This window comes from Phlebotomus papatasi, chromosome 2 (assembly GCF_024763615.1).
Source record: "Phlebotomus papatasi isolate M1 chromosome 2, Ppap_2.1, whole genome shotgun sequence".
NCBI lineage: Eukaryota > Metazoa > Arthropoda > Insecta > Diptera > Psychodidae > Phlebotomus > Phlebotomus papatasi.
Genome location: NC_077223.1, coordinates 65,711,303 through 65,783,391, shown reverse-complemented (window position 1 = coordinate 65,783,391; position 72,089 = coordinate 65,711,303). Strand labels below are relative to the sequence as shown.

Genomic DNA, 72,089 nt, shown 5'->3' with positions numbered 1-72,089 from the left:
CCAAACTCTTTATCTGTGTCCACTCATATAGAGTGACAACTCTGTGTATGATGTATATTTCTATTTCGCAAAATCGGGAAAATTTTTGCGGGATAGCAACGTGACGGCATCAGAATTGCATCACTACATCACTAGCCTATGAATCTGAGACCGATTGAAGACCGTCGACCAAATTGCTGATTGTAATAGGTGTAATTATGTAAGAATCATACCTAATGTTACTGATCTCTCTTTGTGTTCTTTCGAGCTATAATATTTGGTGTCTCTTGGAAATGAGTCGAGGACTAAAAAATAGCACATTTTCATTAAATTGTTTTTTAATATCAATAATATCTCAGTAAAATTATCGGTCCTTGGGTAGATTTATGTATGGGGGGTTTCTCTAAGGTTCCAATTCTATCTCTAACCATTTGGTCGATTTGGCAACTAGAGTTGAGCCGGAAGAACAGATGGACAAATGGACAAACCGACTTCAATAGAGAACAGTCCTGTTTAGACTTATGGCCTCTACACATTGGGAGCAATTTTTGTCAAAAATTGCTTTTTGAAGGAAATTCCCTGCAGCGTTGTAGGGGGAAACGTCAAATTTCTGTCAAAAACGCAATTTTTGACGAAAATTGCTCCCAATGTGTAGACACCTTTATCAGAAACTCCAAGACCTTTCCAACGAGCACAAATATGATAACATTCGATTGAGAAATGCGCTATCTACAGCATTTTGACCTTTGACCTTGAAAAATCTTTATTAGGAATGATTCAATGGTATTTTCGTATATGAATAAAATGTCCGTCTAGGTAACCTCTAAAACAGATCCAAAAATAAAAAAAAAAACTCATGACGCTTTTAGAGCAATCCCAAAATTCATGGTTTTGGAGGGAAAGAGGAGCGTTATGCGCCAAAAATCTGACTGAGTGTAAAGTCGCGAATCATGCTTTTCAATTACATATTAGTTTCAGCTGTTGGACCAAAGAGATATTTTTTGTGTTTTATAAAATTAATAATTTTACATTCTGAGGCAAATAAATATTTCACTTTAATAAGGGGCACGGAATTCTTATATTGTGAAATGATCTTGAATGAGGATTCAGATTAAATTTATTGAAATATTTCTTTCTTTCGAAATATGTATATATTTTACTGAAATATGAAATAGAAATCGAAATAAAATGTATAATACATTTTCATTGACTTTTCAAGACAAATATTTAGTTTTTGTGATTTTTGCCGAGATTCATAAATTTTGCTTCAGAAATGTGCAATTTCTCTCTTCACAAAACCATAAAACGGCCACTCTTGTAAACTTATCTGAAATTGTTTCCTCTTGAAAATCCAACCAAAGTCAACAAAATATATTTTATGGCTATATACTTTTCCCATATAAAATAATTTAATCGCGTGAGAACTTAAAACACCCATTAAAACACTCAATAAAACATTATAATGTCCAGCAATTTGTGATTAATGGAAATTTAATTCAATTGTCTTTGCGGTAAAAATACTCAGGAATCAGGAAGTTATTGAACTCATCTCGTCGGCTGTGCGTGATCTGGCCGAATCGGAGTTTATTGGTGAGAGGGATCAGCAGAATAAGCCATTGCCGTCGAAGCCGAAGGAGCTGCGCAGCAGCACTGGAGATGCCACGGATGACTTCAATTTCAGCGATGTGGCTATTCCACTGCAGACGGATGAGGCTATTGGAGATCCGGAGCGTGAGTGGGTGGTCAGGCATATTCTGAGTGCTGGGAGTCTCCTGGGTAAGAGTTGCCAGGGTGCACTGAAGCTCGCCGGTCAGCCGGAAGGGCTCCAGCATCAAGGCTATCTCTTCGGGAAGCATCTGGCACTCGCCTGGCAAGCCTGCCTTGATCTCGAACCTTTTCAAACCTCGACTTTGCCTCTAGGTAAGTGATTTCTTTCCTTTAAAATTTATTTATTTGACAAGGAATTTACTGGACAAATAGTTGAAAATATCCGTTTGATCGGCGCGATTCTTTACTTCCAAAAATCAAATTACAGTCGAATTTGCACGCATTCCGGGTTGGACTTATCACTAAAAAAAAGTATAAATCCGTGAAAAGTAAATCATTTATGGGTACTATACCGACTTGGAGTCGAATGAGTCGGATTGGAAATTTCAAGATCTTTCAAAAAAATCCAAATTTAATCAAATCGGTTGAAAAATAGGCCTTCCAAAGTGGTTAAACTTTGATCTTCGAAAATTCGATATCGAAATGGGTGTCGATCATAGGTGTTCAAGAACGAAATATTCACCTTGACTACGTCTAAAACATATTCGAAAATGAAAGAAATCATAGGAGCCGTTTTCTAAATAAACCAAAAAACATAGTTTTGTGGGAAGGAGGGGGCGGGGGCAAAGAAGGAAAGACTGTCCGTGATAATGTTGACTTATGCGGAGTTCCTCGAAGACCGGAAGTCGATAACTCTTACCGTTTGGCCTCCAGGCGTTTCACAAGTTGAAAAAAGGTGAATTATATAACTGCTCTTTCTTTTCGAGCAGTAAAAAGACATTTTTACATGAAATAAAACATGATAAAAGTTCACTTCCTCTGCCAACACCAGCTCGTTGTAAAGATTACATTGTAATACAAAGGTCTCGATACGATTAATAATAATAATAGTAGCACATATTGCTACAATAACATGATTACTTTGTAACAAATATCCCGATACGATTAACCCATTCCTTACCATGGTATTATACATCAAACACAAATTGAGTGATATTAGATGATTTATTCTTGGGCAATTTTTATCCGAATTGCTGTCGGGAATAGATTTTTAGTAACTTTAGTTATTCAATTACTTGGGAAAAATAGTCCGACAAAGATGAAAATACATTTTGTTATTGTTTTCTTGATTCGCGGAAGGTCTCTCTCTCTCTGCTATTTTTTTAAATATAATAATATATAATATTTATATATAATATTCTTAAATATAAATATAATAATTTTTATTATAATAAAAATAACTTAGAATATTGCAGATATGAAATGTGTTGACTCTATTGGAGTCGTACTGTATTTTTTTTCTCAAAAAGTAAAGTTATCAAAGTCTAAAACATTTTTAAAAATAGCGTATATGTACTAAAAATGTGAAAAACTTTTGTTTTTAACCAAAAAATTTTTTTGAACTGTTTTTTTTTAAATACCAAATCCAAATGTTTCGATATTTTTCCTTTTGGTAAATACTATTGTGGTGCTATACTCCCTGAAAAGAAGTCTTTCCATTTTTGAGTTTAACTACTCAATTTTTTTTTTGGGAAATTACAAAAAAAATATATTTAAGTAGTTCAACAAAAAAGTGGACGCTCTTTCTTTGAGGGAATGTAGTATTTAATGTTACTAATATACTTTTTACTTTAAAAAAAATCAAAAGTATGTCGTTTTATGGTGTCTATACACTAGAATCAATTTTCATAAACAAATTCCTTTTTTTTATTTTGACGTTGCTGCCTACAATGATAGGGGAAAGTTTATAGTCGCCTTTAAAGAGAATAAAATTACATTTCAGATTTAAAAAAAAAAATAGAAAAAAAATATCTTAGCCTCTTCCCGAAATAGAGCACTTTAAAATTTTTGTCAAGAATCACAAGTGAGATATAAAGCGCGTCACGCCATCTTTGACTGTGTTATCACACTTGCACATTAAAATTTTAATATGATTCACATTAATTGTCACTGGTGAGAGTCCAAATGTGTAATTTGTGTGTTTGAATCATTTTATATTCAAAATTTGATCTATTTGTTGATAAAAAGGTAGATTTGGCCCGCAAAATTTGATATAAATTGATTTATAGCATTAATGCGGAAAATTAATGCGATTTTCTCTTTAATTTTTTAATGTGAAAAATATTTATGCTTTAGGTAAATTTAAACTTATTTTTGCAGGCCAAGTCCACTTCTTTATCAATAAATAGAAAAACCCCAAATATTAAGTGACTCAAAGACACAAATAACATATTTGGACGCTCACAAGCGACAATTAATGTGAATCACATTAATTGTTAAAATTGGTAAAATTTTAATGTGCAAGTGTAATAACACCGTGAGACTGTGTATCTCGGGCTAAGAAATTTTCCGATGCAAAAGAAAAAATACGTATATATTTATTAAACTTATGCAATTTAAGAAAAAGTATGAAAATACCCTGGATTACCTAAACTTGAAAAGAAAAGTCAAAATGTGTGAAATAATGAGGGTTTTCTCTAGTTGGCTGGGTGCTCGTTTTTCGTTTGAACCTCAATTTCGAGGATAAAAAATAATCTGAGCAAAAAGTTGTATATGAACAAAAATATAGCTAATAAAATTCTCTATCAAACCTATTAAACAGATTGTTAAGGACAGTTTTAGTTTTCGAGATATTCTTGATTAAAGTTGCAAAAAATTTCGATTTTTCCGTGTTTTCTGACATTTATGAGACTACAGCGCCTCTGGTGTCAGTTGAACGAACTTCATCTGTTCAGAGGATTTATCGGGCATGTAAAGGAGAACAAATTATTCCTTAGTGAGAAATAAATCAGTTTAGCAGAATCGGAGATATAGGCACACAAGTATCAAAAAACGGAAAAAACGATTTTTCCTAAATACCAGACGCAAAATGCAAATGAAATCAAAATGATAAGTATTTTCGTAAATCATTTGACCCTAGCAATAGAAAAAATAGCATGAGAACCCAGGGACAAAATCATCGTTGCACAGTGTAATAATATCCAGCTGCTCCGGCTTATTTATTTGAAATTCGTTTCATTGTCATTCGCTGGCATATCAGTTGCTCTCATGAATTTTATCCTTAAATTGAAATGTCTTATTTTGACCCCTTTCCTTTAGAATTTTCGTTAGGGAATATCGTGTGTCATCTTTACGGATGTCCTTATGACCTTTAAAGGTTAAATATCAAACATTATCTTCATGGAATATTCGTTAATCGATTTGCTTAAGATTTTAAGTTGGAATTGGCGAGAATTGGCTTATTTTTTCGGTTTTGAGATAATTTTTTAAACTGATTTAAAAAGGATTAAATTTAATTTTTGCTTAAAAAATCCCAGGTGATTGTTTTTCTGGTTTTTTCTTAAAACTTTCTAAACCTTCAAAATCCAAATTACTCGATTCCTTATTTTGTTTTTAAACCTTTTTCGTAGAAACAACATTCAGCTTGGTATCAGCACCTGTTCTCTTCCATTTGGACTATGATCCAAGTTTGTATGAAGAGATCCTCAAGGGGCGAGAAAATGTTGAGGTCATTGACTATGCCAAAGTCCATGCAGCAGTCATCAAGGGTCCTGGATTGGACAAAACGCGAGATCTGCAACGGAAGCACAGTTTAGCTGCTCTCAAGGTTCTCGATGAGTTGCCCTCGTCGGATGCCCGGACAGCTCTGCAGAACATTATTTTGGCGATGCAGGACTTGTAGCATTGGGTGATGCTTCCCTGGAGTCACTTTCCGTCCAGATTGTGAGAGAACTTTAAGTTCTTTCCAATTTTCTAACTAGTTAATTCAACGGTGAATGGTGCTCTTTTCCTCTTTACTGTTTTTTTTTTTGTAGAATAAATTTTTAGTAGCTGTTTTTTTTTGTAATTGTTTATCTCAGTTAATTTATAAAGATAGAATCAAGAGCCAGTTAAAGGAATAATCGAAAAAAAAAGAATAAAAACGCCTTTGTATAGAAATTGTTAAGTAATAACTTGTTTCCTGGTTACAAATTTTTAGGAAGTCTTTTTTATTAAAGGTTTTATATACAAAAAAGATTGTTTTGATGATTTTTTTATCCATTGGTGAGGTCTTCACTGCTCGAGGAACTGCTAATTGTGGTTGAAAGGGGGATTGTCTGAGTCTCAGAACAGTGCCTGGATTGAATATGTCGCTGAAGATCTCGTCTCCGGACTAGAACTTTATCACAGATATGGCATTTGTACACTGAATTTGCCTGAGAATGGAGTCTCACGTGCTTATTGAGATTGCTGGGATCTCCAAAGGGTCTCAGGCAGAATTTGCATTTGAGTGGCTTGAAGCCCGTGTGTGTCCGGATGTGGATTTTGAGGCCGTATTTCCGGGAATAGAGTTTGCCGCAGTAGACACAAACATGTCCAGCTTTTGAGGAGCCCATATTGCTGACAATTGTCTCAAGATGGGCAGCTGCAGCAGCCGCTGAAGGTGGCGGAGAGGATGACTCGAGACGTGGGGACGATGTCACTGGTCGGAAGGCTGAAAATCTGCCTCCGGAGGGGTCAGAAGGCGCGGCTAGAGGTGTTTTGGGTGGCGGAGAAGGTGGAGATGGTCGAAAACTCGACGAGAGGATGAAGTTCAGACGATTCCAGAGGACATCCACAGGGTGTTTCTCACAGAAAGTGGCCAGGTGAATCTTCAGCGGATTAGGATCCTCAAAGACACGCTCGCAAATGTGGCAGGTGTAGCGATTCTGGCCTGATTGCAGGAACATTTCAAGATCAGTCCCAAAAATATTTGCAATTTCTTACCCTAATTCCCTTACCTTGAATGTTCCCTGGTGACAAGAAAGGGATCTGCATGAATGCCAGAATTTCTTCTGAAAACCACAGTTGAAGATCCTCTCCTTCACTGATATTCCTGGTGCAGCGGATATTCACAGAACTTCCCCCATTCGTCAGCTCCAAACATACATTTCCACTGTGAACATCCCTTGATAGCTGCAGCAGCCGAATCCATCCTCCCGTGCTTCCCAGAGACTTCTCCGTCGGCTGAAGGTGCCCTTTCATGGTGATAACTTCAAAACCACAACTCCTGCCATCCACTGGTGCCTGGATGATACTGTAGGGCTTCGACTGTGTATTCCTAGGCAGAAAATTTCCAGCTGATGGTCTAACCCGGGCAGCGAAGGTGGATATCCTGAAACACTTGTCCTCACAGGGATTCACAGTCTTAACAATGTGATGAGGAATAATTGGGAACATTTTGGTCAGACTATCAAATCACTTCTGAACTCCTTGCAGGACCACTCCACGCATTTTATATCAAACATCATCCCCGCTCCTGTTAGCCCTGATTTTTTTCATCCCTCCGGGAGATCGGAACAAGTGTTGAAAATCTCACGGAATTCCCCGTGAATGCAGCAAGTGGTTTTTACGGTGACCCGCAAATGGAAACAGCATCCCTCTCGGATTTTTTCTCTCTCTCCTGGCTTTCATAATAGTCATTTAATTGCGAAACCACACAGACAAGCCCTCCGCGAAGGGTAAGTCGATCCCGGAGATCAGACTCGAAAGTGCACTCTCTTTCAGTTCATGAGGACACTGCGTCATGTGCAGAGGATCTCACGATTCGTGCACCAGAGAGGGTTGCTTGTCCGAGAAGTTGATGCTCGTGGCGGATTCACCGGCTGTAACCATCGCCAAAGAGGGTGACGCAGTTAGTCGAGGTAAGTGAAGAAATCAGAGGGGCTGATTAGTAATTTATTTACTGAGTTAGAGGGCAATACAATCTCTTGATTTTCAGATAACAGATATAAGGGCACTCCCTATCAGTAGGGCATCTAGTTTTAGCTTAATGTTTGCAGCAAAATTAACTCTGTTGCTCGAAATTAATAAGTAGGCAGTAATAACCCTCATTCGAGACTACATCTACTTCTACTTTTTTTTTAGCATGAAAAAAAACAGCATTTCAAAGCTTGTCCTCCCAAATTAAACTTGTGCCTAGAGTTAGGGTAGGGGGAGGTGGGGCTACTTTGAGCTGTGGGGCTAGATTGTTATACAATTTTTTCGCATACTTCTAATGGAAACTGGGTTTTAACATGATGTAATTTAGATAGACAAAATAATTGTGGATCTAAATAAAATAATTGTAAAGACCAGCTTCATTTGGAAATAAACGAAAAAGTCGTATAACAATCTAGCCCCACAGCTCAAAGTAGCCCCACCTCCCCCTAAGGGCCTTGCCAGACATGAGGATTAACCGAGAGACGGCTTAGCGTTATTATATTACAAATAAAGGTTAAAGTGCTTTTACATAATTTTCGACTAAGTCGTCTTTCGGCTTAACCCTTTAAGGACGATTGGGTCACCCGTGTCCCATAGAGAAAATAATTTTTCCTGACTACCTGAAGTTATTTCTTTCTAATGTTTGTACTTAATCACAAAGTGGAAAGATGTAGGAATCTAGAATATTTTTTTTGCAAATCTCCAGCTATTTGCTACACTGCTGGCAATAATCATAGCTCCACTTTTTCATACTGGAAAAACTTTGAAAAAAAATTTTTTTTAGAAAAAAATGAAAAGACCATTTGAAGGCATTTTCATACCGATATGAAAAATTGCCATTTGAATTTCATACCGTTAGAACTGTGAGTACTGTGATAGAATCTTTATCAAAATGGCGATTTTCAGGTGGCAATAATTATAGCTCCACTCAATAAATTTGGCTCCAGGGTATTTATTTTCAATCATTAAAGGTAAATATCTTTTAGTAATTTAATTAATAACTTTATAAAGCTAATTAGAATCATTTTTATAAAGTTTTTCATGAATTTTGCTGAAATTTTGTAAGAAAACTGTTTAATGAACAAAAATATGGGATTAATTAGGGTCTTGAAAGGGATGGAAATTGACAACCAAAGAATTTCCATAAAAATGACAAGATCCAATCACCTTTCATCCGAATTTGTACATATAGCCGACATATATGCATTTTAAACCACTCCCAGGGCTAAAAATCTTCTTTTGTTAGAGGCAAAAGTGTTCAATTTTCCGTGTTACAGTCGAAAAAGACAAGTTTTCTTCCGAAATTTGATTTAAAACAATGCTGACTGCTTAGTCTCATGATATCCTGTTAATTCTGCCCCAAAACAAAATTCCTAGTGACTAAGGTGGTCTTTAGAATACTGAAATAAAAAATTATCAAAAAGAAGCTTATTGCAGTTTGATAATTTTTTATTTCAGTATTCTAAAGACCACCTTAGTCACTAGGAATTTTGTTTTGGGGCAGAATTAACAGGATATCATGAGACTAAGCAGTCAGCATTGTTTTAAATCAAATTTCGGAAGAAAACTTGTCTTTTTCGACTGTAACACGGAAAATTGAACACTTTTGCCTCTAACAAAAGAAGATTTTTAGCCCTGGGAGTGGTTTAAAATGCATATATGTCGGCTATATGTACAAATTCGGATGAAAGGTGATTGGATCTTGTCATTTTTATGGAAATTCTTTGGTTGTCAATTTCCATCCCTTTCAAGACCCTAATTAATCCCATATTTTTGTTCATTAAACAGTTTTCTTACAAAATTTCAGCAAAATTCATGAAAAACTTTATAAAAATGATTCTAATTAGCTTTATAAAGTTATTAATTAAATTACTAAAAGATATTTACCTTTAATGATTGAAAATAAATACCCTGGAGCCAAATTTATTGAGTGGAGCTATAATTATTGCCACCTGAAAATCGCCATTTTGATAAAGATTCTATCACAGTACTCACAGTTCTAACGGTATGAAATTCAAATGGCAATTTTTCATATCGGTATGAAAATACCTTCAAATGATCTTTTTATTTTTTTCTAAAAAAAATTTTTTTTCAAAGTTTTTCCAGTATGAAAAAGTGGAGCTATGATTATTGCCAGCAGTGTATATAAAAAATATTTGAGCTCAAAAATAACGAATTTTCAAATTTTCACGTTGGTGCTTGAATTTTAATATTTTTAATATTTCTAATTATTTTAAAGCAAAAACCTCTTGGGACTAAAAACTAAAATAACTATATACATAATATTTCTCAACAAAGTAAAAATTATAGTTTATTGGTATTTTCAGGAAAGCTTCATAATTTTCATGGGTCATATATGACCCAATCGTCCTTAAAGGTAAAAAACACCGAATTTGTCTCTAGTGGATTTTCGATGATTTGAGGTTAGACTGTTTCATGTTTTTGTTTATGTGTACGCAAAATAGTTAATTATTCGTGTAATATTGTGTGATATATCAATTAGCTGAGATTTCCCATTGCAATATTGACTGAACAAGGTAATATTTTGATAATTTATGAGATATTTCTGAGTATATGTTGTAAATTCATAACTTTTTAATCTTGTAGATGACTTCAAAAATGGAAAAAAAATTCATGTTCAATGAACCCGAAATAATCCACATATTATGCCCGGAAGATAGCGATGATGCCGACAATCTTGTCCTGAACGAAAGCGACATAATATAAATATTTGGAACAAGACGTGGATGAAGTGGACTTTGAAGTCTTCATCGAAAAAGCATCAACTCCGGAAGAACTCCCAGATCCACAGCAATGTGCAACTGTACGTCTTAAATTCCCAGAGACAAGCAACATTGCACTTAACCATTACCATCAAACATGTTTCGAAGAAAACTGAGGTGCACATGGCGCTATCAGAAAAAAGGATTATAAAACCAATTGTATTTGTGAGGCATGCGACATTTATCTCTGTGTTACCTTACCAGTATGCGAAATTTGTATCGATGAATATCATTCATTCATTTTCAACCGCTTATCCCTATTGGGGTCGCGGGCCCATGACACCAAGGTTAACAGCCCACGCCTGTCGGTCCTCCGCCACTTCAGGAAGATGTTCGAGTTCGATCCCAAGGCGCTCCCATGCAAGATCCTGAATTTGATTCAGCCACCTTGTCCTAGGTCTGCCTCGAGGCCGAGGTCTCCTCACAATGGCTTGCATAGCTTTTCTGGGGAATCTTTCTTCATTCATGCGTTGAACATGTCCATACCATCGAAGTTGTGATCTCTCAACCCGAAGAAGCAGCTCCTCGACTCTTAGTTCCTCACGAACGGCCACATTCCTCACTCGATCTCTACGAGTGATTCCCTTAACCGCTCGAAGGTACCTCATCTCGGCAGCTTGTACTCGCGATCTTACCCTTTCGGTCATTACCCAAATCTCATGACCATAGGTGAGAATAGGAATGAACACAGCTTTAAAGACCGATAATTTAGCCGATTGACTAAGCTCGACCTTCCTCAGCACGCTTCTGCCAAGCTCCCTCATTACTGCAGAAGCCTGACCGATTCGCGACGAGAGTTCTGCCTCCATCCTACCATCACTCGTGAATAACACCCCGAGATACTTGAACTTCTTCACCTGTGTCAATGAGGCTCCACTAACATGTAGAGTGCATCCCACAGATTCTCGGGAAATCACCATTACCTCCGACTTTTTGTCGTTCACATTCATACCTGTTTCGGCACAAACATTTACAAATCGGTCAAGTGTGCGCTGAAGCTTTTCTTTGGAAGATCCAAAAAGAACCAAATCATCTGCATAGAGGAGATGGCTCACCCTGAAATCCCCAATACGAATCGCATTCTGCCCCCGACTGCGTTCCATAATCTTGTCCATATATATTATGAACAACAATGGTGATAGAACACACCCCTGGCGCAGTCCAACACTCACCTGAAAACCTTCCGACTTGGATCCGTTTACACGAACACAGCTACTACAGTCTCTGTACAATGACTGGATAGCTCCCACCAATTCCTCATCCAGTCCGTACTCGTGCAGTACATCCCAAAGTTGTTCTCTCGGTACTCGGTCATATGCTTTTTCCAAATCTATGAAACAAGCATAGAGTGGAATTGCATACTCCCAAGCCTTTTCGACAATCATCCTCAGGGTAAAAAGCTGATCCGTGGTGCTTCTACCAGGTCTGAACCCGCATTGTTCCTCACCCAGTCTGGGTTCGACTATTTCTCGGCATCTTCTCTCAAGGACTTTGGCATACACTTTGCCAGGCAAACTCAGAAGGGAAATTCCCCTATAATTGGAGCAATCTTTCTTGTTTCCCTTCTTGAATATGGGTATAATGACCCCAACTTGCCAGTCCTTCGGTGCTCTCCCACTTTGCCAAGCCACCTTAATGACACGCGTGAGCCAATTGGCACCCGCTATACCCATGAGTTTTAGCATTTCGGGACGTATTTCGTCAATTCCTGCAGCCTTTCCATCCTTCAATTTACTGATTGCATACAGGACTTCACTCTCTGAAGGACTACTTTCCTCCCTGCCTTTACTCATGGGTACGTCACCATCAGTGTCTTGCTGAGGATTGAGCAATTCCGAGAAGTACTCTTTCCAGCGACTTAAAACCTCTTCCTCTTTAGTCAGAAGATTCCCATCCTTAGATGTTACTCCTTGGATGGAATTGCTCTTCTTCCCTCGGAGTCTTCGGACTGTTTGTCAGAAAGTTTTGTTTGCCATCCTGTAGTCAAGCTCCAGCTTGATGAATATCATAAAAATTAATTTTTTTTTTTTGATGAATATCATAAAAATTAAAAATGAAGTAAACAATAATACATTTTTTCATAAAGTTATTGTTTTTGTGTACCAATCTTCAAGATTCTTTGAGACCAAAAATTGAATGAGATTTTTTAAAATTAATTTTTTATCGTTTTAATTTTTACTCGTACTCTAAATTTTTTTTATTATTACAAATATATTTAAGTTATTTATCCTTCAAAAATAACAGAGTAAACGAGTAAACTAGTCGTCTGGAAAATTTTGTGCTTTTTTACCTTTAAGGACGATTGGGTCATATATGACCCATAGTTTTCCAGGACTCCTAGGGATGGGAAAATTTCTTTTTAACCGTAAATGTCTTATTTAGGCTAAAATATCGAGGGAAACTTGATTTCGTTGAATTTCGCTCATCAGAAAGCTTCTCGTCCTTAAAGGGTTAAAGGGACAGATAATCCTAACCGGCTTATGTAGGTGAGATTCTTAACGTGAGCTAACTCGGAGTGCATGCAAATTCGATTTGGAGCTGAAGTTGGGAGACGCCATTCAGTTATCTTGAATCAAATTCGTGAAATTATACAAATTTTGTATTTAAACCAAAATATCAAAGATTGGGATGAACTGGCACAAAAGTGATATATGGGCGAAATGTAGACCAGAATGTTCTCTATAATTTTTCTATAGAACATGATCTCATCGATTACTCAGAAGCCAAGATAAGCGAGGTTTTTTGTTTCTTAACTTGTTTTTTCATCCAGAGTGCCCCAAGTAGTCATTTGTTGAACTTCAACTATATCAAAGAATTGTTGTATTTTGTGGGACTTTCCATTTAAAACCCTATTTTAAGTGTCTTGGTGGAGTAGAGGCAGTCAAATTGGCATCTGAGTGATTTCAAAGCGTTATTATGGGAAAAATCAATTTTTTCACACTTAAACGGCAAAATCGGAGTGATAGCGTAGTCTGAGCGGAAAATGATGTATGGACGAAATGTAGAGACAAATGTCCTCTATAATTATGTCGAAGTAATCATCAAAATCGGTTCAGCGAGAGTCGAGATAATTGAGGTTATGTGATATTGAAATTGGTTTTTCAACTGTGGCGCCCCTGGTGTTTGTCCCACGAAGTTCAAATATTCTAGAAAGTTGTAGCATTTGGTGAGATCTTTCGTTTAAGCCCTCATTCATCAAAATCGGTCACATAGAACCGGAGATATGATTTTTTGAATTTTGTGAACTTTGACCCTTCATATCTCCGGTTCTATTGAAACCACAGCGCACTTACGCACCATTTTGGAAACGTCCTAGACTGGACTATAACATACTAAAATTTCATTAACTTGCACAATGCCGTTTTTGAGAAAAGTGACTTTGAATTTCGATGAATTTTGACGCTATCACAGCGCCACCTGTGGTGACTTTTTGAACTTCCATCTGAAAGTGCTCATTGAGACGAAACCAAAAAGGTAAAATTTAGGTCGCTATGTTAGTTAGAACCGGAGATAGAGGCCGGTCAATGTTCGAACTTTGACCCCTTATAGCTCGGGTCAGGGGTTTTAGATCGACTTAAAGTTTTTTTTGTTTGATAGGTATAATCAACGGCTACAACATACTAAAATTTCAGCCCGATGCACAATGGAATTTTTGAGTTATTTAACTTTTAAGATTTCAAAATTTTCTTTTTAATAATAGCGCCCCTAGCGGTAGTTTTATGAACTTGCGATGTTAGAAGGGGAAGTGGCATTTCACGAGAGCTTTCCAAAAAGCCCTCACTTTTTAAATTCTGACAATTAGAACCGGAGTTATGGCCATTTTAAGAAAATTTTTTTTGACCCTTATAGCTCGGGTCAGGGGGGTCGGGGGACCTTAAGTTTGGTATTGATGGAAAGCTCTAAGGCCCAGCTATAACATACTAAAATTTGAGCCCGCTCGATGCCATAGGGGCGGAGCTATTGAGAAAACAAAAAAAGGGGGGTCTTCAAAATGGCGGAAGGAGGGGTGGGGGGTGGGGGGTCAATGCACCAAGTTGCAATTTTCACCCGATATATAACCTTTGCCGAAAACCGCAAGTCGATATCTTTTTTAGTTTAGGAGCTATTAAGCTCCAAAGAGCGGCCGGCCGGCCGGCCGGGAACGTAAAATAGCCACATATATATTCGTGATCAGGAAGTGCTGAAACACATTTTGGCCAAGTTTGAGGTCGATCGGACGACATGAAATTTTGTTAGGATTATAGTAGGTGAGATTGTTAAGAATCTCACCTAATATTAAGGGCAAACGATCTATTAGATTTTGAAAAATTAATAAAATTTCTTGTTATTTAGATTCTTGAGCTCGGCAACTGGGCTGCAGGGGCTCCACCCGTCTGAAGCCGGCATTAGGTCGATTCATAGGGGGGGAGGTGGTCCCCAAAAGTTTCCCAAGTCTATCTCTAACAATTTGTCTTCTAAAGCTATCGATGCCTGAAGGACAGACGCATGATGTATAAAACCGTGACATCATTTATCAGAAATCGTCTGAAACGTGAGGAATGTTGAGAAAAGTATCTTTCCTCAGCAGGTAGTATAGTCTTCTGATTAAAAACGGTTTGTAAATGGCCCCGGAACACATTTTAGATCAAATTTACAATCTCTTTTCTCTAACATATTGCACATGTCTATCCCATTTTTCGTACTCTTCTCCTTTTTCTTTTTTTTGAGAATCATAACAAATTCAATTTAGATTTGAGCGTGCAAGAATTGGATATGTATTATTCAAAACATTTGAAAAAGACAGACATGGAAATTTGGATTCCAGGAAATTTTACTAATCTAAAAGTGTACCAGAAAGCATTAGTGGACTATTCATTTTCAGAATACTATCAGAAAAAATATTATTCAATGTAAATTTGGTCAACAATAGGTTCGGCATCGGCACGCCTTTTTATATCAGTAAAATTTCATGCAGTCAAAATTCGAAATTCACTTTGCATGTGTCTATATCATTCTTTCACACTGTTCTTTTTCTTTTAAACACGACAAGAAATTCTATTTAGCTTAGTCGAATGTGAAGTGCGAAAGAATGACATAGACATATGCAAAGAGTGTAAGAAAAAAGAAATCTTAATTTTGATTTCGAAAAATTTTCCTGATCTAAAAGGTGTGTCGGAACCATAAAATAGTAAATTATATTTGTGAAGTACTATAAGGTAATTTATATTTAAAAGGCCAGTAGTATAATGCTCAATAGAAAAGTTAAATTCAATAAGTAAAATTAACAATGAAAATTTTGGTCTGACAATTTGACAATTGACAATTTTTGTCAAACATTGACAAAATAATTTTTTATTAGCCATAACATATTTTTTTCAAGAGTTAGGGTAAGCGTGCCAAATTCCGGCCAGCTTGCAACTTCGGCCACCTTTTTTGTTCCTCGAATTTCCATGAATTTTTAGTTTTTACATATTCTAGAGATTATACAATGCAAAAGAATAACAAAAAAATGTAGCTTCGACAAACGAGATGACGTGAAAAAGGCATTGGAAGAATTCCTGAAGGGCAAGGAACTATGAGAATGAAGGTGGCCGAAATAGGGCACTAAAGCTATGTCTACATTTTTATTCATTTTAAAATGTATTAAGAATTATTTTAGAGTAAATAAAAACGATAAACTGTCTACAAAGTTCTAAGCAACACTCCTTAAGTAGAAGGAATAAAAAATATCAATTTCTATTAAAGATATTACATTTCAAACTTGAGACTTTGGCGCTTGCATGCAACTATGCCGAAATTTGGCACACTTACCCTAGGCAAATATTCTACAAACCGATTTACCAAAATGTTGACCACAAAAAATAGCGATTCATTCAGAAATTATCAGCCCTTCTAATAAATGAATTTTAGCGGGATTTTGAGGGCTTCGTGGCCAAGTGCATTTGACACATATTCACGGTTGGGGTAGTGAATTGCCGAATTGAGTGAATTAATCAACCACTTAATCAGTGTGTTGAGCGGAAATTTAGGAGGGAGAGAAACATATTGCAGGTGGATTTATTTATGCAACTTTTTTTTTATTACGGCACGCTTTTATTTCCACCGAATTAAGCATATACAAAAAATTATAATATTTCTTTGAATTATTTTTAAATCATTTAAAAATATTTTATTCGGAGATGTTTAAAAAAAAATTAGAGAAACGTAACTGGATGCACTTGCTAACATCAGAGAGATTTGATTTAAAGGACCCCCTAAATGGTACAATGGTGCGTTAATAGAATTAAAAGGGCATTATGGGAAATGGTCATGGTGCGTTTCATGCCATTGAAATCGCATCTCGATGATGGCACAAAAGCTAACATGGAACGTGAATTTCGGTGACACCTGCTTTTTTTCCAAAGACCAACGAAACATGGAGAGGATGCCAGGACGAGGGTTGAGATCGTCCCCTTTTTCTTTGTTCTGCCAGGGAAAACCAACCAATGTAAATGTAGGGCGAACAACCAACCAAAGACCAAATGCTGATTCCCATAATCTCACTTTGTGTTTTTTTCTCTGGTCGCTTCGCCAAAAATTTAAATTCGGCTACGACTTCATTGTACATTGAATAAATTAAGTGATTTCCATGCACCAAGAGAGTGGAAAGAATTTCCATTAGAGAATCAAATATAGATATTTATGGTTAAAGAGTTTACTTTTACTCAAATTTCTTTAAAAAGAGTTTTGGTAAATTATGTGATATTTTTAGTACAGTAACTTAATTCTTGAAGGGTCTTTAATATAATTTTTTAGTAATACTACTTTAAGAAATTTAGTAAATTAAAGATTTTTTTGTGATATTATAAATTAATTAATTAAAATTCAATTAAAATTAATTAATCAATTAAAATAAATTAATGAATATGATAGTTGTTTTAATTAATTTTTAGGTTCCCAACTAATAACACAAAAAATGTTTTCATCAAAAGCTCAAGTTTTTCATCAATTTTCATCAAAATTTTATAATATTAAAAAAAAATTAATCAAATTTAATAACAAACCTATAAGGGGTTTCGTGGTGGGTCAATAAGACTAAAAAACATTATATTTACTATCTCTATTTTTTTTAAATAATAATTAATTTATTTAATTTAAGCTCTAAAAGTAACATAATTTAAACTTTAAAGTTTTACCCTTTAACGACGAGACAGTTTTCACTGACCGAAAATCAGCAATAAAAATGAAACCGATAAACAAAATTAGTAATAGGTCTTACATCTAGCCTTAGAAAATCCAACAAGTTCTGATTTGTTGTATTTTTTGTGTCTATGAACGATAGGGACAAAAATAGCCCAAAAATTAAAATAATTTTTCTGACAATGCCAATGAATGATAAATTTCTCTCTAATGAAAAATATTATGTTTGGGTATTGTAGTTTCTTTTAACAAAAGGGTTTTGCTTAAAAAAATTAATAATTAATTAATCAATATGAGAATTTAAAAATTCGTCATTTTTTGAGCTTAAAAATTTACTATATAGCAAATAGCTAGAGACTTGCAAAAAATATCCTAGATTCCTTCAACCATCTACTTTGTAATTACGAACAAACTAAAGAAAAGAATTACTTTAGGTAGTCAGGAAAAAATATTTTCTTTATGGGATACCGGTGTTCCAATCGTCCTTAAAGGGTTAAATTATATTGTCAGACATTTCCATTTAAAAATTTTGAAAATCCAACCGTTGGGCTTGAATTTTGGAAACTTTTATGGCAACAACTTTCTCTCGATAATCACCATTCAAAGTGGATTCATCAGAAATCAAGAATAAAAATTATATCGTGCTAACTGATGAATTGAATCTGGACGAGATACGTTTTACGGACCGAAATTCAACAGTAAAAAATTAAACCGATAAACAAAACTTATGAAACATCTTTTATTTAACCTTGGAAAAGTTCAGCAGAGTCTGATTTGATGTGTTCTTTGCCTCTATGAAAGAATGTTACGAAAATACCCCAAAAATTAAAAGAAAAAATTCTGACAATACCAATGAATAATAAGTTTCGTTCTACTGAAAAATATTATGTGTAGTATAGTTATTGTAGCAAGTGTTAACTCTTTCCGGACCGCAGCATATGCTGCAAGCCAATTTCACCAGTTTTTAATCAAAAATATCTAAACTCAGGAATTAATTGACGTCCTACAAAAAATATCATACATTAGAACATCCTTTCAGTTTGTAACCACATCCACAAGAATCGGATTTTTATCAGTTATAAGGGTTATAAGTAATTAAAAAAACATCGTTTTTCACAGAATATTCATATGCTGCTTGGGGTACTCAGAGTCCCAAAAGAGACGAAAGAGTTAAGAGGTTTTTTCTTTAACACTTGGAAGGACCCTAGTGGCAGCCGCTGCCAATTTAGTTTTCAATGTAATTTTTTATAGTGAAGAGTATATCATTTCGCCTAGAGGCCTGATTGAATGCGTGCAGAATTTATCTGGCTATTTTTTCGTTATAAAATTTTTAATAAAAATTAAATATTAATGTAAATATATTGTAAAAACAAAAAAACTGCACTCGGAAGGACCAAGTGGCAGTTGCTGCCATATGCATTTTATATGGGAGTTTCACGTTCTGCAGATGTAATTTTCTTGATTGTTAGTGTATAAAAGCCTTAAAAGAACAAATTGAAAGTGTTTTTGCAAATTATTGAGAAGAATTATGGAAAATATTGAATTGAGATATATGAATAATTATGGGAATTATTCAATTTTTCTCTTATTTCCCAAAGCGAAAATTCCATTTTGTTAAGCGAAGTTAATAGATAATAGTTAATAGTATTAACTATTGTTCATAAAGTAGAATTCTTGCTTTGAAAAATAAGAGAAAATTTAAACATTCAAAGACTGCCGCATTCAAAAGCAGACTACTTTCCATTACTCCATGATTCTGATAAAGATGAAAACATCGAATGGTTAAAAATCTTTAGATACAGTACCCAAGGAGATAAAATTTCTGATTCAGACACCAGAAAAGAACTGACTAAAGCTTCGAATATTAAAATATAAGTAAAAATATCAAAATATTTTGTAAAATCCGATAAATGGCAGCAGCTGCCACTTGGTCCTTCCGTGACACTTTTAGTTAGGGTTCTACGAAGTGTTAAAAAAATGAAAATATATATTATAAAAAATAACAAAAATCATTCATCAATGCGGTGCGGTGGGTGCGGTAGTTTGATAATTCGTTATTTTTGAGCTTAAATATTTACTACATATAGTAAAGAGAGGTAATCCCGATGCTTTCCATAGAGTACGACTTTAACGCTGGTTTTTCGACTGATGAAGTACTTTTTCCCCATTCCAAATCAATAGAATTATTCTTGTTTCATTTAGAATCATGAGAGAAAAAGAATTTTAGCAATAATATTGAAGAAAATTAATAAAATTACGATAATATTAATATATGCGCAAGAACCTTACTGCGATGCTTTTTTCTAACTCCGTTAAATTCGATCAAACTCGGATGCTCATTTTAAGGAAAAGTTTAATGCAATTGTGTTCTGTGAAATATCCAAGACAATTCTGAAACCATTCCGTGAGGTCTTCAGCAGTAACAGTGGCTCTTTCCAATAATTTTAGTTTGCGCTTGAGCCCAAATATGTAATCTGCACCAAATAGCTGGAAATTTTTAAAAAAAAAATTCTAGGTTTCCACAACCTTCTCTTTTGTGATTATACAGTGAGTATCAAAAGTTTGATGCCTCAAGTATGTTCGGGACACCAGGTAAAAATACTCTTTTTCGCGTTTTTTTACAGTCTTTTGATCCACATAAAATTCAAACCGTAAGATGTCGACTTCCGGTCTTCGATGACCTTCCTTTCATTTATTTTCTATCCCCCTATACACTGGTAAAAATAAAAGGGTCAAATTGACCCTTTTCCAAAGGATGGATCATATTTGACTCTTTGAAAGGGTCACCAGGTACCCTTCGAAAGGGTCACGGTTTTGACATCTATTTAATTCCGGAATAAACGAATAAAAAAACAATGAAAAAGTGATCTTTGGTGTTCGCTCAGATGAGAGAAATATGATATCAGTAATAAGTTTACAATAAAACATGATTATTTGTGATAAATGTGCATACTAAATTTCAAGAGATACAAAAGTGAACCTTTCAAAGGGTCAAATACGATCCATCCTTTTGAAAAGGGTCAATTTGACCCTTTTATTTTTACCATTGTATATTAAAAATAAGGTTTTTCTAACTTTTCTTAGAATTGGCCCAAGCGATTTAAATGATTTTCGGATATGTACTGTAGTTAGTTCAGCTAAACATTCGTCCATCGACACATTTCATCTATTAAATTGTCATCTTGAATTATTTAAGGTCAAAGGACCGTATTTTCACCCAATTTGGTCAATGATTGTTACTGATTTTAAATTCCCTCTTGAAAAATTTTCAAATTCAAGATCGTTTTATGATGATTTATAGACAAATTTTAATCGACATTAATCTTATATGTACCTACTCCGAAAATTTGCGGAAAAGAATATAAGGCAAGGCTCCATTCTCGGGAGTTCAAGCAGCTCGCAAAGCCTTGGACGCTTTGCCATCCCTCTTATTTTAATGAATCAATTTAATTTTTAGTAAACCGGTAATACACCCAAAAATGCAAGAAAATAATACAGGGAGAGCTCTTTCTCATAAGTTCGAGCACTCCGCATCAAAGCCAGTTCTTTTTGTCATCTCTTTTTTGAATTATTTAATGTAGGGGAATGTTTTCAGGCTACGTACACAAACTGGCTTCGAACACTTCATATTTTTCTTATATTCCCTTAATGAATCTGACCTATCTGACCTATGGCAATAGATTTTTAGTCTTAAGTCGCACATTTCCTAGAAAAAAAATTGGTCATATGGTTCGAAGCCAGAGTGTGTGCGAAGCCTGAAAGCCTTCCCTTATATAATTTAATTCTAAATCCAAATAAAGTCTTTTAATCGACCTCAAGATCCTACACTGAGAAAAAAACCTGGGTGCGATTAACTTTTTTTTCCTCATAAACCTTAATACTTTTTAAATGTAAACATATATCAACATATTTTAATGTTAATTTTACACCTTTTTAAGGGTAAAATTAACATGAAAAAGGGTAACTTTAACACCTAATACACCTAAATAGCATAATATTTACACCGATTTTGGATCAATACAGCAGGGTAAAAGTTTTTCGGATTTCTCTCAGTGTATGCATGATCACGAAAGATACAACCAATGAAGGGATTTTCCATCGTTTTCATCCCGGAGGTTGAAATCGACGCTAAGACGGCGATGTCCCAACGAGGGTGGGGAAAAACAGAGATGAAAATAAATCAAATCAAATCAAAATCAGTTAACATTTAAAATTTTATTACCCATGCACTTTTTACAGATTAATTTGAATATAAAAAAAAACTACAGACAAACTAATTTTTTACCCAAAAAATGTGCATTTATTTAAAGAAAAAAGCTATGCTATAAAAGTGCTTTTTTTGTAGTGATCCGTCATCAAATCAGCTGGAAGTGACTTTGCATGAATTTTCCACTTTCTAGAGCATCGTCTATGAATAATGCATAGTTTTGGTCCCAAAACCATCCAATTGACTTTCAATCAAATCGTTTATTCACATATTAAATTTATTGTCGATTTTTACAGCCGGTGAAATATTTCTGTGGACAGAAAAAACTGTCTTAATTGATGCTGAAAGTGCATTTCTTTTTTGGTCACGATGCCAAGAAACTCAAGTGGAGAGACAATCACCAAAATGGGTTAATTTGCAAATTATCTTGACAAAACCGCCCGCAAAAATGAATGGAAATAAAAGTGACAAGAAATTTTTGTAGGAAAGACATAAAAATTTGCAGAAACTAAAATTCACACGATGTGAAACTGGGTTGAGCTTTATTTGGCGGTAGATTTGTGGGATTTTTGCACGAGAAGATCATAAACTAATGTTTTGATTTCACATACATTTTTTTTGTGCTTTATATAAAGTATTTTTTTTGTGTAAGAGGGTACCTAATTGAGGTGCGATAGCATCAAGTGGAAAGTTCATTGATAAATTTCGGGCTGTTTAAAGTCTTTTTTTTTTCAGATAGAGAGAACGAAAGTGGTTATAAATCGAAATGGGGATTATGGTGAAAAATTTATGGAAAATCGTGCTCTTTTCATTTTTATTAATTGCCAACAATAAATGCAAAGTCTTAGTTTTTGGTGGAACGGAAACAATTAGGGAAAAGGTGTATATTTTTCAGTTTTGGATTGTTTTTGGCTTTTTTGTTATTTTTTTTGTTTTGGGGGGGTTTTAAGATGCGAAGAAGTGCTTTCTAAGCAATGTTGAACAACAAATTGATGGGCTGTGAGCTGAATTTTATTACAATTATGAGCTTGTGATCTATGCAAACATGTGTTCAAATAACATAAAATGCATGTAAAATCTTCATTATTTCCATACTAATCTTCACACCTTGTTTCCGCTGAAGAATTGTGGACTTAATGAGACAATCAATGTTCATGCGAGAATGAAAGTTTAATTGAAAATGTTACAAAATTGCACAATGATTCAGGCCAAATATCTCAATACCAAGAGTGACAAAATAAAAAATCACATAATAAGGCATTAAATTTCATACACAAAACATTCGCAAAGCTTTTTTTCTTTACTCATTCACTTCACACCATCAATATATGGCTCATTAAAAGTACTTATAGCCCCAGAAAATCCATCGAAAGGCAATTGCCGGCTTTTTATTGAACTTCACAAATTGCCTGACTTGTGCAGAATTTTGTCAATTGAAAATTTTTATAGGATTTAATTGGGTGTGGGTTTAAAATAGTTCCCTCCCATATTTATTTCTTCTTCTTGTAAAGCCATCTCGTGCAGAAATCTTTTTGCCCCAGAGAGAATGAGCCCGCGAGTGTCTGGTGGAAAGTTGTCTGTGAGTAAAAAATTACATAAACTCACATTAATTTTTTCTTCGTAAATTGATACAGATGTCTTATTCGCCAAAAAATCGGCATCAATTTATCCACAACAAAGAATTTTTTTGCCCCCATGGCACCATAAAATATTATGAAACTGATGATGCCTTTTGGGATGGCACACGCAGCTCGTGCCCAAGAACAATGAGAAAGTATTCTTACGGCAATGACTAATTTAAATTAATTTCTCTTGAAGCCTTTTTTACAGGACTTTTTTTTCCATCTGTCGCAATGTATTGGCTAATTTCATCAGACCCACCCTGTAGTGATCAATTTTTGCACAAAATGAACAATTCAGTGATGAATGATCTTATCGACTTTTTTCGCGATTGACGCTTGCAAATGGGAGGCAAGATCTTGCACCAGAGTTGATGATGCTAAAATTTGAGATTGGAGATTGAGATTTATATGACTAAAATTGATAGCAGATCACTTTTGTCTTCTTTTAATTTTTAGGATTTTGCATTATAGAATTAAATCAAAATTAATTTTCAAAAATTGAAAACAAAACACATGCTAATCTATCTCCCAGAATATCTCAAGATTGCTAACAATCTAGAGATAAAACTGTAAAACCTGTTCCATGTGAGGAATGGTATCAATTATAACAAAAAAGTGCGAAACACAGTACTTTTAAATTAGTGCTATTATCGTTACTTTACCGATTCACCGCTAATTGTGACCGATGCAGTCGGGTTCAGAATTACAAGAGCTTTAAAAAAAGTTCAAATTTAACCAAATCTGTTGAAAATTAGGCCCTCCAGGGTGGTTGACCCTTGACCTTGAATAATTTAAGATGGCGAATTAACCGGTGAAAGGTGTCTACGAACGAAATGTTCAGCTCGACTAGCTACAAAACATATCCTAAAATCATTGAAATCGCTATGGCCAATTTTTTGCAAAGTCAAGAAACATGTTTTTGCTGGGGATAGAAGGGGTGGGGGCACTTTGGGTACGTTAGTTCGCTATAGAATGCTGACTTGTAGGGGGGGGGTCACCGAAGACCAGAAGTCACTATCTCTTACCGTTTAGCAGCCAGGATGGTGAGAATTGAAAAAATATTGGATTGTGAAAACTGCTCTCTCTTGGAGTTCGAGCAGTTAAAATTATTTTCCAAAATTAATTTTTTACTGTCCTTAATTATTTTTTTATACCACGGGTACACCTTTTAGATTACGAAAATTTCTTAAAATCAAAATTCATATCCTTGTCTTTCTTATGCGTTTTGCAAATGTTTTCATCACTCTTTCGTACTCAAATTGAATTAGTCTAAATTGGATTTATTGTAATATTAAAAAAAAATCCAATTCTTTATTCAAAATTTTATTCATTTAATTTTTTCTTTATTGATTTATTCAAAAACCGTACGAACGTGGGATTAAAACAGGGGCTATAAAGGTCTGCTACTCATGGTTCTTATTGGGTGTCGTTCAGCGCGATTATGAAGACTGATCGGTGCGATTACCACGATCATTGTGACTGATCAGCGCGATCTGCAGATCTTCCACTCATGGTTCACTTGATAATCATACTTAAAACTATATAAGTATAGCAGTGTACTTATTGTATACTGCTATACAGCCTCCAAATGGCTCTGCAAGTCGAAACCTCTTCTGAACTAAAAAAATATGTTGTATTTCTGAAGATTGAATAGACTGAATTGAATGGAATTATCCACCCCCTCTGGATTGAAATATTCAAAACATTTGAAAAATGAAAGGATAAAAATTTTGATTTTATAAATTTCTTGATCCAAAAGGTGCACCAAAAGGTAATTGATTTTAGTCTTGACCAATATCGTTTTCTTTACTGACTAAAATCAATTTTTATCGACCAAAAACAATGTTTTTTTACTGATTAATATTTTTTTTAATGAAATTTATCTCTAAACTGAAATTAGATATCGACAGCTCAGAATATAAAACGAATAAGTCGCGAATGACCAACTTTACAGGAGAGTGATTTCAAGCTGAGGTTTTACATGCTGCATATAGGATTATTAACCTATGACTTTGGAAATAATTAACTTTCAGTATAGTATTTACAGGGAAGGTAGAGGATGTCAAGGAGTAGCCGAAAAGCAAAAATACGAATTTTGCAAAAAAAATTGACTTATTCGACTTTTAAAAAATAAAAATCTAAATTAAAAATGAAATCGAAACTTCAATTTTCATCGGACAAAAAGTAACAACTCTGTTATCTCTCTGAAGCAGTAAGAGGTAAAATTTAAAATGATAGAATTTCACTGAATTGAAAAGGTGTGCGAGTTCCGCAATATTACGAACCAAATTTGATTAACCAAAATTGATTTCTTATATAACTGACACATTGTTAAGATAAGGAAAATTCCATGAAATCAAAATTTAGTTCTTTTTTATTTCAAACATATTAATTATGTGTAAAGCACTATTTCGAACTCATAGGCAAATTAAATTTTTTATAATGTCCAGTAGAAAAATATGAGTGATTTTATGAAATTTTTTAAATCTAAAACGTGTTTCGGATCATCGATTTTTTTTAACTAGGGTAAAGTGATATAATTTGGAATTAGTGTTACAAGTTGGACAATTCGCCGGTACAAGTTGGACATGGCTTTTTTCTTGATAAATACAGTACAAAATTTGTTTTTAAGCACAAAAAACCAAATTATAAAACTAAAGCATTAAAAATATACAAATAAAAAAGAAATACTAAATTTAACCTGACAAAAAGCCCTGTCCAAATTGTACCATTGTCCAACTTGTACCACTGCACTGTCCAACTTGTACCACCTCACACTACATGGAATTTTTTTTACTGACCAAATTTAATACTAAACGTACCGACCGTTTTGGTGGTTTTTCTTAGCGCGTTCGGTCAAACGACGGACCGCGATAGGGTAGAATACTTAAAAATTTTTCTTGGAAAAGAGGAAAATTAAAAATTTAAACACTTAAAAATATATTTATGCATATTTTAAGAGAATTTAAAGTTTGATAGGGACATTGTACCGTTTAAATTATGTGTTAGTTTTAAAAAGTTTTTACACCGGTCAATTTGACAGGTCTTAGCATGTTTAATGTTAATTTTATATCAATAAAAATTACTATATGTTATTTATAAAAGTTCATTTTACTGACCGAATATATTTCTTTTTTATTTATTAAATCTTTAGTATATAGATAAATGTTTTTTACTCAATATTTTGGATAAAATACGGACTACAAATAATTTTAAAATATATTGCATGAGGAGTGTATGAAATATTTAGGGGAAAGCTTTCAGGCTTCGGAAGTAACACTTTGGCTTCGGACACTTCACATTTTTTTCCATATTCCTTTGATAATTCTGACGTAATTTATTTGGGAAATGTGAGACTTCAAATCGGCTATAAAAATATATTGCCATAGATAGATCAGTTTCATTAAAGGAATATAGCAAAAATCTTAAATGTTCGAAGCCAGAATGTGTGCGAAGCCTGAAAGAGTTCCCCTAGAAAGCCATACGCAACGTGTTTGGCAAATAAAGAATAGAAAATATGCACATCATGAAATTTAGCTGTTCTAAAATTTATATTGGGGGCATAAAATTCTAATATTATTAAGCCTTTGAAAGGAAACGTCAAAGTTCTGTCAAAAATACAACTTTGACAAAAAATTCCCCCCAATGTGAAGAGGTCTTAAATTGCAAAAAAAAGTCACAGAAAATGAACAGAAATTGAAACATCAAACTTTTTTTAATTTACAAAAGGGTCACAATGACCTGTTGATTTTTTCATTCTGAAAATGTTGAGAATGCAAAGTATATTATAAGCCTCATTTTATTATTTCCGTATAAAAAGAATTTATACGTGACATTGACATCAAATATTTCACTTAATTCTCGTAAATCTAAACCAGGGGTGAGCAAGAACCGTTTGAAACCGAATAAACGTCAAAATAAGTTTTTCCATGTAGCGTTTTTACCATTGACGTATAATTTTCAGTTGACATTTGTTCGGTTTCAAACGATTCTTGATCACCTCTGCTCTAAATAGAGTGGGTGGTGATCAGTTAAAAATTTACTTTTAACGTTTTCTATTAGAAAGAGTTACAAATTGTTTCATTTAAGGTTCTATAACTTTACAAATTGGTTTTTATAAGACTTTTTTAGTACCATATAAAGTTAGGTGATCATAACTGTTATTGCTTAAGTTAAAATATACTGATCCAGATCTTTTTCAAATTAGATCAATAAGATTCTTATCAAAACTTTGAATAATTAAACTGTTAGTGTAAAAGTTTGTAAGTCCGATTATGTTCTATGTTAATGTGCATTCAATCTTAATTTTTTTCATTACATTTAAAATAAATTTCAACGGAGAAATAATTAAATCAATTTTAGTAAATTATTAATATTTTGAAATTAATGAATGCAAAATTAAATTAGCAATCACTACCTCTTACAATCACAATTTAATAAATATTAAACACTTTAAAATGCGTCATAATTTTATTTTAGAGCACTTTACTTTCAATCGCACAAGACCTAATCTTCTATCTTGAATAATTTTAAGTCATCTAATTTTTAGCACAATATTCACGATATCGCGTCAATCATTTGGCGGTTTTCTCCTGTGTGGACCAATGAGTTGAATTGAGCCAAAATTTGCCCTAGATTCGCATTTGATGCTCTTTTTTCCCTCAATTGACGATCAATCTCGCAGGAAAGACGCGGACAAAAAGACATCAAAAAAGATTGGTATATATTATTAATTTAGCCATGTGCTTCACAGTGTGAGATTGCATTTCGAATCCCTCTGCGAGTGCAGAGCTTCCACCACCTTTGCGGGCGCGCACTTTTCAAAAATTCAACTCTTTTGCGGTATAAATACCCGAGTGCACACGCCAAAAGATCATTCCCACTCGAGACAGTCCATCGCTAAAGGTGTATAGTTTCCTTTGCTGATAACTTGTAGTGTTTTTAGTGCTTTCAAAGCCAAGAGGATCAAATTTCTCCAAAAAAAGACATAAACTAGGCCAATATGAAAGTTGTAAGTGTGAGGGAGTGATTTTGGATTAAGTGATCAAGGGTGAAGATCAAAATGTCCTGAGGATCGCTTGCGATCATGTGATTGTTTCTGGTGATCAATCAAGAAATTATTTCGATTGTCAAAGTATTCAGGAAATATTTGTGATCTTCCTCTTGATACATTTATAGTGCAAAATTTATTTGTTTAAAATACTCATGGAGTAATTTATTTTGCAATTAGTTCCTGGGATTATTTGCCATGATGATGGTGGCTGCCGCTGCCGGAGAGTATCAGCAGCAATACCACCACCAGCCGCAGCAACACTACCAGGAGCAGCAGCAGCAGCAGCACTACCAGGAGCCACAGCAGCAACACTACCAGCAAGCCCAGCATCACTATGAACATCTGCAGCCCAAGAAGCACATCCCCATTGTCAAGAGTGAGAGCAACCGCAACCACGATGGATCCTACAACTTCAACTATGAGACTGGCAATGGCATCCATGCTCAGGAGCACGGATACACCAAGAATGCCGGACACAAGGATCATGAATCTCAAGTTGCGGAAGGATACTTCTCTTACACCGGAGAAGATGGTGTCCCCGTAGGACTCAAGTATGTGGCTGATGAGCATGGATTCCGCGCTGAAGGTTCCCACCTGCCCACTCCTCCCCCAATTCCCCATGAGATCCAGGAAGCTCTGGCTAAGCTGGCTTCCAGCCCTCAGCAGCACTACCACGATGATGGTGATGATGGTCAGTACAGGCCTGAGTACCACCAAGAGCAGGAGTCTCAGTATGCTCACCAGCCCCAAGCCTACAACCAGCACGCTGGTTACCAGCAGCAGCAACAGCAACACCAACAACACCAGCAACAACAACAGTACTACAACAAGTATTAGGACAGGACCCCGTCCCCAGAACCCCTTAACTTATTAGCCCCATTGTGATGTACGTGTAAATGTTGTGAAGCTATGTAAAATAATTAAAGTGTGAAAAGACTATAGAGTAGATTTTTTTATTCCCTTTTAAAGATTTTCTGGTAAGTTAGCTGATCATGCGTTGCTAATTCCAAAAAAATCAACATATTTAATATCTTGGAGTTTTAAAAAATACAGGTAATATAAGGAAATACTAGTAGAACTGAACTAGTGATCAAAATAAAAATTAAAGTGATAATCTTTCGATCTACCTGAAGTTGCAAGAATTAAAAATTCTTTCAAAAGAAATCTTGCAAAAAATAAAAAGATTTTTTCAAAAGATGTAACATCGATGAGACAGGTAATACTTATTTTAAAAATTCAATTTACAATTAAATTAGGGCACTTAATGGATCTAGTGGAAGAGCACTCGCCTCATGATACAAGTGTCTGGGGTTCGAATCCTCTTTAGGTCACCAGGAATTTTTCTAGCATTAAAGGTTTTCGAATTTCATCTAGAAAGTTTCACTTGATTACATGGGGTATAAGACTGACAACCCCATCACTGTAGGGGAGACTAGGGCAGAATTATCCACGTATAGTATTAAATAATGGTATCTTATAGTTTGCCTTCGAAGAAATATTAAGGAAACCTCTCTCTATTCTAAATATGTACTTCCCTTACTATTCATTGAAATATTTATCAGCCTCATACAGACACATTTTTCATACAAATTATACGCAATCAAAAATTTCATTTGGTGGCTAAATCTACCCCAGTTTCACCTATATGAAAAAAATAACAATGAATGTCCAGAACTCATCTTTCGGGAAGGCCTGTGCCATCATTATCATTATTATCATTAATCTTTAAATTGATGCTTTTCATTTTTCTTTTCAGATCTTAACGAAAAATGCCAATTTTTCTTCTTTTACCCCTTTTACACACAAACTATTTTCCTTGTTTTCTTATTATTAGAGCAAAATTAAGACGAATTAATAACATTAAACATGTTTAATGAAAAGATTATTGATAATGTTGATTTTGACCATGTACAAGTTAATTGAGCTTTGCATTCTTTGCATTTGAATTTTAAGATTTGAAATTTTGCTAATTAATTCAAAAAAGTTTGGCACGATGAATTACGAAAGTATAATTTAATAATTCAGTAATATCTTACAAAATAGAGCTTTAGTAATTATTTCCTGAATTGCCGAATATGGTAAAATAAATCCAGTAGACTTTTAAATAAAACTTCACCTGAAATTTAAGGGCTGCAGCAGAATGGTAAGTATTTTGGTAAAATGGTAAGTAAAAAATTCAAAATGGTAAGTAAAAAATGCAAATTTGGTAAGTAAAAAATCAAAATTTGTAAGTAAAAACTCAAAATTTGTAAGTAAAACTTCAAAATTGGTAAGTAAAACATCAAAATTGGTAAGTAAAATATAAAAATTGGTAAGTATAAAATCAAAATTGGTAAAACATCTAAATTGGTAAGTTAAAATTCAATATTGGTAAGTAAAAAAAAGAAATTGGTAAGTAAAAATTCAAAGTATTCAAGTATGAAGGATTTTTTTAAAGACAAATTTACCAAATGTTTAAAAAAAAATTTAAGTCTAACTAGTTCCTCTCGAATATCGGAATTGAAAACGGACAGCTTATTAATTTATTATTTCATTTTTTTTTAATTTCTAAAGTAATGCAAGCTTGATATCAGATATTCTTTTTTGCTTATTATTCATTGATTATTTCGCAAAAATATTATAATCTACTTAAAATTATATAATAAATCCCGAAAATTTTCACTAGACATCAGAAATTTGTAAAAACTTTGAAAAAATAGCTCTTTTAAATCCATACAGTGATGTAGTATTTTTTTAATTAACTGTTTAACCCTTTCAACGACCAGACACTTTTTACGGACCGAAAATCAACAATAAAAATTTAACCGATAAACAAAAACAATGAAATGTCTCACATTTGACTTTGGAAAATCCAACAGAGTCTGGTTAGATGCATTTTTTACTTCTACGAGCGATAGGGACAAAAATAGCCCAAAAATTTAAATCAATTTTCTGACAATACTAATGAATAATAATCTTCAGTTTAATTGAGTATTGTAGTTTCTTATTCCAAAACGGTTTCGCTTAAAAAAATAGAAGTATTAAAAATAATTAAAATCATTTTTCAATATGAGAATTTAAAAATTCGTCATTTTTAAGCTTAAATTTTTACTATAGCAACTATATATTTACTATATAGACTTGTATAAGATATCCTAGATTTCTTCAACCTTCTACTTTGCAATTATGTACAAACATAAGAAATAAATAACTTTAGGTAGTCAAGAAAAATTATTTACTTTATGGGACACCGGTGTTCCAATTGTCCTTAAAGGGTTAAGCAGTAATTTTATAATAATGTCTAGCTATATTCTTTGTAATATACAGCCTCAGTAGCAACTTTCGTCTAATTCGTGGTTTATTTAAAGTATTATATACTTCCAATATAATTTTTATTAAATTGCTATATCGCACCCCAAAATGGCAAATTCCCTTTTTAATATGGAGCTCAATATTTAAAGCCAGCTCTTTTACTTAACTTACAGAGCCTATAGGGAAAAGTTTGGAAAAGTTATTTAGACTCAAAATCTAGTTTGTCCACAGGGATCAGTATTTTCTTAAAGGGACATCAGTCCCCACTTTTAAGATATTGGCTTTGGCTTCAACTCCGCAGGCTACATGCCTGGGAGGGTGCTACATCGAATTGTATTGTGGTTTATATTGCCAAAAGGGTTTTGCATAAAAAAATTGGAAGTATAAAAAATAAATAAAATCAATTATAAATTTGAGAATTTAAAAATTCGCCATTTTTGAGCTGAAATATTTACTACATATAGCAAATAGCTAGAGACTTGCAAAAAATATTCTAGATTCCTTCAACCTTCTACTTTACAATTACTTACAAACATAAGAAAAACATAACTTTAGGTAGTCACGAAAAATTATTTTCTTTATCGGACACCGGTGTTCCAATCGTTTTTAAAGGGTTAATGGGCTTTAGTGTTAATAATTTCTAATACAATCTTTGGTATGTCAGGCTTAAAATTTCTGATGAAAAAATAGTGACTATGTGCCCTGAAATTAGCTATATTAGCTAAAAGTGCCCCGGTGTCCCCTATATGCAAAAATGTTCGCAGTCAAGATCAATTTTTAAATGCTAAATAAAGCATTTACAATGCATAAAAATAGTATAATTTTGTTGATAATTGAACCATCTTGAAATCTCAGATCTGGGCTATGGTGATTACCAGTCATTTCTTTTAAATTTAACGTTTTTTACCAAACAAAATGGTATATTTTACTAACTACAAATAATGCCTTTGCTCTTAGTATTTTACATTTCCTAAATTTATAATATTTTAAGCCACATTCGTTTTTTAGCATCTAAGTATTAACAAGGCAAGAGTATAGAGTGAGACTGAGGTTGAGCCCGATCACAAGTAGATTTTGATTCTCCAATAGTGTCTTGGTTGAAAGGTAAATGGAACACTATTTGCACAAAAAGTCGTTGAAGTTCGAAGAATTCAAATTCAATTTCGAATTTTTATACTAAATTTTCGAACAAGGTGGGGAAAATTTATCAAATATCACACTAAAAAGCTGGCAAAAGAGTTACTCAGTGATTATGGAGTGATTAAATACTGGGGCGAGAACAGTAAACGTCGTTGTTCAGTTTTTTCCTCACAACAATGTGAAGACCGTCACATTTTGACACTTGAGCACTTCGAAATTCGAACAGGATGTCACTTCCGCCACCTTGCGAAAGTATTAAGAAGTAAGAAAGTCTCTTTTTTGGATCTTCAAATAGATTTTCGAATTTTTCAAGATCTACTTCTGTACGGAAAGACTGGGTTTATTCAAGCTAAAGCTTAGGCTTGAAAATTGCAAATATTGCATTTTTGACAGAAATTTGACGTTTCCGTTTCCGTAGTGCAGACGATTTCCTTCAAAAAAGCAATTTTTTGTGAAAATTACTTCTAATGTGTAGAGGCCTTTATACACAATCTTTCCGTACAGAAGTAGATCTTGAAAAATTCGAAAATCTATTTGAAGATCCAAAAAAGAGACTTTCTTACTTCTTAACACTTTCACAAGGTGGCGGAAGTAACATCCTGTTCGAATTTCGAAGTGCTCAAGTGTCAAAATGTGACGGTCTTCACATTTTTGTGAGGAAAAAAACTGAACAACAACGATTACTGTTCTTGCCCCAGTGTTTAATCACCCCATAATCACTGAGTAACTCTTTTGCCAGCTTTTTAGTGTGATATTTGATAAATTTTCCCCACCTTGTTCGAAAATTTAGTATGAAAATTCGAAATTGAATTTGAATACTTCGAACTTCAACGACTTTTTGTGCAAATAGAGTTCCATTTACCTTTCATCCAAGACACTATTGGAGAATCAAAATCTACTTGTGATCGAACACATTGGAGAATCAAAATCTACTTGTGATCGGGCTCAATATGGACGGTCTTCATCCTTTGGCAGGACCGCTACTCTATAGTTGTAATCGACATTGCCATCTAATTGTGGGTTATCTCCGATTTGGTACATTGGACTTTATGTAAGTACATAATTTTAATATAACATTGGAAATTTATTATCCAAATGTATCTTTTTCAGGATTCATAAAAAAAATAAATAAAAATAATTTCCTGTATTTTTTTAGTAAAGCAGTGGAAGACCTTTGTATTAAAAAAATATAAATTAGAAATTATTGATTTTCTTTGTTAAATTACTTGCTCATTAATTAGGTCTATCCATATACTTACATTTATATTTTCTACAACATTGGTATTTTCCTGATTGAAAACACATCACATAAAAATTTATAGTGTTCCAATGAACTTTAATTAATAAATTTAAAGAATCGTTTCTATTTTGGTTTGAGTCATTTGCAGAGATTATTTTTTAGCATGTTTCATAATCTTCACGCAAATTTACAGACGAGTAATTTCCCATGTTACACATTATCCATTACATATTCATATATCACAATTTAACTCTTAATATTATAAGTTGAATTTTGTATGTAATTTTCCCATTTCCATTAAAATTAAATAATAAATTGCAAAGACAGTATTTTATGATTGAACTTCCTCATCTTAATATTGGTCTTCTTCACATGCGAGATCACTTTTTTTACTGCTATAATGGAAAGTATATAATCCAAAAATATGGTTCAAGTGATTATAGTGAAATTTCTTTTTTATTGTATATAAATCGCGGTTTATTGAGCTAGGAAATTCACTGTCATTATCATTTATTTCCCAAAATAAATTCCAATATAAATAGATGCTAAATACCATTCATCAGTATATCGAATATAATTAATTGTGCATAATTAGCACCGCTAAAGGTGTATTCAGGTGTGAGATCGATGATGCTGGTGCGCAATCGCCTAAAAATATGTTGTTTTCTTTTAGGAGATTGCTCTTTTGGAGATTTAGCGCGTATTTTTGGGCTGAAAATCACAAAATTAAAATTTCTTTGTGTGGATTTTCGAGAGACTCTCCAGGTGAATGGAAGAAAGTAAGAGTTTCAATTTCTCTCATGTCTGAAATCTCTTTCTCTAGAGGCTTATGACCCGATGGACCAGTGACACAGATTTTGTGCCTCGAAAATGGGCAATTGATGAGGCGAGATTAATTTGCTGGTGGAATGAAATCGAAAGTGAAAGTTTTTAGGTATCTAATTCACTTAGTGCTCAGCATTTTGGATGGTTTGGTGTTTTTTTTTGTGTGCTGTTGCCACCAAAATCTTCATCTATACGAAACACCCATCAATGAAGCAATATATCTTTCACGCAAAACACAAGAAAAACTATTTGTAATTTGCATTTTTTTCTTGAATGTTTCTTTTTTAGAAGCACAATTTATGGATGAGTTTTTCACGAAAAACAAGAGGGGCGCAGTTTAGTGAACTGGGCAACGTAATTTGCGTGATGGAAGGAAGAGACGCGCAAAAATAAAGTTAAATTCCTGCCAGAAAAGATGTCCAATAAATTAGCAAAAATCCATCTTTTATCGATGTGCAATAAATAATAGGAGTGCGAGGATCTTTTTTATTTCACCTGTTTTGTCTCCGTCCTCACGCCCGCAGATTTCAAGAAATTTGTGTGGCAGAATGTGAAAAGAACTGGATTTTTATTGGGTCTTTGACTCTTTTCTTGCCTTTTTTGGCCATTCTTTTTGCCCAAAATGTTCTCGAGGGGGTATAAAAGCAGGGTGCCTGGGGACTTGGGAGTTCTTCATCTGGATATTCTCACAGAAGCCACTTCTCTTGCCAAACTTTTGTCCGTTGCGCATCCTTTACACAATGAAGTTCTTGGTTAGTGCTTTGCATTGGTTAAAGTGATTCCGTTTATTTTTTTTAACTCAAATTTTCCAAAAATACCCCTTTCTAGATTGCTTTTTTCGCGTTGATTGCCGTTGTGGTGGCCAAACCTCGTCCTCAGGATTTTAAGACTCCGGATTACTATGACTACCAACCAGAACCTAAGGTGCATCAGTCCGAGGTACAGCCAGCTCAATTTGTAAGGACCCCTGACCCTTACCAGGGCAACTACAACTTCCCAACAAGAGGATCAACCACTGAAAGGATCACAAGGAAGCCTATTGTCGATGTTACTCACTACGACAGCGAAAGTGATGACACTCACTACTCCTTCTCGTAAGTTTCAATTTCCCGCCAAAATTCCTTTTTACGAGAATATACCTCATCAAAGGTCCCTACATGATCTAATGAAATTTTCCATGCAGATTTGAGACGGAAGATGGAGTAAAACGAAAAGAGGAGGGAGAGCTTGTTAATGCAGGATCAGAAGATGAGTCCTATGTAGTTCGAGGTTCTTACAGCTACATCAACGAAGGTGTTCTTTATGTTGTAACGTACTATGCTGATGACACAGGATTCCATCCACATGTGAAGAAGTCCCCAGTTGCCCTTACCCATCACTAAAGAGATTGCAGAAGTAATTTGACCAATAAATTCACTTAGGCTAAATTTTAAAAATTTGTGACCAATAAAGATGACTCAGTGAGATCCAAAAAGCACATCTCTTTTTTTAACATTTCATCTGGTTTATGTTCTACTTCTTTGAGTTGTTCTGCATAAGTTCTACACCGAAAATTGCCACCCATTGCCATCAGTTGAGGATAAATCTTTTATAAAAGAGATACCGGATTTCTCAGATCTCATTGATATTCAAATTGTGGAGGATGTTCAAAAATTGGGAAATTCTGAGAGAAATAAACAAGAAATATTTCATCCAGGTGGAGAGACACCATAAGTCTCCACTGAGTTTTTTTGGGAGAATGACGAAAAAAACAGCACCTAAAGATTGTATCTCTTCAGAATCTCATAGAAAGCGAGAGCTGGATTTTGTTGAATTAAGGAAGATGTCCAAGTTAGAAAAATTTATGCCAAGATTAAATGAGGGCAATTTAGGAATTAGATTTTCAAATTAGATTCTACCCATTTAGTGTCAGGATCATTCGCACAACAATAAATGTCTGCGTTAATGATTCGCTTTTTGGATTTTATTGCAATGTTTAGTACGTTCACAAATTAGAATACGCGTTTGACACCAAATAAATTAGATGCTCGGAGGATTACGAAATCTTATTTGAGCTTTGATGCTCTATGATTTTTAAGATACGATGACATCGAAATATGTCAACTTAATGAGCCTGAATATTTGCACAAGAATGAACGAAAGCAGGATAAAGGCAGACCACCAATTAAGGTACACGATGCGACAGCTATGGAGAACATAGTTACAGATTATGCAAATCTTTTTTATTGTATTTTTTGGGTAATTTCCACTTGGATAATAAAAAAAAATGTCCTGATCTGACCCCTATAATATAAATTTTCACATAGCAATTGAGATAGGGGAAGATAGGGCAGTGGCATACACGAATTCTAAATTGGACTTTATTGAATTTTTTGGAAAAGATGATATTTGAAAAGCTAAAACTTAATACTCCCTCCGTCCCAAAAAAAGTCGTACGTTTGGGGAAAAATTAGGGATTAAAGAATTGCTTTACGGAATGTTTTTGTTAATAGTAAATATCTTACGTATGAACTATTCTCCATCTTCAGTAGTAATATTGAGGTCCACCTACCACGGTAAGATAAGGAACTGGTGTCTTGAAGATTTATTTTTTTCACTTTTTTTCGAAGAGCTCCGGTCGATATGTAACTTTTGAAAATTCTCCTGCAATTAACGTTGTTAACTAGAATTTCATTTAAAAATTTAGTGTACCAAAGAAGGGATTTATAGTTCTTTTCGTTATGCTATAACAATGGGTCTAAATTTACAAAAAGGGCAATAAAACCAATCTTGCTCTTTTTTTCTACGTTCTGTGATATGGGTGCTGAATGGTTGGAGATAAAGATTTGATGTCTTTGGACGACCCCCACTCTCCGTAGGTCAACTTTTGGATTTTCAATATGTTCCCAGTTTCCCCCTGCCCCTCCTCTTCCTCAGAAAAAAATCGCACTATGTGTTTTTGAACAATCCCAAAAAACAATATGGTTTTTGGAGGGTAGGGAGGGGGTAAATGAGGGGTAGGGTAATGATCCCAAGGTCGACTTATGGGGGCGTCGCCGAAGGTGCCAAGCTTCTATCTTCAAACTTTTGGCACTTAAATCTTACTAAAAATATTCAAAAGAAAGATGTTTTTAAGACATTGTTTTCTTATCTTACAATCCTAGGTGGACCTCCATATTACCCATTGAAGATGGAGGATAGTGTGTATATAAGATATTTCCAATACACAGCATTTCTACTTTACATCGTCTCTTCCTAGCGATTTTCTTCCAAACGTACGACTTTTTTTTGGGACAAGAATTTTTCTCAAACGTACGACTTTTTTTGGGACGGAGGGAGTACATTTTATTAATTTTATTTGGGACTACGCTTAAGAAATATAGTAGGGAAAGATCGGGTGTCCGGGTACAATCGGGTGATGACCGACATCGGGGAAGTTTCATGCAGGTACAAGGGAAAGTGTTCCGTATTTAAGGATTAACTATTTTAACACTTAAAAACAACAAAAAAGTTTTTGAAAATGTTTTGCTACGTGTTTTTCTCATCAGAATTCGAAGTCTCAAAAAATAGATTTCTTAAAAGAATAATTGTCGCAGGTAATGGTGATTTCTCGACGATCTGTATAATGCATTCTACATGTTAGTGGAATCTCATTGACCCAGGTGTAGATGTTCAAGTCTCTCGGGGTGTTATTTGCGAGTGATGCTAGGACGGAGGCAGAACTATCATCGCGAATCACTCGTCGAGATCAACTGAGGAACATGGCCGTTCGTAAGGAGCTAAGACTCGACTTCTTCAGAGTTACTTCTTCGCGTTAAGAGACCACAGCTTCGATGGTATGGGCACTATGGGCATGTTCAACGCATAAATGAAGAAAGATTCCCCAGAAAAGCTATGCAAGCCATTGTGAAGATACGTCGACCTCGGGGCAGACCTAGACTAGAACTAGGGCAAGGTGCCGTGCCTGAATCAAATTCAGGATATTGCCTTAGAGCACCTTGAGATCGAACCCGAAGATCTTCCTGATGTGGCGAAGGATCGGCAGACGTGGGTTGCTAACCTGGATGTCCTAAGCCCGTGACCCCAATAGAGAATAAGCGGTTTAAAATGATAATGTTGATGACAAAAAACTCATCCAAATATTTATTTTTTTTAATTGTTTTTCTGATTTTTGTGTTTTTCTATTAAAAATCTCTATTTAATACCTTGCATTTTTTTAGAGAAACATTTTTCTAAGATTTTTCAATGAGCGTCTCAAAATGATTAAATTTAGGATAGATCATTTAACTTGTTAGGATAGAGCCTCATGATCATAAACCTACGAAAAATTATTTTTCTTTATATAGAAACACGAAATTCCGTAAAATTGCCTCACCCTCCCCTACAAGCCTTAGAAAATTATTACTTCGCATTGTCCTAATCACGAGGCGAAAATGCGTTGTTGCTTTAGCATTCCATATGAGCTGTCTTCACAACAACTTCTTTTTGCTATTTTCATAAATTTCACATATTTTAGAAAGAAATTTAGTCAATTACATATATCTAAACACCTCCAAAAAAGCCCCAGCAACAAATTTTCACAACATCAATGTGATAAATTTCATCTGATAGCACATATTTTGTCGGGAATTACCTCATAATGATCGTGTCGCTTCTCAGAAATTTCTCACACTCCTCCTTCAAGTCAATAAAAAATAAAAGAATTCAATAACAAGAAAACGTTTCCTCCCTCGAAAATCGACTGTTGAACTCTTATTTTTCTTACCTTGGCTTTGGCTTTGTGGTGTCCGCGTGATAATGTCAGCTTCTTGCGGAAGATCTCTTGCAAAAATTTCGAGTGACTTTTCGGAGAATTTTTTTTTTTTTGAGATTTTAACGTCTTGAGTGCTGCACAAACGATTAATCACTGTTCTTTTGCTGCCCAATAAATCCTCCGCAGGAACCAAATCAACCTTTATCTTTGCATGCGCAGTGCACTAAATGTAGAAGCATTCAGAAGCATGTTTAGTGGATTGAGTATCACAAGTTGAGGAATTTATGTTTGGCATAAGAAACTGGTCCTTCTTGTAGCAAAGAGAATTAAAATTCAGCGCGAATTGATCAAATGACAGTGTTTTTTTGGAGAGTTTCTAATCATATTAAAATTTTGATTATTAAATTTAATGGAAATATATTAAAGAATATTTAAACATCCACAGTATTTGACATAAGCTAATATTTGATCGATTTTGAAATGTCTATCACTAATCTTTTTTTTATTTTAAAATAATATTTGAATGGATAGAAATAATTAAATTTAGTATTAGAAAAGTTCATACCGTTTTAATTCCTATTATTACTATTACATATTTTTAAGTTTATATAGGATTATACATAAATCCAGTGCATGAATTGCTGAAAAACAACGCTATTTTTCTAATTATTTAATAATCGAAAAATTATTATATAAATGAATTAAACTTTAAGTATGAGATTTAGTTATATTATTCTTAGAAATTCAGAGTCATAGGGGAAATTACTCTCCCTTCGAATATTCATACCTTCGAATAATGTGAATATCCTTCATTTTTCTTAAGAGACTTACACATAATTATCAATAAGTGATAATAAGCTAACTAATATTTAATAGAAATGTGTAAGTCTCTTAGGAAAAATAAAAGAAAATTCACATTTTTCGAAGGCATGAAGGTTCGAAGGAAGAGTAAGAGAAAGTGGTTTGCCTTTGAATGCGGTAGCCTTTGAATGTTTCAATTTTTCTCTTCTTTCTCAAAACATAAATTCTATTTTGTGAACTAGAGTTAATAGTATTAACTATTTTCTATTAACTTCGATTAAAAAAAGGAATTTTAGCTTTGGGAAATAAGAAAAAAATTAAAGCATTCAAAGGCTGCCTCATTCAAAGGCAAACTACTTTCTCCTACTCTTCCTTCGAACCTTCATGCCTTCGTATAATGTGAATTTTCTTTTAGTTTTTCTAAGAGACCTACACATTTTTTATAAATATTAGTTGGCTTATGATCAATTGTTGATAGATCCGTGATAATTTAGTGTAAATATCTTACGAAAAACAAAAGAAAATTTACATTATTCGAAGGCATGAGCATTCGAAGGGAGAGCACTTTCCCCTACTCAAATATATCGGCTCGATTTTGAAATAAAAAAATAATTTATCAAGGTATTAAGAGAGGTATTATTTTAAAATCAAAAACCTAAAATCTTCTGATAGCAAATATTATTTCGAAACCAACCACTATCATTTTCATATTTTTTAATAAATATGTTAGTTTTTTTCTAAATACTCCCTTGAATAATATAACAATAGTAATAATAATAATATGGGTCAATCATCTTCCAGATGGACCCCTAATAAAAAAAATAATAATAACAATAAGTTTTGCACAACATCTCCTAAAGAAACTAGACCTTCTCGCATGCAGGACTTTTAAATACGCATTAGAGTGGAGTAACCACTTATCGCCATATTTAGGAAAAAGAGGAATTAATTTTATTATAACTTTGGAACTCTTATTACAAGATAACTCAAATTTGACACAAAACTACTTAGATGTATTGGCTTTTGATTCGTGAAAACAATTGTCCTAGAATTTAACGCTGGACTACTTAAAAACTAATTTTTATTAACAATGCAAAAATAACCACTTCGTCGTCACTTTTCACCACTTTTCGCCAGTTTTGTAACCACTTCTCGCCACAAAATTGAAAAGGTCCAAACTCGATTATTTTAGGCAATGTTATATAAAGATTACATTCAGCATTTCTTTTTCCTCATAATCACCTTATTATCAATTACTTTAAACAATTTTTCTTCACTTTTATTTGAGAAATTAAATTTATAGGTCTATTGCAGAAAATAAACAACTGACAATCTGCGAAGTGAAGTTAGCGTCGCTTATTGAAAAGAGATGGCGACAGGTGGTAAAGTCATTCCAAAGTATTACCATTTTTCGACATGCCTCATTTTTATATAAAAATAATATAAAATGAAATATTAATTAACTAAATACAAATTTTATACAAATACAAATATTCAATGGACAAATAATTGATCCAAAAAGGTATTTTTTGCTTGATGAAAACTTGATGACACTTTTAGTACATTTGGTAAGAAATATTGGATTCGATGCACTTGCTAAAAATATTACTCTAAAAAATGATCAAAATCGTAAATGCAAAACGAATAATTATTAATTTTCGACTCTAGACGTAGCAGCAGTAAAAATACAAAGTAGTTTGCGGCTCATTTATTTCACAAATCGCGAAAAAATAGCGATTTCAATATAAGTGGCGAAAAGCGGGGCACTGGAGAGAAGTGGTGATTCCACCCTAGTCATTTTCCCTAAAAAAGAAAGGACGGATTTATCAGTCTGTGGAATCAAGTGCAGTAGCTCACTGAATGAAATTCGAAGACTTTTAATGCTAGAAAAAATCCTGGTGACGTAAAAGGAATCGAACCTGGGACACTTGTATCATAGAACTAGAATTCTTACCACTTGACCAATTGAGTGCCTTCGGAAAATATTATCTAATTACAAAACTGTATTACCTTATTGTAATTTGCTGTTCACTTGATTCACGACGTTTTCTTGATCACGTGCACCTAATGCACCACATGATCTCAGTGTAAAATTTTTTCAAATATTTTCTATTAATTTATTTAAAAGTTTTCTTCATTTTCTTAATAATATTTAACCCAGAAGATAATTCTCTTTATATTATATAAAAAAGCTATTCATAAAAAGAATCAGTTCGACGTGATTAATTAATGCAAGTTCTCCTGATGCTTCCGCAAACTGAATTCAAGGATTACCGATAGTTACTTTGTATAGCCATTAATTCTAGCCACATAATTCACTGTGTAAATAAGATCATCATCCCCGATGAAAGAATACGATCCATGCACCTCGAAAGTACTTTCCTCATCTTCTACCCCTTGGCGTGGGGGTGGAATCAGAACACCGTGTTCTTCGCGGATTTGATCAGATGTGGAGTAACTGCAAGTGAGTAGGTGGACAGGTAACTAATCGATACCATTGAAAAGCATGCAATAAAGAAGCTGGAGAATCACCTAAAGTCATATCCATTAGCACTCCTGGAGGAGCTGTAAGTCAACAACTCAGGGGGATTATTCAGCGGGAGGCTCGCTGCCAGACGACTCATGGTGCCCAAGAAGAAGATGATATCTGTTGAAGAGAAAGAAAAAAAATATATGTTTGTGTGTGAAATTTTACGGTTTTTTAAAGCTCAAACTGAAAAAATGCAAAATTAAAATAACCTGGGAAAATGTCAAGGTAGTATCTAATGTTATATTTGTAAAAGTGTGAAAAAGACATTGTTAAACATTAAACATACCTATAAAGAAGCGTTTCATATAAAATAACTTGTGAAATTTAGAGCAATTTTGTTAATTAAGAGTATTTAGAAACTTTTACTGCCTGTATAAATTCACAGAATCGTTTTGGCTGAATAATGACTATTCTCGTAAATTGTTTAACAAATATTTTAAATAAATTGAAATAAGTTCACCAGATAAACTATATTGGTGATCGTTTTTATTGATCACTTTTGTACATCGTAAGTTAAGTTTACACTTTATAATGCTATGTACCATACGCACTGTACGTGCAATTAAATATTTGATCTCATAAAAAATTTAGTTCCGTTGTGGTTTTTGATTGGCTGGAGATTGAAAGCAAGAAGACAATAATATTGTCAGAAGTATACATAGGGGGAGGTGGGGCTAGTTTGAGCTGTGGGGACAGATTGTTATACGACTTTTTCGCCGATTTCTAAATCAAGCTGGTCCTTACAATTATTTTACTTAAATCTATAATTGTTTAGCCTATTCAAATCACATCATGTTAAAACCCGGTCTCCTTTAGAAGAATGCGAAAAAATCGTATAACAATGTAGCCCCACAGCTCAAAGTAGCACCACTTCCCCCTGCATATTATTGTCATAACCTCCCTCTAGCTTTGAAGCTTTTAAATCATTCATACCTTAAACCCCTTAAATCTATCAGAAAACTAAATGAGTTCAAAATATTATATTTTAAAAGAAATTTAATTTAATTCGCTTAAAATTCAGCAGGGGCCTCTCGACATTTCGTTTTTCCATACGTTTTTGCATAGAGGCACTGAAGACTATTGGCAAGTTTTTTTCCTAAATAGAATTGACTTATCAGTCTGATATAATTTCGAAATCGTGCATTAAAAGCTATCTAAAAATACATATTTCCTAATGTTCGCCGAAATAATACAAGAACTACGAGCAAATTTGTTTATGTCGCGGTGCAATATCTGCAAAATTTTTACAAGGAAAAGTGAAAAATATCTTCACTTTTTATTAGGCTTAATGGACCCCTGAATTAAGTAATAATAAGATCAGCAGTAGGGGAGTCTGGAGCAAAACTTGTCAAAACGCATATTTATTTCTTTCACGAACTCTGAGTGAGAAAACTTAAACGTTTTATATTGAGCATATTCTTGTAGGAAATTTACTGCTTTACAACATTGCAGAAGACTATTTTCCTCTATCTCGAAAAAAAATGTGATTTTCGAATCATTTTCTAAAAGTCGATTTTGTGGAGATTCTCAAAATTGCTGGGGCAAATTTTGACAGTCTTCGGATAACTTGTGACGTTTTACTCTCGAAAACGTTAAAAATATCAAACAGACATATTTTTATACGAAATTTATTCCTCTACAAATTTGTCGACGATAATTTTTCTCTAGCTTAACGAGAAATGGGTTTAAATTGAGCTAACCAGTATTGATATTTTCTGTAAGCCAAATATTCCAGGGCTCAAAATTTCATTATTTTTTTTTTTACATAATCCTTCCTCGAACCCCTTGAAACTTTGTAAGTTTAAGAAGGTTCATAAAGGCTATCTGTAATAAAAATTTCAAGCCTCAGTCTCTTTTATTTTAGGAAATAGTGAATATTTAAATTTTCGTTTTGACAAATTTTGCCCCAGTCTCCCCTAAATTAAAAAAATATATATATTGAATGAACAAAAATATCAAAAAATTGCGTTTTGTTTTTTTTTTTTGCTCATTAAATCACTTCTAAAAGATAGACTATCTTAATTTTTGTATTTTACCATCCAGTCGTGAAGAATCTTTGAACGTGTTCGCATTGAGGAAGTTGCTCCTAGTGGATAACAAGCTACAAAATGACCGTGAAAGTCAGTTGAGATTATGATGGTTATTGTAAAAAAATGAGAAAAGAATCATTATTTAGTCAAGTGTTTCAGAGAACTAAAACAGAGAGCTAAAGTTTCTAAATACTTTTAATTGGACAAAAGTGATCTTAATTTCACACATTTAGTAATTTGTTGAATGCTTTTCTTGAGTCAATGCTTATTGTGTCTTTTTCGCACCTTTGAAAGTTATAATATTAGACACCTTGGCATTTTCCCAGGCTATTTTTATTAATTTTGTAGTTTCTTAGTGTTTGAGCTTCGAAATCGTTAAATTTCACACATAAACATATATTTGAGAAAGTTAATAATATTGATACCTCTCCCCAACAGATCATCTTTTTCTTGGGCACCATGACTCTTCTGGCAGCGAGCCTCCCGCTGAATAATCCCCCTGAGTTGTTGACTTACAGCTCCTCCAGGAGTGCTAATGGATATGACTTTAGGTGATTCTCCAGCTTCTTTATTGCATGCTTTTCAATGGTATCGATTAGTTACCTGTCCACCCACTCACTTGCAGTTACTCCACGTCTGATCAAACCCGCGAAGAACACGGTGTTCTGATTCCACCCCCACGCCAAGGAGTCGAAGATGAGGAAAGTACTTTCGAGGTGCATGGATCGTATTCTTTCATCGGGGATGATGATCTTATTTACACAGTGGATTATGTGGCTGGAATTAACGGATATAAAGCAACTATCAGAATATCTCCTGCTCTGGACGAACATGTCGCATATATTGATACTAATGCATTGAAATCGCTCATTGGATAAATTCGCGTTGAGTACTTAAAGTTCACAAGGAAATCATGTACTTTAATATTACATAATTTAAAAAATAAGTCACTGTACAAATTGAGTAAATTTGATCAGAAATGTAATAAATCATAAGCAGTGAAATGTGCGAGTTTTGGCAAAGGGTAACTAACTAAGGAATTATTCGTTTTACCTACAGCTACCCTATAGATAATTATTATAAAATGTATATTTTTATAAATACTTAGATTTTTCAGTGGACAAAATTTAATTTTTTACTGTTCATTTGCATTGAAATATACAATAGGAGCAAGCACAACGAATTATTCTGATTTACGCAAATACGGTCTGTAGGCAGCCCATATCGACCACTCAGAATATAATCCGACTAACTCGCGAATGGCCAACTTTACAGGAGAGCGATTTAAAGCTGAGATTTGCATTTGCTAATAAATCAATTAATTTAACTTCACTTTCCTAATATTGTACATCAAACGGAAGGATTCGATAACAGCTATCTTAATTTCATAAAACTTTCACAAAATAATGTGTATTTTAATAACTATTACAATATTTTCCGAGTTGTAACATATTTTTCCTGAGCTGTCATATCAAAAGCTCAGGATAAGACCCGAACAACTCGAGTTTCCCACGCTGCCAAGCGACCCGGCTGGTCACGCATCACTTGTCAAAATTGTTTCGATATCATTCCCCATACGCATCACTGTCTATGTATTCTAATTTTGATAAGTAATTTTTTCAAGACATTTTAAAACTTTAAAACCCGAGCCAAAAAAAATTACGTAAAACACCAAACTGGCATAAAATGCCAGTGCAATTATTCTCCACAAAAAAGCATTTTTTCAATATTTTTCTTTCCGTAAAACTTCTACAGCAGTTCTAGGACTCATAAATTATTTTTTCAATAAATATTTTCCCATTTTTCTAGTCATTTTTATATAAATTTTGTGAAAATTGACAACAAATGCTAAAGTGAATTTTTACAGATTTTCGTAGCAAAAAGGCAACTTCTATTGAATTTCCTTATACTATTTGTTTACATATTGAATTTTCTTTTTTCTAACAATTTGGCAAGAATCTTAGAACTCATATCTATATATTATCCTGTAAATTTTTAAAATTCTCATATATAGTTTAAAAAGAAAAGAAAGAGTAAAACAAAGCGAAAAGTGAATATTCACCTTTTTTTACATTACCATTCTACATCAATTCTTGGTCTTATATTACTTAATTTTTAATATTTATTTTATTATTTTCACGTATTTTTCGAATCGTGACAAAACTCAAAAATATTAACATTTTTTAGGTTATATAGTATAAGCCATTCAAATGTCCATTTCGGATGCCAACTACGTATAAAAAGGTAGCATTTTACGTTAATTTGGTATTTTACGCCCATTTTTTAGTTTTTTTTTCAATTTTTAACATAATAAAAAAGTTATCAACTATTTTTTTCTACTAAACGAAAGCTAATTAAATTCTCTATACATTAGTGTTATCACTTGAAATTAAAGTAAAATGCCAATTTGTGTTTTAAAGTGTGAAAAAATCAATTAATTGCATTTTCGAATCGAACAAATGTGATATGAGAACAAAAGTTCGATTGGCATTGACAGGTTTCAAACGCAAGCGTGAAAATTCCACGACAATTACAGAATTTACCCTGTGGGAACTATAGTGATGGGAAAATATCGATCAGTTGGTGTGTGTCTAGGATGGGTAACTGGAAGAGGAAGAAGTAGAAGAAGTGAAGTTTGGAATGGCGGCTAATTATCCGAAAGAAAATGTAGAAAACTTTCATGTGAAAATTGATTAATAAAAAGATATAATTATCGAACCAAGAGGTAGTGTTTCAGTGAAGTAGGATTCCCAGGACGGATAACCACACCACCTGTAGGTCTTATATTATTTAGTTTTTATTATTTTCACTTTTTCACATATTTCTTATTATTATTTCTAACCAATTTTCAAGCAACAAAATTTCTTAAAAGTTAATAGGTTATGAGCTCTCGCGCCAAGGAGAAGTTTGATGCATAATAAATTAGCATTTTATTGCTTTTATCCAGGTTTGCAATACTTGCAATACTAGAGAACCTAAAAAAAAATATCAAGATATCAGTAATATTTCATAAATAATTGCAATATTCGCAAAATTTATATTCTGGATTAAATCGTGAAATTTTCTTTGGTCTTTATAAAATATAAGCCATTCAAATGTCCATTACAGCTGTCAAACTCCATATAAAAATACTAGCATTTTACGCCTATTTCGTATTCAATATCCAATTTTTAGTTTTTGATCCATTTTTTTTAATTTTATAGAAGAGTTATTAATTATTATTAACAATATTAGTTATTGACTAGTTATTATTACCAAATTGAAGACTATACATATTTGCAGCCAAATAATAGCTTATCTATTGTCGTGAAATCAGCCGGGATACTTTTGACAAGCAAAATGATGACGTCACACGGTCGAGTTATGCGGCTCTTATCCTGACTGAATTGAAAAATGAGTGAGATTTTGCTTTTTTAGAAAAAGCGCTATAACTTTGGAAATAATTTATATTCAGGTATAATATTCACAGGGAAGGTAGAGGGTTTCACGGAGTATCCGAAAAGCGAAAAAAACGAATTTTGCAAAAAAATCGAGTTAGTCGCATTATATTCTGAGTGGTCGATATAAGCTGCAGTTTGTTGAACTTAATAAAAAAAAATAAAAAAAGCTTAACAACAAAAATTTACGAGAGAAAATGAATGTATTTTGCAGTGGACAAGTTTTATAACAATAAGAACAAAATAACTAACTGATGGTTATTTACGCAAAATTGTGATCGGCAATTCCTGCATCTGCATGGCATTCTTCCAATGCCTTTCCCTGAAGTAGACATAATTCTTTTTCAAGTTTTTGCAATACGCTAATGGCTAATCATTAAAAAAAAAACATATTTATTCTCCTTGAATCTTGTAAGAGAGTGAGATGTTTCTTAAGTTTGTAAGTTCCCATCAGTCGTGTAAAAAACTTCAGTGGATAAACAGTTAACGGACAAATATTGAGTAAAACGGAAGAATGATAGTAACAGTAAGTGAATGCCCTTATTAGAAATGTGAAAATCATTGATATCAAATACCTTTATTAGTATAATTATTATGCGAAAAGAGAAACATTTCAAAAAAAAAATTTTTTTTCGATAGAGCATCTTCTTTTTAGCTCTTATGGCTCTTACAACAGTGAGCCTTCCACTCAATCCACTCAATGATCCTTCTGAATTACTGACTTATAGTTCCTCGAGGAGCGCCAATGGTTATGATTTTAGGTAATTTAATTTTAAGGATTCAAACTTGTTTCTGGTGTACAATACAAAGTTAAGATATAAAAACAAATTAATTTATTAGTATTTTTATCAGAAAAGAAAATAATACAATTTATATGTTCCATTTTCAGGTGAAGCAGAAAAGTGATAAATTAAATTTTAAAGCAATAAATTCTTGTTTCAGTTATTCAACAGATGAACAATCTCGTGATGAACACGCCGTGATTGTTTTGCAGAAAGATGGGGACAAGGAAGTGGAAGTTCTGGAAGTTAGGGGGTCATATTCTTTCGTTGGGGATGATAATCGCTACTACACAGTGAATTACGTTTCTGGAATTGATGGTTATAGAGCCAACATGACCATTACCAACAATCCTCCTAATTCCTACAATCCTTCTGACATCGATAATCCTAATATTGATGATTTGCAACCTCCAGCAGCTCTTCCTCCTAATGCAATCATCTCACTCGTCGGTTAAATCATCTGGCCAGTTTATTCATTGATGTATCATGATAAATAAAAAAAAACATAATTACTGCAGTTTAGCAATTAAATATACTGAAATATTTCCCTGAAACTCTTTTCTTTTGAAAATCAAATGAGTAATGCACAAAAATATAAATCTTTTGGTGTCCTAGGTTCTTTTGAATTTCATGGGAGTTACTAAACCAAAACAGTGCTCTTTTTGTTCAATTTGTTGCTTTTAGCACGTCCTGAATACCTATCGAATCTTCTGGTTAGGGGGGGTTCGGCAAGGGTTCGAGGACTTATAGTACCTAAATCTAACTGTGTTATCACACTTGCACATTAAAATTTTAATATGATTCACATTAATTGTCGCTGGTGAGAGTCCTAATGTGTAATATGTGTGTTTGAATCATTTTATATTCAAAATTTGATCTGTTTGTTGATAAAAAGTAGACTTGGCCCGGAAAATTTGATATAAATTGATTTATAGCATTAATGCGAAAAATTAATGTAATTTTCTCTTTAATTTTTTAATGTGAAAAATATTTATGCTTTAGGTAAATTTAAACTTATTTTTGCAGGCCAAGTTCACTTCTTTATTAATAAATAGAAAAACCCAAAATATTAAGTTACTCAAAGACACAAATAACATATTTGGACGCTCACAAGCGACAATTAATGTGAATCATATTAAAATTTTAATGTGCAAGTGTGATAACGCCGTAACAGTGACTGCCTTTACCGCACACTGTTTGTAAAGGGCATAGTACTTCACAATTTCATTCCGGCTAATAACCGTAACTCTGCGAATGCTATTCGGCGACATTTTCAGGCTGAGCCTTTGAGAAATTAACGCCCAAATTCTTCTTCTTTTTGTTTCTTTTTTACATTTATTTTTTTCTCATTTTGATGTATTATATTTTTTGTGTAAATTCTTTTTCTTCTTTTCTTTTTTCCACAATTGTAAGAGGGACGACCCTATTATTGTGAATTAAATAAACTATTATTATTAAACTATTATTATATAATATTATTATTAAATATTAAGCTTCAGAGGACGTGAACCATACACTGGTAAAAATAAAAGGGTGCAATTAAATCTTTTCAACAAATATGGATCATATTTGATCATTTGAAAGGTTCACTTGAATCTTTTGAAATTTTGTATGCTCATTTATCACGATAGATTACGTTTTCTCGTAAATTTATTACTCCTACACTGAGAAAAAAAAGAGAGTGCAATTAACTTTGTTTTCCTCATAACTTTAACACTTTTTAGGTGTAAAAATATATCAACATTTTTCAATGTTAATTTTACACTTTTTTAAGGGTAAAATTAACATGAAAAAGGTTAATTTTAAATCCCAATACACCTAAAAAGGGTAATATTTACACCAATTTCGGATCAATACTGCAGGGTAAAATTAACATTTCCGGAACGTTATTTTAACTTTTTCGGATTTCTCTCAGTGTATCATATTTCTCTCATCTGAGCGAACACCAAAGATAACTTTTTCATTGTTTTTATTCGTTTATTCCAGAGTTAAATAGGTGTTAAGCAAGTGACCTTTTCAAAGGATCATCAGTGACCCTTTCATTTTTGCCAGTGTATGAATTCAAAGACACTTTAGGGATATTTGTCAACTAAAGAAATGGTCGACATGAGTCCAAGTAGAAATAAAAATCAGTATTTGCAACTATCTCACGTTTACTATTGTCCTAATTTCCCCTACAAAAATTTATGTACAAAACAACGTTCAAACACATAAAGACCTCTGCACATGGAAACAATTTTCGTAAAAAATAATGTTTTTGGCTGAATTTGAAGAATTCCCCTTACAAAACTGAACAAATTTCTTCAAAACGAATAAATAAATAAAAGAATTTTTGATGAAATTGATCCCAATGTATAATATCTTAATGCAGAGATTCAATCGGAAGTGATAGGACTGCTTTTGCAGTGTAAAAATATCTCAACTGAGGCAAGGACTATGTAGTCTTATGTAACTCGTTTAACCGTATGCTAATCATACAAAACTAAAAAAAAAGTCACTTCTCGTTTATTCGTTTCCTTGAAACTGAAAATGAGAGTGTGAGTTACTTGATTAATCTGCAACTTAACATCAGTCTCCAAAAGCCCACGACTGAGCTAACATTGTGTGCAAAAGAGTTAAGTGAAAAATGGAAATGACAGTAAAAGTGAGTGAATCTTTCTATTAGAAAATTTGTAAGGACATAGTTAAAGTCGTAAAGTATAAGCCTATGATATTCTATTTGTCGGTACAGTAGCCTCTCGCTCAATCGGCTCTTTTTGAATGGGGCGCGAAATTTTGTTGAGAATTTTCACGTTTGATTTAAAGCAAATTTGTTCAAATTCGCTGTAGTTCCCTTGTTTTATCGAGATTCTTTATAATTGAGTGCTTTTTGTGGAATTTACAATGACTTTGATGCCCGAATCTCTGAATAATTTGGATGACATTTTGCCTCAAATGCGTGATTGAGAAAGAGTCTACTGTACAAATTATTCCGGTTGCATGTTTTTGGGATACATACTAAGCTTCCGCTTTATGAGATTACTTATAAAATTTTCTTTGATGAGTTTCAACACAATTGCATAGCATATTCTTCTTATGTTAAATTCACTTGATTTAGAAGAGAAGTAATTATAAAATTTTCCAATTGTCTCGCTGGCAGTAAAAGATGCTACAGTCAATAGAATTTATCAGCGACAAAATTGAAGATTACGGTTTTACATAAAAATATATTTAAAAGAAAGAATAAAGTTAAATAAAATTAATTTAGGATATAACAACACAATGAGAAATTTCAATATTTTGTGGAAGAGTATAAATTATCTTTGTTCAACAGGTCACCTTTTTATTAGCAACTATGGCTATTTTCATAAAGGGATTTCCATTGGACAACAATCCTGAGTTGCTGACTTACAGCTCTTCAAGAAATGATAATGGTTATGATTTTAGGTGATATCTATTTTTATACGAATTCTTTAAGTAGAGTAACAGATTTTTTTAACTCTCTAGTTATTCCACCGATGATCAATCTCGTGATGAGCACGCCGTGATAGTTTTGCAGAAAGATGGAGATCAGAATGTTGAAGTTCTAGAGATTAGAGGATCATATTCTTTCATTGGAGACGATAATCGTCGCTATACAGTTGAATATGTTTCTGGAATTGATGGTTTTAGATTCAATCAGACAATTACTGATGTTGCTGATGAAAGACCTCCCAGTCTAGAAATTGATCCCAATGCCCTAAAGTCACTCGTTGGATAAATCCAATAAATCCAACTATCAAGACCTTATTGCTCGAAGATAACGATACATAAGCAAATTTGATAATTTTAAAATCCTCTTTGTAAAGAAAAACGATCGAAATTTACTTAGGGTAAAATGAGACAAGTTGGACATAGTGTTACAAGTTGAACAATTAGCCGGTACAAGTTGGACATGCCTTTTTCTTGACAAAAAGAGTATCACTGCCATTAAAAAAATCTGAAATGACCAAGGAAATATTAATATTCGGGCATTTAGCGTCTATGTATCAAGTTTATAGGAAAAAATTAATTTTCTTAATTATCTTTTTTGTTAAAATTCTTATGACAGTAGTATCATGATTTGTAAATTTATAAATAAACAATTTTTTTTCTTTTTTCTAAGCAAATTTTATATAATATTTAACTGGCAGAACTATATAGAATACTGATCATTCAGTAAAGACCTAAATTGAATGTTATTCTAAATACGAAAATGAATTTTAGACTCCTCATGAATTGTGTTATATATCTGTAATCAATCTCTGAAAACTCTTCCTGAATAAGAGTAAAAGACAATAAAAGAAAAAGTACCAAACGAAAAAAACAAGTTAAAGTTAGTATGATTGATACAGTCAAGGTCATTCTTGTAGTGAAATAATATCATGTACGATATACGCGATAAAGGAGATATTGGATGACAATACAATTCTTGTGTAACTCGTTAATATTTCCTAATAAAATAAAAAAAAAGAAACCACATCTCGTAAATGAGTCTCCTTGAAATATAAAACTGTAGAGTATTTCTTTGTGAATCTGCATCTTTGCATCAGTTGCCAAGAGTACACGAGTGGGCTAGCACTGAATGTCCTAGCAGTACAAGAAGTTAAAAATGATAGTGAAAGTGAGTGAGTCTATTTTAATTATCCTAATAATTCTATTTTACGAGGTTTTTCTATTTCCACAAGCAAAAAGAATTCAATTTACTGCATAATAAATTGTTAAATTTGAGTGTAGTGCATTATTATCTACATGCTCTACATGCAATGTAATATTTGATCCTCTAAAATATTTTTGATCAGTTGCAGAATCTAATTAGAGCTTGTTCTCATTCAAGGATTGAGTCAAATGAAAAATTCATAAAACAAATTATTTTGTAGTGTGTTAAATAATTTATTTCTCGGCTTTGGATATTGGTACAACTTTTAGGGTAACCTTCTTATACTCAAATATTTTGGCTAATTTTCTAAAAGTAGATGAAAATATAATAATAGAAATTTAATAATAGAGAGCACTCTTATTTGTAAGACTTGAAAGTGTATGAAGATCGTTGTTACTTGAAAAAACTGTGGAGTTCAAACACTAATAATACAGTATCAATGGTATAACCATCATTGCTGAACTTCTGCAACAAGACAATTCTAAAATTACACAAAAAGACGTAAGAAGTGTGATCTAACAAGAGAACAGGAGTTTCACATGTAAATAGTTTTTGCATTACAATTAATCTTCAAAAACCACTTATAAATTTTAAATAGCATCAGACGAACTAAAAAATAGTAATTTTATTCTTATTTTACAAATTGTGTAATTATTATACTGAAATGTATAGTTTTTGTGTAGTCTTATAAGATCGCGTAAAACCTTAAACTATTTACAAAATTCGAAATTTTTTAATTAGCAAATTAGGGAATAGAATTTTTAATAGTGCTTTATTATTTTTTTACGGTCTAACGGTTGATTTATTTAGTCACACTATTTTTCGTGTAAAACATGTTTGTGTAATAGTCACAATTATGATGACGATTAGAGATGGCAAATTTCATGAAATTTCACGTTTTTCTGCCTAATGTAGATAACGACTACGGTGAAATTTCATGAAATCTGCAATCTCATCACGATGAACATTTGAGTAATTTTATAACCAAAACCTTGTAAAAATTTTGTGCAAAAGTAAAATATTTTTAACTTTGTACCCAACAGATCGTGTGGATCGTGTTATTATTGGTTACTTCAGCTGTTTTGCTAATGGGTCTCCCTTTGAATGAGAATCCTGAATTACTAAGTTACAGCTCTTCAAGAAGTGATAATGGTTATGACTTCAGGTAATTCATCCTTTTTATATTTTAACTTTTATATTTTAATAAAATTTGATAAAATCACTTCGTCACAGCTATTCTATCGATGGACAATCTCGTGATGAACACGCTATGATTATTTTGCAGAAGGATGGGGACAAGGAAGTTGAATTTTTGGAGATCAGAGGATCATATTCTTTCGTTGGGGATGACAATCACTACTACATAGTGAATTACGTTTCTGGAATTGATGGTTATCGAGCCAATCTTACTATTAGCACCCTTCCTGACGAAGAGACTCCTAAAGTGCCCTATATTGCACCGCTTGTTCTGAAGTCTCTTGTTGGTTAATCATTTAATCAAACAAAATCTTTTATCTTGAGAAATATGTACACTAATTAATTCAACTGAATATACGTCTCGCCTTTAAATTATGTTCTAAAAGCTTATTAAAACACCATGAGTCTCCATCTTCTTCTATCTTACGATCTTTCAAAATATCATCCAATGTTTTGACTAATTTTAAAAGAGCTATAATTAATTTTTCAGTTAAAGTTCATTCAGATGACAAATTGTTGGTAAAAAGAAAAGAGTTTTTTATTTAAAGATTTTATTGATAATTTTAATGAGCTATCGAGGCCTCTAAAAGCCATCCCGTGTCACAAGATCCGCCGAAAAGAATGTATCATTCTTAGCAGAAAGTCGTGGACAGAAGACTTGTCGAAAGATAAACAAATTGTGGATTCATAATCCCCCAAAAAAGTTCTGTCCAATATGAAAAATTGCCCAGTTATTTTTTAAGCTTGACAAATCTTGTGAATTCTTTCATGGATTTTGTTTTTGATCATTTTAGATTTTTTAGTAATATACTTGTTTTCTTTTCTTGTTATCTATTTACAAATCAACCAACAAGAGATTGAAGAAGTTTATCATCCAATAAATTCTTGGAGGGCTTCTTCCTTCTGGTGAACATTACTTTCGGCATGTATCCCTTACGATCAGCTTTGTAAGTTACAATTTGCATTGTGTCTGATGTTTTGTAAGAATATGCTCCAATTACTACGAGTTCTTGCTCTGATGTCCCTGGATTCATAATAATGCCCATTTCTTCCCTTATCTGACCATCACTTGTCTCATACCTTTCAAGCAGAGAAACAATACCATGTTTAGCCGTCCTTGAAGGTCGTTACAAACAACTTACCGAAAGTGATAGGCCATTTTCATGATCATGTTCTTATAACTGACTAACGTAGAATCTGATCTAACTTCCAAATACACAGAAAAGAGCAAAATAAGTGAAATTTTTATTGAAAAATCCATATTTATTTCCTAAAGTTCAATAGTGTGGTTCGATGCTCTCTCAATTGTCTACTGATTATGCAGGCGAAACTGCGATCAAATGAAACCTCTCTTGAACACTTTGAATTAACATCGATTACAGCTGTGATAATTTATTTGCAGATAAAATACTAATATCATTGCATAAAGTGTCAACAAATGCTTTTAGCAAAAAATACGTAATATCGGTGAGTCAATAGAAACATTGTTTAAAAGAAGAGAGATTTTTATTATACTTTGTCCATGGAGCTCAAAATTTCAGCCGGTTGATCCCCAAAATTTTAATTGATTTTATAATTTTGATTTTATTGCTATTTGAAATATTTTAATAGTATTGTATGATTCGCTTTTATTTATTAAAATTTTCACAAAAATCCTATAAGTTCTGAAACATCAAATTAGATGAGATTCTTTTTTTTTCTACAGAGAAGAGTGCATGATTGTTATCATTGTAATATATGACAATTATTCTAAGCTTCTAATTTCCAAGTAAATTCTAACATTCAGATTTTTGTGAGATTCGTCACAATCTCTTTCTTACTTTGTACTTCGACTTAGGAATTAATAATTTAAATGTAGGGGAAAGTGCCCATGCTTTACGATTCTAAGCTTGATAATGACTAAATTTTTCCTATGTTTCTCAATAAATGTAAGTCAGAATATATTTTAAAAACTGGGCACTTTCTCCTAGTTTTACTGCTCGAACTCAAAGAGACAGCAGTTATATAATAGACTTTTTTTCAACTTGTCACTGTTCTGGAGCTTAAACGGTAAGAGATATCGAATTTCAGTCTTCGGTGACCCCCAATAAAAAACAAAATCTCTGGACGTTTGTTTTCCCCCTCCCCACCCTCCCCTCCCAGACCCTACAAAAATCATGTTTTTTTTTGGTTTTTCTTAAAATTGACCCAAGCTTTTTCTATAATTTTTGGATATGTTTGATAGCTATTCTAGGCGGACATTTCGCCCAAACATACCTATTACCGAAAAATTCGCCATTTTGAATTATTGAGGGTCAAAGGTCAACCACTTTGGAGGGTCTATTTTTCAACCAATTTGGTTAAATTTGGATTTTTGGAAAGGAAATCCGGCTGCATCGATCTTCATCGGTAATGAATTGGTTAAGCACCGATTTTTGAATAATTTTACATCCCCAATAACTAATATTTCCTAAAAATAATGTTTTTCGATTTTTCTCAAAATCGGCCCATGCTTTTTCAATAATTTTTGGATACATTTTAGAGCTGGTCCAGGTGAACAGTTCGCCCAAACATACCTATGACAGGAAAATTCGCCAAGGTCAAAGGTCAACCACTTTGAAAGGCTTATTTTTCAACCGATTTAGTTAAATTTGGATTTTTTGGAAAAGTATTGGAATTTCGAACCCGGCTGCACTGGTCTCCATCGGTAATGAACCGGTTTCAATGAATAAATAAATAAATAAATAAATAAGTACCGATTTTTTGATTTTCAAATGCTTTTGTGATTTATGAATCAATTTGATCTCTAGTAGATCAGCGATTCCAAAAGATTATGCAAAAATCTAATTCACGTGAGTTCGAGCATTCCGCAAAGCTGGGACGCTTTTAAATGTTTTCTTAATTAGATTTCTCATAGGATTAAATAAATTATTACTTTCTAAGTATGAGAAGTGCATGAAGTGCAGGAAGTGCTGGAAGTATTGCAGAATTTTCGAGATTGTTGCGAATTTTTGGAAGTGCGCAGGGCTATTCCATGCAAATTGTGGGAGTGCCTGGAAGTGGTGTACATATTTTCACCTTAATATATCCCCCTTGTTGCCATCTCTTTTTAATATATGGGTGCAATGAGAAACATAGGAAAAAATTAGTCATTACGAAGCTTGGGATCGTACGAAGCATGGACATGGACACTTTCCCTGTATTTAAAGGTGCCCTGAATTTTAAGGTGCCGGGTGTGACAAAACGTGCAACGCTTTGCAAGCTAATTGAACTCCCGAGAAGGAGCTCTTCCTTATATTCTTCATCACAATTTTTTTTGTGTGTAAATCACTTTTCCCTAATTGGTAGAATACTATGAGGAATTAGCTTTAACATTGTAAAATTTAAAAAAAAATCAGAACTGCAGACTTTTTACTTGATACACTCTGAATTGTCGTATTTATATTTTTCTTTTCATTTTTAAAAAATAATTAGGCTCAGAACAGTAAGAATATTCTAAGAAATATTTAAAGATTATTTTTTTCTTTTAATAAGCTATTATAGCAAAAGCAATCTTGTTAGTTCAAAAAGGCTGTAGCTTTTACATCACTAAAACTGAATAAACTGTGCTTAAGATGCATTCAATTTTCTTCTGCTAATTTATTAGTGAAAATTAGCCGAAAAAAGTCTTCAAGTGGAGGTCAAACAATATTTTTTTTTTATTTTCGAAGGCAATTGAGACTCGTCGCAATAATTGAATAACACGGAGTAAATAGCATAATTATTGCACGGTGCGATTTACTGAGAACCTGCTCAAGAAGATGACGAGAAAAAAGCACTAAATGAGTGAGGAGAAAAAACGATCTTTGAGTATCCATTATCGTGGATTGTGCCCATGTATTCTTGCATAGTCGCAATGAAAAAAAAGGCTTGTCTTTTTTGCTGATTCTCTCATGTCTCAGTATGGAGTTTGCCTCTAAATGCTAGTCTTGACGGTGGAAGCTCGTCAGTTGATCGGAGCTTTCTCTGCGAGAATATTCTTGGTGATCGTGTGTCTTGCGGCAACAATCATGCTAAATTCTTCGGTGGCTCTCTTCGTAATTGTGGCAGCTGTTGCAAATTGTGTGGGTGCTGGAGGAGATCATAATTCTACTCTGAGAGTGGCTGGAGGCAATTTCACCATTGGACATCTGAGGACAGTGTCAGCAGCACAGAATGCAAGTGAAAAGCCCGTGGTGCTCAAAGTGGTTAATCAGACGTATTCGAGGAATGATCTTGGGGAATACACTATGTCGTAAGTTTACAATTGGAATTGGAAATACCAAGATTGGTTTATTATTCATATACTATTTTTTCTTTGTTATATCGTATGTGAAATACCGCAAAATGTCAACGAAATTAAGACAAACTTTGAAATTTTGTATAGCTGATTGTGCCCGAAGAAAAATTACTCTCCTTATACAGAGTTGTTGTGTATTTAGATCGAAGATTAAATAGAATTTAAAATTAAGGATTAGTAAAATGGTCAGAAAATATTAATTTTTACATATTAAATAATAAATTTTCAGTGCATGAAAATAATAAAATATATTATTTACAGAGGGGAAATCCAGAAATTATGAATCATCTTGGCATCTCAGATTTAAAGATAGAATATTTTATTTACCACAAATATTTTTGATCCATTTATTAGTCGACTTCCCAAAAACGATCTTTATATGAAAATTATCATTTTAACTATATATGAGAAATACTTCTGGCACTGTATTTTAAAACTGGTTTAAATTTACTAGTAACCAAGTGTCCGGATAACAAGATTACAAAGGATGGGCACTTTCACATAAACAGAATTTAAAAGTAATCAATATTTTTTTAAAGAAATATGCTAAATACCCATACATGTTATATGAGTGTCAATAGTTTGTTGACTAATATTTATAGTTGAGAAACTGAGTAGAAAAATTATAGAAAAAAAATACTTTTCCATTTTTTTCTTTTTGATAATGAGTTCCCTGTAGACCGTATATCTTAGTTATATATTTGAAAAAAAAAATTATTTTATATAAAAAATAATTGTTTTCTGAAAGTTGATCATTTTTGATACGTCAAAAGTTTTTTACATCATTTGGATTAGTAATACAAAATGGTCAAAATATGCATAGGAATTTCAACAAAGCTATTCAAAGTTAATAATATTTTTATGCTTATCTTTTTAAGTGGATTTATTTGTGCATTTGGATTATAATTATTTTGTGAAAATGGATGATTCTATTTATTCTTATGATTTTCTTAATTTGTAGTACTTAATATATTTCATATTACATTATGATAAGCCTCAATATTTTCTAAAAGTAGGAGAAAGAAGTTCAATTTCAAATATCTCAAACTCAAAGACACCCCGCTTTCCCCTAATGGTTTTCTATGTTTTCAAATGTATCACAATGTCCAGAAAAGTGTTTAGAAATATGTAAAGAAGAAAAAGTCATCGGTATAAACAGTTTTAGTCAGGAAATTAAGATATCGTTTATAAAACAATCATATTGATTAAGAATTAGAAAAAAGTAATACAATATTCATTTTCAGATCAAAAATTAATTATTATTTACATTTATTAATAAAATAGTAATAAAAAAAATAAAATAAAATAGTAATAATTGATAAATAAAATGATAAATTGTCCAACCAATACTTAAAAGTGCTATATTTTGTTTGAATTCTTAAATTCAATATCATGTATTCGTTTGGTTTCTTCACATTTATTTCGTACATTATCATGTAATTAATTTTGCAAATTTATCATATTTATTTAAATAAATATTATCATAAAAAAAATGATGAACTAAACTATAACAAAATTTTCTTAAATTATTCAAACCTTAACGATTTTATGATGACTATGTTTTTTATTTCATTTTTATCTATCAAATTTACTGAAATACTGACCAACATTTTGCAGTTAAGTGCTGCCAAAATATAAAAAATAATAATAAAGTTAAGGCTAAGTGGGGCACCTCTAAAATAAGGTTTTTTCTCCAATTTCTAAATGAAGTTGAGTATTATTATAATGTACATAACTAAGCTTTACAATTGATTTAGGGGCTAAATTAAATCAAGATAAGTTTCGATTCTATTTAAAAATTAGATGAAAAAACCCTATTTTAAAGGTGTCCTAATTAAAAGGTACCCCACTTCCTCCTAAGAAGCTGAAATACATTTTTGTGTTTCAGTAAATGTAAATTAAGCACTACTTGTGGTTGTTTAGCAAACCTTGCGTGTTTTGAAGGTTTAAGTACAAACTTAGCCAGAGTTGTTGAATGAAGAATATCATCCAATAAAGTGCATTTTAAGAGAGGAATTTGGAAAATAAAAGTTCTACTTCTATTATCCCAATCATTAACTATGTTTTCGTTAATTTCTGTTTTATATCAACTCTGTTTACAGATATACTTTGAACGACGGCAGTCGTCGTGTTGAGGTGGCAGAATTTGAGGAGGTCGATGGCACAAAGAAGTTTGTAATTCGAGGGTTATTCACCTACATGCATAATGGCATCCTCAGGAATGTTCTTTACAAATCCGATGATACTGGTTTCTACACTTATCCCGATCCAACGGCTGTTCCCGAAGACAATGTCCTCTTCTTGCCACCCGAATCCACTGATGAATGTATAAAGCAGAACACTTGCATTGACTCTAAACTTCTCACCATTCTCGTGGGCTGAGGAAGCCCCCCGAAGAGTCTTTTCGTTTGTTTTTAATTTTATTTTATTTACGAGAAAAAAAATGTGCAATTGATATAAGCTCTTATTTATAAATTCAAGTATTTTTCAATTCAGAGAGACTGGAAATGACCGGTTTAAATTTATTTATTCTATCGAATCATCTTGACTTCAATGATGTCCTCTCTCTCTATATAGCAAGATTCTGGCTATCCAGTCAATTTATTGCGATTTATTAAATGCCATAAATTAACACATGTTTTGCTATGTGGAAAATTGGTAGATTTCCATGTGACCGAAATTTTAATGCAAATATGAATAGAGAATATTTGTAAAGAGAGAAAATGCTGACTTCTCCTTTCACATCAACATTTCAGGCATGTTTTTGAAGAAGACGCATTTTTCAAATTCCTAATATCGCGATAAGTGGTTATTGTGAAATACTTAATAACTATATAAATAGGTTATAATGACAAATCAATTAGCAAAAATTTATATATTTGGAAGTATTCTATTTATTTAACTGTGTCTCTTAACTTAAACATATTCCACTCTTAAGATCATTTTAGAATAATTTTACATATTTAAGTAAAGAAAGAAAATTTGAAATTTTTGTCTAAATATGTCAATAAATTTATGAATATTAGAAGAATGACATTGACTTTAAGGAATTATACTGCAGATGATCTTGATATTTCTTCTTACGGACATCAAATTGTATGCCAACTTTAAATATTTTCTTCCGGAAAGTTTTGTAAATTGAATAATCAGCCACTTAAATTTATTTATTTTTTTCGCAAGACCTCCACCTTCTAGAATTATGTAATATACGTCTTATTATATTCATAATAGTCTTCAAAAATTTGTGCATATTTTTTATTGGCTTGTTCAAGGTATGCAAATCTAATAATTTTCTTAAAAAAATATCCTCAATTTTCTAAATTGCTTCAATTTTCTTTGAATAAAGAAGGACCGGAAGGACAGGGGTTTCCTATGAAATTTTCTTGGGTATTAGAGTTATTTATTTATATTTATTTTATTTATTAGTTACAAAAGAAACTCGAAGAAACAAATAAAATTTAAACAAAATTTCGCTCTTTTGTATCGTTGAACTTTGTCGTTCTGCATTGAATTTTAAGTAGGGGAAAGGCTCATAATTTTGGACAGTTTCTAGATTTGGACACTTTGAGGGTAAAATTGGACACTAAAAATAAATTAATTAAAATTATGGAATTTTAATCCAATATTTGATGAATAATGAATTATATCTAAATATTTGTTCTTTTTGGAGGATTTTAACACTAAAACCGTTAAATTTTGAATAGCATTTGAGTTAAAATTGTTTTGTTGAAAATTCAGTGTGAGCAATTGCTTACGAGAAATATGACAGAACTTCGTGTTTACTTCAGTCTTATTCAGCTGTGGTGAAGTACTAACAATTTTTCCTCGTTGTTTTTCAGTGATATTATTAAATATTGTCAGGAGGGAAGTGTTTAAGTTTTTTTTAATTTATTTAGGGATCCATTTGGGAGATGATTGCCCCGTCTAAGTTTTGCGGAATGTTTCAAACTCGTAATGTTTTATTATTAGTATCGCGATATTTGAGATTGAGACCGTGTAATCGTCTTGGGTATTACTGTGAGGTCATTTGCATAGCTGCATTAGATTGAGATTGAATTGTTCCAAAATATAAAACTAGTCTTGTAGGTGTAGGGTGTTAGTTAGGGATTACTACCTTATGAGCTTAGCAACATTAGAAATTATTATTCTAAACTTTTTAATAGAATTTTTAATGAATTTCTATAGTAACTCAGTGTAAATGTAAAGTATGAGCTAAATAATTTGCTAAATATTTTTTTATATCATCTGAATACACTATCATTAGAATTTTAATCTCGTTCTCTTTAAATATTTGAAAAGAATTTAGGTTTTGTCCTTTCTAACCTTTCGTTTTCGATTTGTCACTTACATGGAGAAAATTACCATAAATCTCAATGTAATGCAATGATGTAAGTCGCATCTATGTTAAGAAAACCATATTGGAAGAACATGCTCAGTCCATTGTATACAGTCCAGGATCGTCTTCACGCAATTATGGATGCATCTACCATTATCCCGAATTGTTAATAGTAAGAGAATTGTCTTAAAGTAAGCTTTCTTCTCTTGTACAATTTCCCCGTTCTCCTATACTTTTTTTATTATTTTTCATTTTTTTCTAATTTATAATAGTTTTTTTCTAATTAGGCATTTGCTGAAGTTTTTTTCCATTCATATTTATTTAAGCAGATTCACGACAATCTTCAATGACAAATGTGCTCTCAAAATCCCACCAAAAATCTTATGTAGAGCCAAAAAGCGGAAAATCTTGATATGAGATTGATAAATCATTTTGCTCAGTGGCACTCCTCCTTACATTTATAAACACTTGCCCAATTTTTTTTCTACCTTCCACATTTAGAAAATTTTGGATAATTCACTAAATATTATCATAAAATTAATAGTCAATCGGTAGTTCTTCATCATTGGAGACGATTTTTGCACGACTTGCAGTAGTAGGAATTCTGTTAATTTTCTCAGATCGAAAGACGAAAAAATCAAAATTCAAGGTTTACATTTAATATCTGGCACCACTCAAAATGATGGGAGAATGTGGTCATATTGAGTAAATTACCTCGAATCAATCCAACAGAATTCAGTAAGGATTTTGATTTAAACCAGTGAAGATCGCGCTTAGTGCTATTTGTCTTTAGGGAAAAGTAGCAACATGTCGAAAGTAAGTTCAATTGCATCATTTTTTATATTGTGCGTGAAGTTGATTTTTTTTATAAATCTTATAAAGTCAAGGTGACATTCTTGAGGTGTTTTTGTGGGAGAGTTTGGCGAAATCATTGAGTATTTTTTAAGTGATCTTTATTGTTTTTACAGGTGCGATCGCTACATTTATTAACTGTTCTCTTCCTCACCATCGTGACCTTTAGTATCTCAAATTGTGCTTCAATTTTTGGAGAAGATGCGGATGTACCGGAAGCACCATCGCTTAGTGAAGTTAGAGTTCTATATTCTGAAAATACTAAAACAGAGAATGGATACAAATTCGTGTAAGGAAAGAATTTTTAAACAATGAAAGTAATAATTATAGTTTTATTTCAATATTTAAAATAATAATCATATATGTTTATACTTGGGATAGTTAATATAGTAAAAAGAAATGTGAAGTTGCATATGATTGAATTGCATTTGAACATAATTTAAAAGAACACCAATTAAATTTTTATAAATCTTTAAAAGGTATTGCTATTTAATGTAGATGTAGAATATTCTAAAATTTTAATGCACTTAACCACACTTAACTGAACTATCGCACGATTGTATTCAATTGCGCAAATATTAGTAGTAGTTTTATTTTGAATTATTTTAAATAAGAAAAGAAATCCTAGAAAGAGAATTTGATAATTTTTGAATTTGAATTCAAGTGTATAAGCCTAGGGGACACTCGGGAAGAAAGTATGAGAAAGTATTACTTTGTAAACACAAAGATGTTTCTTTTTTAATTATATATTAGACTTCAGAGAAAGAAACCTATCAGATTTCATATATACTATAAGGACCCCTGTCCACTGAATAGAAAGACGACATAAGTCTAATAGTATCAGTAGTAGTAAAAAAATCAGTGTTTACAATTAGCCTTTTTGTTTACTACTTCCACTACTGCTCCAGTTTCCCTTATGCTCAAATAATGTTTATTTTAGGACTGCAAATACTAAGATGTTAAAAGTTATTAGAATTTCTTTTATTTATTTTAGTTCTCATGAATATTTTGCAAGAAAAATTGCAAAAAATCTTTGTAGAACTAGGGTAATTCTCTGTACTAGGGGAAAGTAATCTACCTTCTAACGCTCATGCTTTCGAATAATATGGATTTATTTTACTTTACCTAAGAGACCAACACATGATTATCACATAAATATCAGTAATTAATAATAAGCTAACTAATATTTAATAGAAATGTATAAGTCTCTTAGGAAAAATAAAAGAAAATTCACATTATTCGAAGGAATGAACGTACTGCCCCTACTGGTCATACTTATAAGTACCACCTAATACTAGACGGACTAAACTGTAAAATGTTTTCTAATTACGAAAAGATTTTCCGTTAAAGTATCTGTGATAATTTTAAAATTTGAAATTTACGATAAAAAAATAATCATGAAGATTTAGAAGATTATTGATAAAGTACAAAATTTACGTATATGCCATGTTTTCCACAGATAATGCTAATTTTTTTTTTAAAGATATTGATGTTTGGATAATTCGACTTAGGGTAAGTGTGCCAAATTTCGGCCAGCTTCTAATTTCGGCCACTTTGAGTGTAATTTCGGCCATGCAAATAAATTAATTAAAATTATGTATGTAATCTTCGAATAGTCAATGAATTCATTTTGCTTTCAAATATTTATTCATTTTAGGATGTATTAACACAAAGACAGTTAAATTTTAGGTATAATTTGAATTTAAATTGTGTTGTAAAAACTCAGTGTGGAAAGAGTCTTACAAAAAATGTGACAGATCGATTGTGTTTCTAGCAGTCTTGTGATTTGTGGTGAAGTGCAAAAGGTTTTCCCTCGGCGTTTTTCATGAAAATTGAATAGTTTTCATTAAAAATTCTTTCTGTTTATGTTAATAGTGAATCAATCTTTAAATTTCGGGTAAAATTTCCCAGCTGGATCCTGTATTTCGCGTGAAAAAGTATATACTTTGTGAGCGTCTTTCCGGTGATTAGTGTTGCCTATTTCGGCAACATCTTTTGCTTTCCTAAATTTCTTATTCATTTTATGTTTTCTTTTTCAATTTCTGAATTCTACAATGTCCAGAGAAAAAAACCATCGCTTCTATGAAAAAGATGATGTGAAAAAGTCATTGGAAGAGTTCAGGAAGGGCAAATTGCTACGGGAATCTGTGCGTAAATTTAAGATACTACTCTTCAGGTCTTCAGGACAAATTACACGGAAGATCACAGGGGTTGTGGGTCATATAAACGTATTAAATAAAATATTAAACTCGTTCCGTTTGACGTTTTGAAATTTTCTATCCGTTCCGTCGCAAAACGTGGTCACAAACAAAGTGGCCGAAATTTCACACAAAGTGGCCGAAATACTACCCAAAGCAATGTCCATATTTTTATTAATTTTTCAATATTTTAGGAAGTGATTTAAAGAAAACAAAAATGATAAACTAGTCTTGAAGGTTCCACACAACCCTCCCGAAAAGGAAGTAACAAAAAATATCAATGTGAATTAAAAATATTGCATTTCAAACTTAGGACTTCGGTGCTTACATGCAACTATGCCGAAATTTGGCACACTTACCCTATAGAAAAATAAAATAGGTCAGCAAAAAATCAATTTGAAAAAGTGAATAGGAAAAAAATGTATATTAGTTCTTCATTTGGAAATATATATTTTTTTATAAAACTGAGTCTAAATGGAACTAGCATTTAGTAAAGTTGTAAAGAAAGTGATAAGGATATTAGGTGAGATTGTTAAGAATCTCACCTACTATAATCCTAACAAAATTTCATGTCGTCCGATCGACCTCAAACTTGGCCAAAATGTGTTTCAGCACTTCCTGATCACGAATATATATGTGGCTATTTTACGTTCCCGGCCGGCCGGCTGGCCGGCCGCTCTTTGGAGCTTAATAGCTCCTAAACTAAAAAAGATATCGACTTGCGGTTTTTGGCAAAGGTTATATATCGGGTGAAAATTGCAACTTGGTGCATTGACCCCCCACCCCCCACCCCTCCTTCCGCCATTTTGAAGACCCCCTTTTTTTGTTTTCTCAATAGCTCAGCCCCTATGGCATCGAGCGGGCTCAAATTTTAGTATGTTATAGCTGGGCCTTAGAGCTTTCCATCAATACCAAACTTAAGGTCCCCCGACCCCCCTGACCCGAGCTATAAGGGTCCAAAAAAAATTTCTTAAAATGGCCATAACTCCGGTTCTAATTGTCAGAATTTAAAAAGTGAGGGCTTTTTGGAAAGCTCTCGTGAAATGCCACTTCCCCTTCTAACATCGCAAGTTCATAAAACCACCGCTAGGGGCGCTATTATTAAAAAGAAAATTTTTAAATCTTAAAAGTTAAATAACTCAAAAATTCCATTGTGCATCGGGCTAAAATTTTAGTATGTTGTAGCCGTTGATTATACCTATCAAACAAAAAAAACCTTAAGTCGATCTAAAACCCCTGACCCGAGCTATAATGGGTCAAAGTTCGAACATTGACCGGCCTCTATCTCCGGTTCTAACTAACATAGCGACCTAAATTTTACCTTTTTGGTTTCGTCTCGATGAGCACTTTCAGATGGAAGTTCAAAAAGTCACCACAGGTGGCGCTGTGATAGCGTCAAAATTCATCGAAATTCAAAGTCACTTTTCTCAAAAACGGCATTGTGCAAGTTAATGAAATTTTAGTATGTTGTAGTCCAGTCTAGGACGTTTCCAAAATGGTGCAAATGCGCGCTGTGGTTAAAACAGAACCGGAGATATGAGGGGTCAAAGTTCACGAAATTCAAAAAATCATATCTCCGGTTCTATGTGACCGATTTTGATGAATGAGGGCTTAAACGAAAGATCTCACCAAATGCTACAACTTTCTAGAATATTTGAACTTCGTGGGACCAACACCAGGGGCGCCACAGTCGAAAAACCAATTTCAATATTACATAACCTCAATTATCTCGACTGTCGCTGAACCGATTTTGATGATTACTTCGACATAATTGTAGAGGACATTTGTCTCTACATTTCGTCCATACATCATTTTCCGCTCAGACTACGCTATCACTCCGATTTTGCCGTTTAAGTGTGAAAAAATTGATTTTTCCCATAATAACGCTTTGAAATCACTCAGATGCCAATTTGACTGCCTCTACTCCACCAAGGCACTTAAAATAGGGTTTTAAATGAAGAGTCTCACAAAATACAACAATTCTTTGATATAGTTGAAGTTCAACAAATGACTACTTGGGGCACTCTGGATGAAAAACAAGTTAAGAAACAAAAAACCTCGATTATCTTGGCTTCTGAGTAATCGATGAGATCATGTTCTATAGAAAAATTATAGAGTACATTCTGGTCTACATTTCACCCATATATCACTTTTGTGCCAGTTCATCCCAATCCTTGATATTTTGGTTTAAATACAAAATTTGTATAATTTCACGAATTTGATTCAAGATAACTGAATGGCGACTCACAATTTCAGCTCTAAATCGAATTTGCATGCACTCCGAGTTAGCTCACGTTAAGAATCTCACCTACATAAGCCGGTTAGGATTATCTGTCCTTTTTTTGCCTTCTCCAAGATTTAAACGATAACTGCAATGCTTTAAACGTTGAGTACTGATTAATCAGTGCAATCAAATTTAAATTGTTGATTTTTATTTTCATTTATTATTAAAAATACACTCGTGATTATTGAAAAAGTAATAATTAAAATATTTTACTGACCAACTCCTTAATTATGAGATAACGAAAATTCTGAAAGTACACTAGTATCAGAATATTAATTGTTTACAATTGATCATGAGATTTGGGTAATGACCGAAAGGGTAAGATCGCGAGTACAAGCTGCCGAGATGAGGTACCTTCGGGCGGTTAAGGGAATCACTCGTCGAGATAGAGTGAGGAATGTGGTCGTTCGTGAGGAACTAAGAGTCGAGGAGCTGCTTCTTCGGGTTGAGAGATCACAACTTCGATGGTATGGACATGTTCAGCGCATGGATAGAAAAAGATTCCCCAGAAAAGCTATGCAAACCATTGTGAGAAGGCGTCGACCTCGAGGCAGACCTAGGACGAGGTGGCTGAATCAAATTCGGAATCTTGCCTTGGAACGCCTTGGGATCGAACCCGAACATCTTCCTGAAGTGGCGGAGGATCGACAAGCGTGGGCTGCTTATTTGGATGTCATGGGCCCGCGATCCCAATAGGGATAAGCGGTTGAAAATGAATGAATAAATGAATTGTTTACAATAGAAGTTGAACGTCAATGTCCCTTTGAAGCTCATAGTCATATTCATCGTGACTAGCTTTTAAATTAAAGGAATTTGACATTTTCGTTTTAACTTTGAGTAGTTAAGTATAACGATCTTTAACTTAAGTTTTACACTTTAAAATCTCAGTTGAAAATACGAATTAGCCTTTAAATGCCGATTTGAGTTTAAAAGCATAAAGAGTTATTTCAAATTAAATTTGATTTTTTTTATTTTGATTTTTTGTTGAGCTAAATCTATTTTATTAACGATAAAAAAAATCAAATTTCAATCAAATAAAATAAAATGTATAGATTAAATGTAGTGAGTTGAATATTTAATTAGCCAAAACTACATAAATATATTTTAATCATTTCTTTTAAAATTTAAAATATTTACTAGTAATTTGTATCAAAATATGGTCAAGACAAAAAAATATTTGTTCTAAAGAGGTAGTAGTAGTAGATTAGTAGTGGCATTACTTGTAACCTGCCATAACTTATGGCGTTCTCGCAAAAAACTTCACTTTTTATCACAAAATGATTTCGAAAAATCTAGAAATTAAAAATATTTAATGTGTTATGATAGCACATCACATTTTTTTGGTTTTCGGGATCATTTTCTAACAAAAATTACTACGAAGCCATAAGTAAAGACAGGCACAAGTAATGTCGCCACCCTACCTTATACAAATTGTTGGAGATTTGCTATTTTTTTTTTTTTTTTTGAAAATAAGTTAACTTTTTTATTAGTACATTTTTCTGTTTTGTTTGATGAAGAGAATACTACGATACTTAAAAAAAAATGTTCTATCAATTCTATCAAAAAATTGTTCTGTCAATTCTAAAATTGTTTTATTTTCTATTTTGAAGCTACGAACTGAGTGATGGCCAAGGAAGAGAAGAAATCGGTACGATCCACAATCCAGGAACTGATCAGGAATACCTAGAAGTCGTTGGATATTACCGCTACACCGGTCCAGATCAATTCACTTACCGAGTCAATTATAAGTCAGGTCCTGAAGGATACGAAGCTATGACTAGTCGCTACAAGACAGGGCGGAACCGAATTTCTCCAGTTGCTCTTAAATCCCTCGTAGGCTAAGAATACGAGAATTATTGCTTAAACTAACTAAACTAATTTTTCTTAAAAAAAATAAGAAAATATTGTCATGAATTTATAAAAGTCAGAAATACACAACATTTTTTGCTAAAGATATTAGCTTTATATTTCAAGGTAATAACAGTTCAAGAATTTTAAGTATTCTTATGATCGTAATATTTGTATAATTTCCATGATACTTGCAATAAGTAAATGAACAAAAACTGTATCTGAACTTTAGATTCGGTAACAAAAATATTTAACATATTGAAAAAATTACTGGGTAAGTTTTTCTAGTAATTAAAAGGTTAGATTCCTAATAATCTCATTTACTCAAAGTTTTTTATTCACCATAGGATCTGACCAAAAAACGGACGGGAAAGTTTTTTAGCCACCATACATTCATGAACAGGAAAACGCCAAATAATTTTTGGCAAATTTTGGAGCCAATCGGAGGACGTGAGATTTTGTGATGATTTATGAGAGTTGAGATTGTTAAGTATCTCACCTAATATTATTTAAGACAACTATGTAATGCTCGAAAAATTTTTATTTGGAATGATAAAGTATGTAATTTTTTTGGTTTGAGAAACTTTTTTACAAAAATAATTCACTTTCACTCGATTTACTGTTCAAAACAATTTTGTAAAAAAAATAATAAGTTCAAGGACTTTACGCCGAAAGACTATTATTACCAAGTTGATCATAAATTTTGTATTTTTTTTTGATTGATAATACTTCTATAATTTTTTCTAACATATGTATCAATGTTTAATAATAATAATGGTGGCACAACATTCCATAGAGGAACTAGGCCTTCCCACAAGGGGAGTTCAGCACATGTATTATTATTTTTTTTCTTATACAGGGATGGGGTTGTCAGTCCCATGTCCCGTGGAATCAAGTACAGTGAAGCTCACTGGATGCAATCCGAACACCTTTAACGCCAGAAAAATTCCTGGTGACCTAAAGGGATTTCGAACCTGGGACACTTTGCATCATAGAGCGAGTACTCTATTTACCACTTGACCCATTGAGTGCCCAATGTGTGTATCCAAGGATGAGATATTAGGGTCGGAAGTGGTGTACAGGTGAAAATGAAGTGCTTGGAAGTCTTTGGAAGTGGAAGTGCTCAAATATAAAGTTTTTTTTGTGTCTTATTACGTATTTTTCGGACTACGTTACTTTTAGTTAAGTTTTTTCATTCGAGCGGTATAGGGGAAAGTGGTCTGCCTTTGAATGCGGCAGCCTTTGAATATTGTAATTTTTTCATTTTTCTTTAAAGCATAAATTCTTTTCTATTAACTATTAGATAGCTATTCATAATCCTC

The 72,089-nt window shown here is 33.0% G+C and overlaps 7 protein-coding genes across 7 annotated transcripts in view; 6 read left to right on the top strand and 1 right to left on the bottom strand.

Annotated features, from left to right (window-relative positions):
* Positions 1 to 5,761, top strand: part of LOC129803893 (all trans-polyprenyl-diphosphate synthase PDSS2) — a 12,424-nt gene extending 6,663 nt beyond the window's left edge. Inside the window, exons 3-4 of the mRNA XM_055850768.1 lie at positions 1,505 to 1,899; positions 5,157 to 5,761. Coding sequence (XP_055706743.1) covers positions 1,505 to 1,899; positions 5,157 to 5,428 — 667 coding nt within the window. The 3' untranslated portion in view covers positions 5,429 to 5,761. The remainder of the gene's footprint in view (positions 1 to 1,504; positions 1,900 to 5,156) is intronic.
* Positions 5,762 to 5,780: 19 nt separating this feature from the next.
* LOC129803898 (zinc finger protein 77) lies at positions 5,781 to 7,433 on the bottom strand. Its single transcript, XM_055850774.1, has 2 exons — positions 6,507 to 7,433; positions 5,781 to 6,439 (listed from the first exon to the last, which is right to left on the bottom strand). The coding sequence occupies exons 1-2, from the start codon at positions 6,943 to 6,945 to the stop codon at positions 5,781 to 5,783; spliced, it is 1,098 nt and encodes a 365-aa protein (XP_055706749.1). The 5' UTR covers positions 6,946 to 7,433.
* A 20,679-nt stretch (positions 7,434 to 28,112) lies between these two features.
* Positions 28,113 to 29,229, top strand: LOC129803902 (endocuticle structural glycoprotein SgAbd-2-like). Its single transcript, XM_055850780.1, has 2 exons — positions 28,113 to 28,248; positions 28,468 to 29,229. Exons 1-2 carry the CDS (start codon positions 28,240 to 28,242, stop codon positions 29,125 to 29,127), a joined length of 669 nt encoding a protein of 222 aa, XP_055706755.1. The 5' UTR covers positions 28,113 to 28,239; the 3' UTR covers positions 29,128 to 29,229.
* A 6,204-nt stretch (positions 29,230 to 35,433) lies between these two features.
* LOC129803906 (larval cuticle protein 65Ab1-like) lies at positions 35,434 to 36,260 on the top strand. The gene is made up of 3 exons (XM_055850785.1): positions 35,434 to 35,538; positions 35,615 to 35,880; positions 35,970 to 36,260. The coding sequence occupies exons 1-3, from the start codon at positions 35,527 to 35,529 to the stop codon at positions 36,166 to 36,168; spliced, it is 477 nt and encodes a 158-aa protein (XP_055706760.1). The 5' UTR covers positions 35,434 to 35,526; the 3' UTR covers positions 36,169 to 36,260.
* A 17,336-nt stretch (positions 36,261 to 53,596) lies between these two features.
* Positions 53,597 to 55,312, top strand: LOC129803909 (uncharacterized). Its single transcript, XM_055850787.1, has 3 exons — positions 53,597 to 53,719; positions 54,799 to 54,920; positions 54,989 to 55,312. The coding sequence occupies exons 1-3, from the start codon at positions 53,708 to 53,710 to the stop codon at positions 55,242 to 55,244; spliced, it is 390 nt and encodes a 129-aa protein (XP_055706762.1). The 5' UTR covers positions 53,597 to 53,707; the 3' UTR covers positions 55,245 to 55,312.
* Positions 55,313 to 58,870: 3,558 nt separating this feature from the next.
* LOC129803904 (uncharacterized) lies at positions 58,871 to 62,717 on the top strand. Its single transcript, XM_055850782.1, has 2 exons — positions 58,871 to 59,204; positions 61,352 to 62,717. Exons 1-2 carry the CDS (start codon positions 58,891 to 58,893, stop codon positions 61,629 to 61,631), a joined length of 594 nt encoding a protein of 197 aa, XP_055706757.1. The 5' UTR covers positions 58,871 to 58,890; the 3' UTR covers positions 61,632 to 62,717.
* Positions 62,718 to 64,327: 1,610 nt separating this feature from the next.
* Positions 64,328 to 71,516, top strand: LOC129803908 (larval cuticle protein 65Ag1-like). Its single transcript, XM_055850786.1, has 3 exons — positions 64,328 to 64,401; positions 64,554 to 64,726; positions 70,530 to 71,516. The coding sequence occupies exons 1-3, from the start codon at positions 64,393 to 64,395 to the stop codon at positions 70,759 to 70,761; spliced, it is 414 nt and encodes a 137-aa protein (XP_055706761.1). The 5' UTR covers positions 64,328 to 64,392; the 3' UTR covers positions 70,762 to 71,516.
* Positions 71,517 to 72,089: the final 573 nt, after the last annotated feature.

Excerpts from the sequence above, each read along its gene's own strand:
- LOC129803898 (XM_055850774.1), bottom strand. The coding sequence starts at position 6,945 with ATGTTCCCAATTATTCCTCATCACATTGTTAAGACTGTGAATCCCTGT. Across the intron at positions 6,440-6,506 it reads GTCACCAGGGAACATTCAAG|GCCAGAATCGCTACACCTGC; the intron begins GTAAGGGAATTA and ends TCCTGCAATCAG.
- LOC129803906 (XM_055850785.1), top strand. Across the intron at positions 35,881-35,969 it reads GACACTCACTACTCCTTCTC|ATTTGAGACGGAAGATGGAG; the intron begins GTAAGTTTCAAT and ends TTTTCCATGCAG.
- LOC129803909 (XM_055850787.1), top strand. Across the intron at positions 54,921-54,988 it reads GATAATGGTTATGACTTCAG|CTATTCTATCGATGGACAAT; the intron begins GTAATTCATCCT and ends ACTTCGTCACAG.
- LOC129803904 (XM_055850782.1), top strand. The coding sequence starts at position 58,891 with ATGCTAGTCTTGACGGTGGAAGCTCGTCAGTTGATCGGAGCTTTCTCT. Across the intron at positions 59,205-61,351 it reads CTTGGGGAATACACTATGTC|ATATACTTTGAACGACGGCA; the intron begins GTAAGTTTACAA and ends CTCTGTTTACAG.
- LOC129803908 (XM_055850786.1), top strand. Across the intron at positions 64,727-70,529 it reads GAGAATGGATACAAATTCGT|CTACGAACTGAGTGATGGCC; the intron begins GTAAGGAAAGAA and ends TCTATTTTGAAG.